We start from the raw sequence: 50,850 nt of genomic DNA on the forward strand, positions 1-50,850 counted from the left end.
ATTTAATCAATGAAAAATTGCATTACCTTCCCCTGGACTAAATCAAAAATACCAAACTCTCCCCATGACTGAAATTGAAAAAGTATGACCCTCCCCTATTTTCCCCCAGGTAACAACTGTGTACATTTTGACCGCTCACTAAAATGAAAAGGGGTTTCATGAATTTTGAATAACTTTGGACAAATTAAGCAATTTGTTGACATGAATTATCATTTGCACAAAGTGACAGTGGATGGTTGAGGACATAAATGGTTAAATATTCCAATGGAATGTTCCTTGTGCACTGGTTATATGAGCGCAGGTGATTTCCGCATGAGTGACTTTAGGAGGAGCGTGTTCAAAGTGCAAAGTTAATAAACCATCTTAGACTGAAAATGGCGGACCCTGTGAGCACCTGTGCTGTGAGTACTAACTCTACCTCTTTTCAAAGACTACTTTTAGTCAAGTGTACAAAGAAAATCATTATTTCGCCTTTATATGTTTGTACCATAGGTCGAAACGTTAATGGATTTTCTTCCTCGCTGTGTGTATTACTGTCACTAGAAATAGCCAGTTTGACAACACCATGACTTGTTGAATGTGTTATAGTACAACCTGTTGTACCAAGAGCTGAAGAAGTTCTCAAAAAATGGGGAGCATTTCTGTAAGGAGCTCATGACAGTATTTCAGCAAAGGTATGGTCAATGTCAACTCCTTGAGAATATCGTTTAGTGAGGTCATTTATTAGAAATTGTTATTATGCTATCTAGGATGGGAAAAGTAAAACCCTTTTCAACCTGGACTGCACATATTTCTATTTCATAAAATGTCCAATCATTTAAATGTATGGACTATACCAACTCGGTCATTCACAATTGCATGCTAAACTCCTAACTTCCGGATTGAATTTTAATTAGCTGTAGTTACTGTTTCACCTCAGTGTGACAAAAGTAACATCCCTTGATGACACTTATTTGTGACTAGGGCTGAGCTGGAGATCAGTTATGCCAAGGGACTTCAGAAGCTTGCTGGAAAACTCATGAAGGCATCCAAAGGAATGGATGACAAGTGAGTTGGCTCTACCTTCACATTTCTATCACGCAATCTGTAATGCTTCAGCGATCCAGATTGAATAGAGCCCATACCGTAGTGCTCTAAACTCTCTGCATGTTGTTGTTTTTATTCCCATGAAGTTCCACATACCGAGCATGGTGCCATGTATCTGATGACATGTACTCTACAGCAGACACACACAGGTATTACACGCATTACTTTATGGTGTTTTTATCATATTATGACCTTATTATGAGGCCTGTAGTTGAGATGTTGCTTGGATATTCTCTATGACTGAGTCTGAGGAATGATACTATTATGGTATGTTTTTCAGAGCACTAGGAAGTGCTTTTCAGGCAGAGGCAATTTTAGAAATTCGACAAGTAATTGAGGAGCACAACAAGAGGAAGAGACCCGTGAGTAATTTGGATCATTTATTCCTACCAACACATCATTCTACACAATTATACATTGAGACATGTTTTTCTTATCCCTTTCTTGAATAGCTTGATAATGTTGTTGAAAAAAACGCAAAACTTGTTGTGACGAACTGGAGTGAACAAATCAAGGTAAGTCTTCCTTAAATTCTTGTTTGGTAAATACATTGTTTGGTTGTTTACATCATTCGAAGAAAATGATTGATTAAGAATATTGTTCAAACATTTTCCCACACAGATGAAGAAGAAATTGGTTGGATTGACAAGAGAGCATGAGGCCCTGTTCAACTTTGTTAAAAAGAATACACACATTTGCACAGAAAAAGAAAAACAGAAGGTACTGCACTGCAATATTTACTGTAATACTGTCATTGAGAAAGAAAAACAGAAGGTACTGCACTGCAATATTTACTGTAATACTGTCATTGAGAAAGAAAAACAGAAGGTACTGCACTGCAATATTTACTGTAATACTGTCATTGAGAAAGAAAAACAGAAGGTACTGCACTGCAATATTTACTGTAATACTGTCATTGAGAAAGAATAACAGAAGGTACTGCACTGCAATATTTACTGTAATACTGTCATTGAGAAAGAAAAACAGAAGGTACTGCACTGCAATATTTACTGTAATACTGTCATTGAGAAAGAAAAACAGAAGGTACTGCACTGCAATATTTACTGTAATACTGTCATTGAGAAAGAATAACAGAAGGTATTGCACTTCAATATTTACTGTAATACTGTCATTGAGAAAGAATAACAGAAGGTATTGCACTTCAATATTTACTGTAATACTGTCATTGAGAAAGAATAACAGAAGGTATTGCACTTCAATATTTACTGTAATACTGTCATTGTCACCTTTTGATATGTATGATTAGGAAAAAAGATGCCATTTCCAACCCCTGAATAAGATTAGGATGATGACTTGTTCTGTCGTTAACTAGATGCTGACCAGACTGACAAAGTCTGCTGAGGCCCAGACCAGAACCGATGAGGAGTACTTCACCATCAACATGGACGGCCATGAAATCAGACTTAAGTGGGAAAACACACTGAAAAACTGCTACCAGGTTCTAACCAATCCCCACACTACATTTCCTCCAAAATAATGTTTATTTTAAAGATATGTACCTTCTCTGACTGTACTGTTGCTCTGAAGAGAAGAGGTCAAGACAGGTCACCCAAGAAGTTTTGATGTGCAGAGTTCAGTTGTATTGTACGTCTCCTCTCATGCTGATGTTTGGTTAGACCAATTTAGAGATAGTCAGGTTTGAGTGTTGCAGCATCCATAGTGTGCCTGATGGTGATACAGTAACTTTATCATTTCAGATAATCCAGGAGGTTGAGAAACAGCGGATAGAAGTTCTGTGCAACATATTGAATAAATACAACCTCCACATGGCAAGCTTCAGACACACCCTTGTACATGTGAGCGTTCTCCCAAAATGACTGTTAATTACAACCCTGTGACAAAAACTGTATCATTCATTTCTCTTGTATTACTTACAGAGACAGAAACAAATAGAACAAGCCATCCAGAAAGTTGATGTGGAAAAGGATATCCAAAATCTGGTAGAGGAGACCGGTGTAACAGCAGAGGAGAACAAGGCTAAGTTTCTGATGACTGATTATTTTGTAAGGGTCCATTTTGTTCACATAATTAATCGTACAGTACATTTGTATCTGTAAATATTTCTGGTATTAGTTTGATTTTGACCTCACATTAAGACATTATACAGTGCCTGACCCTCAATGACTTATGTTAAGGAGGAGGACAGTAAGTCATTGATGGAAAAAGACAGGAGAAGAGATGCCATCAAGTCCAAACTCCAGCGGCTGGGGGACAGTATCGCAAAAACAAAGAAAGACTGTGAAGGTAAGTGTTGAAAAATGAAGCATGGAATTGTACTGGAAATAATACATTTCTGAGTGACACCTTTTCGTTTCATGTCTTCCAACATCCAATTAATAATAGGTCTTGAGAGACTGGTGAAGACCTACTCTGAAAACCCATCGTTCTCAAACACAAATAACCTGGAAGAAACAGAACAGTTGATTGATGAGGTTTATTCATACAGCAATAGATCCATTTAGAAAATATTATTTGATATTTTTCTGTATAAATTTCCTAGCATTGTGTTAAATGCATTTTCTTACTGGATGTCTACAGACCACTCTGAAATTGAACCTTCTTGAAGCAACTCATTGCAAACTCTCCAGCACATTGGCTGAATTGGAGGGAAAACCTAAGACTTTGCATCGATTCAGTGCCAGTATAACAAAATGGAAAGAAAAGGTAGGTCCATAATCAAAGTGCATTTGTCCGGGCGTTGCACAAGTTCATTGTAGCCTAGATTAATTTACCAACATACAGTATACTGTTTAATCCATATTGTGCATGTTCAATTAGATTTAGACAGCACAAACACATCATGGCATATCCTTTTTGATGACACAAAATAGATAAACATAAGTATGTATGTTACTATATATCCTAACCAGAGTACGATCTGTTTTCCAAGGATTGCGAGCACAGTATTGTTCAGCTGGCCCGTCCAGTCAAAATCAAAAAGACACCGTTCAGATCGCATTTGAGGAGCTCCATCATTTACAATGGACCCCCTCAGAGTGTGACGTCAGCAGAGGCCTCATCAGAAGTAAACCAAGTCTACACTGCTGTCATCCAAGATACTGCAGCTCCAGGGGAATGTGGCTCTGTCAACGGAGCCATGTCCTTGACTGACGACAAGGAAGGAGGTGACACCCATCCACATATATAATTACAAAGATATACCATTCTGATCTTGCCTATGCGTCTGAACAAGAAACACTAACACATAGAAACTTCTCCTTAAGGTGCAGAGTGGTGTAGCATTGGGAAATGCAAAGCTGTTTACGATTTCACATCAGACAGAGATGATGAGTTGAATATGAAAGAAGGTAACGGATAATAAAAATAGGTATGGGGAAAAAAATATGAAATCCATGACTATACTTACAAAATAATTTGTTACAGGAGACCTTCTTGACATCTATCAAAAGGAAGACAGCGGTTGGTGGTATGGGATATTGAATGGACAGATAGGCCATTTTCCATCAACCTACATTGAGGAGCTGCCCATGTTTAATGTTGTTGAAACATCAGATGTATGACAGTTAGTGTTGGCGCAAATGAACAGGGTAAAGCATTTATCTTGTTACATGATTAAAGTAATACGTCAATCAACAATGGCGGGGTGTGTGTACAAAAAGTGTTTATTTAAACCAATTCCAAAATGCCTGATCAAATCTTTGGGCCGCTGAAGAACCCCACCAACTTGAAAATTGCACCTAGCCTTTAAAATGGACGTCATATAATTGAAACATTAATATTACAAACAATGTTGGAGACAAAACACACAGGATATTACTAAAATACGTTAAAATATAAACAGATCCACCTTTCTTTTTTTTTACTATTCAGGTTTTAGAGCGAGAAATTCTCTCCGGACATTTGCAAGGAAGGCAGAGAAGTTGTTGGTCTCCTGGAGTTTCTGCTCCAAGTGAGGCATGCAATCCAGTGGTGGGTCGCTAGACACAACTGTGGACAAAAATATGGTTATATCCCATTTCCAGCCATTCATGATAACACTCCTAGATTCCAGAACCATTTGTTACTGTACTGTTCTATACTATTTACTGTACTCACTCTGGTATAATCCTCCTTCGTTGATCCTCAGCGTGAAGGTGTATACACATTCCGAGTCTTTTTGGTTGATGTCTCGGAAGATAAACTGCAATTTCTCTCCTTGAATAAAAGAATAACAATTCCTTTTAATTCTGTGGTTTAACACTTGGTCAACACTAAAATGTTCAAACGGTAAAATATTACTGCCATTGCCAACAGACTTATTCCAAATTTACCATGAATTTTTCTAATTTCCAATCCCAGCCGACCCTGAAACACCTGCTTGGCTTTGTTGAGATTTTTCAGTCTGTCCTTGTTGGCTTTGTTTTGGGACACAATCACTTAAAAGAAAGGAAAAACAAGGGGACATGTTTGTTTTGGATACTAATCTATTTTAGAAGGACAAAATCTACTATTCCATTTACTGAAAATAGCCTACATTCTTTTTTCTTGGCTTGTTCCACTCGGATCATCTCAATCTTTTCAATGATCTTGCTTTTCTGTACGTTCTTCCCTTCCACTTCAGACAATCTCTTCGCAATGGCATTTCTCTTCTCCACCAATGAGGCATTTTTATTTTCCAGGTCTGGGGGTAGGGGGGAACATTGTCTTCAATAATAAAGTATGAGTAGGCTAGTGCCATGGTTAAGGTCAAACTGATTGATAGTGACACTTCACAGGATGTCATGTCATTCCCGGCACAATCTTACCTGTTTTGTATGAGTCTATCGTTTCAAATATTATTTCATCATCCTTGCATTTCTTTGAACACGTATCTGCAGAAAGAGAAGGGAGATTATTATAGCTGTGAATAGACACATTTTAAGCATAATTGACTCAGTAATCATGACGACAGCGTCCAACTCATACCGAGAACAGATCTGACGGTCGTTCGGTGGGTTTGAACCCAATCCATGCCTGTCTCCGTCATCTCAGCCGTTCCCTGAAAAAGCATTTTGTTGCGAATGTCTTCCATTGTGCTACTAAACCAATTCCCAATGTTTGCATCTGTAATGCAGTTCATGATGATCTAGGTGACGGAAATAAAAAACACTGATTAGGTTAGTCGACATTTTGGCAAGATACAGGATGGTTTGCTAAAGCGGTAATCTGCAATTCAAAAAACAACGTGACACCATTCCACTGTTTTGGTAAACTGCTGAGGGATGGGGCTGGATTTGTTTTACCACTTCCAAATTCATAGGCAGAGCTATGGATAAATACAAGGGCTAACAATTTTTTGAGGCTATACACAGTGTGTTCCCAAAGTAGTTTATATTTTGGGGTTTTAATGGAGTATTACAGTTGAATTAAACTCAAGGCATGTATAAGTTATATTCTTCAAGAATCAAATCAAATTTTATTTGTCACATGCACCGAATACAACAGGTAGACCTTACAGTGAAATGCTAACTTACAAGCCCTTAACCAACAATGTAGTTTTAAGTAAAAAAAATTGATAACAAATAATTAAAGAGAAGCAGTAAAATAATAATAGCGAGGCTATATACAGAGTCAATGCACCGGTTAGTCAAAGTAATATGTACATGTAGGTAGAGTTAAAGTGACTATGCATAGATAATAAAAAGAGTAGCAGCAGCGTAAAAGAGGTGGGGGGGAAGCAATGCAAATAGTCTGGGTAGCCATTTGATTAGCTGTTCAGGAATCTTATGGCTTGGGGCTAGAAGCTGTTAAGTCTTTTGGACCTAGACTTGGCGCTCCGGTACCGCTTGCCGGTCTATGACTAGGGTGGCTGGGGTCTTTGACAATTTTTAGAGCCTTCCTCTGACAACACCTGGTATAGAGGTCCTGGATGGCAGGAAGCTTGGCCCCAGTGATGTACTGGGTCGTACGCACTACCCTCTGCAGTGCCTTGCGGTCGGAGGCTGAGCAGTTGCCATACCAGGCAGTGATGCAACCAGTCAGGATGCTCTTGATGGTGCAGCTGCAGAATTTGAGGATCTGAGCACACATGCCCAATCTTTTCAGTCTCGTGAGGGGAAATAGCCTTTGTCGTGCCCTCTTCACAACTGTCTTGGTGTGCTTGGACCATGTTAGTTTGTTGGTGATGTGGACACCAAGGAACTTGAAGCCCTCAACCTGCTCCACTACAGCCCGTTGATGAGAATGGGGCCGTGCTCGGTCCTCCATCTCCTTTGTCTTGATCACGTTGAGGGAGAGGTTGTTGTCCCGGCACCACATGGCCAGGTCTCTGACCTTTTCCCTAAAGGCTGTCTCATCGGTGTCGGTGATCAGGTCTAACACTGTTGTGTCATCGGCAAACTTGATGGTATTGGAGTCGTGCTGGCCATGCAGTCATGAGTGAACAGGGAGTATAGGTGGGGGCTGAGCACGCACCCGAGGGACCCGTGTTGAGGATCAGCGTGGCGGATGTGTTGTTCCCTACCCATACCACCTGGGGGCGGCCCGTCAGGAAGTCCAGGATTCAGTTGCAGAGGGAGGTGTTCAGTCCCAGGGTCCTTAGCTTAGTGATGCGCTTTGAGGCCACTATGGTGTTGAACGCTGAGCTGTAGTCAATGAATAGCATTCTCACACAGGTGTTCCTTTTGTCCAGGTAGGAAAGGGCAGTAATGGAGTGCAATAGAGATTGCATCATCTGTAGATCTGTTGGGGCAGTATGCAAATTAGAGTGGGTCAAGGGTTTCTGGGATAATGGTGTTGATGTGAGCCATGACCGGCCTTTCAAAGCACTTCATGGCTACAGACGTGAGTGCTACGGGTCGCTAGTCATTTAGGTAGGTTACCTTAGTGTTCTTGGGCACAGGGACTATGGTGGTCTGCTTGAAACATATTGGTATTACAGACTCAGACTGGGACAGGTTGAAAATGCCAGTGAAGACACTTGCCAGTTGGTCAGCCGATGCTCAGAGTACACGTCCTGGTAATCCGCTTGGCCCTGTGGCCTTGTGAATATTGACCTGTTTAAAGGTCTTACTCACATCGGCTACAGAGAGTGTGATCACACAGCTGCCCGGAATAGCTGATGCTCTCCTGCATGTTTCAGTGTTAGTTGCCTCAAAGCGAGCATAGAAGTAATTTAGCTTGTCTGGTAGGCTCGTGTCACTGGGCAGCTCGCGGCTATGCTTCCCTTTGTAGTCTAGCTTTGCCACATCCGACGAGTGTCGGAGACGGTGTAGTACAATTCAATCTTAGTCCTGTATTGACACTTTGCCTGTTTGATGGTTCGTCAGAGGGCATAGCAGGATTTCTTATAAGCTTCCGGGTTAGAGTCCCGCTCCTTGAAAGCGGCAGCTCTACCCTTTAGCTCAGTGCGGATGTTGCCTGTAATCCATGGCTTCTGGTTGGGGTATGTACGTACAGTCACTGTGGGGACGACATCATGATGGACTTATTGATGAAGCCAGTGACTGATGTGGTGTACTCCTCAATGCCATCGGGAAAGAATCCCAGAACATATTCCAGTCTGTGCTAGCAAAACAGTCCTGTAGCTTAGCATCTGCTTCATCTGACCACTTTTCTATGGCCCGAGTCACTGGTGCTTTCTGCTTTAGGTTTAGCTTGTAAGTATATATACTAGAGGTCGACTGATTAATCGGCATGGCCGATTAATTAGGGCCGATTTCAAGATATCGTAACAATCGTTAAATCGGCCTTTTTTGGACGCCGATTACATTGCAATCCACGAGGAGACTGCGTGGCAGGCTGACCACCTGTTACGCAAGTGCAGTGTCAAAATGACCTTGTGGCTGCAAGGAGCCAAGGTAAGTTGCTAGCTAGCATTAAACGTATCTTATAAAAAAACTATCAATCTTCACAATCACTAGTTAACTACACATGGTTGATGATATTACTAGGTTAACTAGCTTGTTCTGTGTTGCATATAATCAATGCGGTGCCTGTTAATTTATCATCGAATCACAGCCTACTTCAACTTCGCCAAATGGGTGATGATTTAACAAAAAGCGCATTCGCGAAAAAAGCAGTATCGTTGCAATAATGTACCTAACCATAAACATCAATGCCTTTCTTAAAATCAATACACAAGTATATATTTTTTAACCTGCATTTGTAGTTAAAATAAATGTATGTTAGCAGGCAATATTAACTAGGGAAATTGTGTCACTTCTCTTGCGTTCAGTGCAAGCAGAGTCAGGGTATATGCAGCAGTTTGGGCCGCCTGGCTCGTTGAGAACTGTTGAAAGGCCATTTCTTCCTAACAAAGACCGTAATTAATTTGCCCAAATGTTACATAATTATGACATAACATTGAAGGTTGTGCAATGTAACAGCAATATTTAGACTTAGTGTTGACACCCGTTCGATAAATACACACGTATTTCACTGAGAGAATAAACATTTTATTTTCGAAATGATAGTTTACGGATTTGACCATATTAATGACCAAAGCCTAGTATTTCTGTGTGTTTATTATATTATAATTAAGTATATGATTTGATATTTGATAGAGCAGTCTGACTGAGCGGTGGTAGGCAGCAGCAGGCTCATAAGCATTCATTCAAACAGCTCTTAGCAATGCTTGAGGCACAGTGCTGTTTATGACTTCAAGCCTATCAACTCCCAAGATTAGGCTGGCAATACTATAGTGCCTATAAGAACATCCAATAGTCAAAGGTATATGAAATACAAATGGTATAGAGAGAAATAGTCCTATAATTCCAATAATAACTGCAACCTAAAACTTCTTAACTGGGAATATTGAAGACTCATGTTAAAAGAAAGCACCAACTTTCATATGTTCTCATGTTCTGAGCAAGGAACTTAAACGTTAGCTTTTTCACATGGCACATATTGCACTTTTACTTTCTTCTCCAACACTGTGTTTTTGCATTATTTAAACCAAATTGAACATGGTTCATTATTTATTTGTGACTAAATTGATTTTATTTATGTATTATATTAAGTTAAAACAAACGTATTCATTCAGAATTGTTGTAATTGTCATTATTACAAACACATACATATATATGATTGCACCAGCGCATATGTATGTGTGATTGTGCACGACACACACACACACACACACACACACACACACACACACCCATTTACTTTGTTGGGACTATTTATTATATTTAACCTGCAGCGCAGTCACTTTTAACCCTGATTACATGTATATAGCTACCTTAACTATTACCAGAATCCCTGCACTGCTATTGACTTATATATAGTATTTCCTTGTGTGTATTTCTTAATCTCCTGTGTATTTTTATCTGTCTTCGTATTAACAGTTACTGCATTGTTGTAGAGCTTGCAAGTAAGCATTTCACTATTATTACTCCATTGTTTACATACAATGTATGTGTTTATAACTATCATAATCATTTCACTGTAATGAACTCTAGTCAGTCCTTGCATCTAAAGCAGTGCATATGAATATTACAAGGTTTAGCCCACATTTACCTAGGTGTCTATGAATATTAGAGGTCAGCCCACATTTCCCCAGCCGCCGCATCACTCAGCTGTCAATCTCAAAAATGTCGTGTCTGCCATTTTGCTGAAAAGCGAATTCCAGAATGTAGTTTTAAACAGAAACTCACGGTTTGTGACACGGATTTCCCTAAAAACAGGCCACAAGGATACAGCTACGACCGGAAGTTACTTTTTCGTAGGATAATTTACGCAGCAGGTTGGGAAAAGGGTTTGCGAAAATGCTCTCTAAATTCTTAAGAAAAGTATCTTCGTTGCTGTATCGAAATGGCGTGTTTTTAGCAAATCCCATGTGACGTTAGTTATTGCCATAACACAACACAGCTCCTTACCAAACGGGGCCATTGCGATTTATGTACAAATCTTTTGGGCTATATTAAATACTATCACAACCGATTATCAAATATGGTGAATTTTGTTAACTACCGTGGCAATTTTCGGATGATCCTCGACCAAAGCTTTCGGCAGCTGTTCGCTGTTGTTTTCAAAATTCCGCGCTCACGGAAACAAGGATGGGCCTGTGACACCACACCGGAAATTGAGTTTTTATCAAAATTCAAAGTAGTCATTTAAGAAATAAACTCCTGCGATAAAAAATTACAATGTACCGCGTTTATAATGTACGATGTTTATCACTTATGTTCCGCCTAAAACCATATTAAAATAAAAAGGATATCAGACACGTTTTTCCTGGTTTCCCACAATGCAAAGTTTTGTTTAGTCTCTTGAATTTGCGGCAGGCTGTGACGAATCGATGTCTAACATCACTCTGTTTAAAAAAAATGTTAACATTTATTTAACTAGGCAAGTCAGTTAAGAACAAATTCTTATTTACAATGACCCCGGCCAAACCCGGACGACGCTGGGCCAATTGTGCGCCGCCCTATTCAACTCCCAATCACGGCTGGATGTGATACAGCCTGGATTCGTTTCAGGGACTGTAGTGGCGCCTCTTGCACTGAGATGCAGTGCCTTAGACCACTGGGCCACTCGGGAACCCATTCAAAAAATAGCAACCTCTGTAGGGCAAGCAAAGCCTGTATCAACATTAGAAAGAAAAAAAGGTTAACATTTTTGTCGAGTTTATATCAAGTCAAATGTTATTATTATTGGTCGTGTACACATATTTAGCAGATGTTACCTCGAGTGTAGCAAAATGCTTATGTTCCTAGCTATGCAGTAATAGCTACCTAGCAATACAAAAAAATACACGCAAATCCCAAAATTAAAAAGAAAGAAATTAAGAAATGTTAGAAAGAGCAATGCCAGAGTCCGGAATATATATATATACTGCTCAAAAAAATAAAGGGAACACTTAAACAACACATCCAAGATCTGAATGAAGGAAATAATCTTATTAAATACTTTTTTCTTTACATAGTTGAATGTGCTGACAACAAAATCACACAAAAATAATCAATGGAAATCCAATTTATCAACCCATGGAGGTCTGGATTTGGAGTCACACTCAAAATTAAAGTGGAAAACCACACTACAGGCTGATCCAGCTTTGATGTAATGTCCTTAAAACAAGTCAAAATGAGGCTCAGTAGTGTGTGTGGCCTCCACGTGCCTGTATGACCTCCCTACCATGCCTGGGCATGCTCCTGATGAGGTGGCGGATGGTCTCCTGAGGGATCTCCTCCCAGACCTGGACTAAAGCATCCGCCAACTCCTGGACAGTCTGTGGTGCAACGTGGCGTTGGTGGATGGAGCGAGACATGATGTCCCAGATGTGCTCAATTGGATTCAGGTCTGGGGAACGGGCGGGCCAGTCCATAGCATCAATGCCTTCCTCTTGCAGGAACTGCTGACACACTCCAGCCACATGAGATCTAGCATTGTCTTGCATTAGGAGGAACCCAGGGCCAACCGCACCAGCATATGGTCTCACAAGGGGTCTGAGGAGCTCATCTCGGTACCTAATAGCAGTCAGGCTACCTCTGGCGAGCACATGGAGGGCTGTCCGGCCCCCCAAAGAAATGCCACCCCACACCATGACTGACCCACCGCCAAACCGGTCATGCTGGAGGATGTTGCAGGCAGCAGAACGTTCTCCACGGCGTCTCCAGACTCTGTCACGTCTGTCACGTGCTCAGTGTGAACCTGCTTTCATCTGTGAAGAGCACAGGGCGCCAGTGGCGAATTTGCCAATCTTGGTGTTCTCTGGCAAATGCCAAACGTCCTGCACGGTGTTGGGCTGTAAGCACAACCCCCACCTGTGGACGTTGGGCCCTCATACCACCCTCATGGAGTCTGTTTCTGACCGTTTGAGCAGACACATGCACATTTGTGTCCTGCTGGAGGTCATTTTGCAGGGCTCTGGCAGTGCTTCTCCTGCTCCTCCTTGCACAAAGGCGGTGGTAGCGGTCCTGCTGCTGGGTTGTTGCCCTCCTACGGCCTCCTCCACGTCTCCTGATGTACTGGCCTGTCTCCTGGTAGCGCCTCCATGCTCTGGACACTACGCTGACAGACACAGCAAACCTTCTTGCCACAGCTCGAATTGATGTGCCATCCTGGATGAGCTGCACTACCTGAGCCACTTGTGTGGGTTGTAGACTCCGTCTCATGCTACCACTAGAGTGAAAGCACCGCCAGCATTCAACAGTGACCAAAACATCAGCCAGGAAGCATAGGAACTGAGAAGGGGTCTGTGGTCCCCACCTGCAGAACCACTCCTTTATTGGGGGTGTCTTGCTTATTGCCTATAATTTCCACCTGTTGTCTAATCCATTTGCACAACAGCATGTGAAATGTATTGTCAATCAGTGTTGCTTCCTAAGTGGACAGTTTGATTTCACAGAAGTGTGATTGACTTGGAGTTACATTGTGTTGTTTAAGTGTTCCCTTTATTTTTTTGAGCAGTGTATATATATGATGGTGTGTATAGACATTATGGACAGTATATGAATAGAAAAGCAGTTATATAGGATGAGCATTTACTAGAATACAGTATGTAGTGTGTAAAACAGTATGTAAACATTATTCAAGTGACAAGTGTTCAATGACTATGTACATAGGGCAGCAGTCTTTAAGGTGCAGGGTTTAGTAGCAGGATAGTAACAGTGACTAAAGTTCAGGGCAGGGTACTGGGCAGAAGCTGGCTAGTGGTTACTATTTAACAGTCTGATGACCTGGAGATAGAAGCTCTTTTCCGCCTTCTAGACGGTAGGTAGCAGGGCAAAAAGGCCGTGGCTTGGTTGGTTAAGGTCATATCTGCATCAACATACATGTTAAGAAATCATGGTTTATTTTTTTATTTAACCTTTATTTAACTAGGCAAGTTCGTTAAGAATAAATTCTTATTCATAATGACGGCCTACCAAAAGGCAAAAGGCCTCATTTGGGGACGGGGGCTGGGATTTAAAAAAAATATATAGGGCAAAACACACATCACGACAAGAGAGACAACACTACATAAAGAGAGACCTAAGACAACAACATAGCAGCAGCTCAATATGGTAGCAGCACAATACATGGTACAAACATTATTGGGCACAGACAACAGCACAAAGGCAAGAAGGTGGAGACAACAACACATCACACAAAGCAGCCACAACTGTCAGTAAGAGTGTCCATGATTGAGTCTATGAATGAAGAGATGGAGATAAAACTGTCCAGTTTGAGTGTTTTTTGCATCTTGTTCCAGTCGCTAGCTGCAGCGAACTGAAAAGAGGAGCGACCCAGGGATGTGTGTGCTTTGGGGACCTTAACAGAATGTGACTGGTTTATCATAGCACCAGCTAAGTCCCTGGAGGTTGTCTGGAAAAAGGGCCTGTTAACTATTTTTCATTTTCATTAGGTATCCCAGTGCTTTTACTGGAGCATCTGGTTGATATTTTTTCAGTTGGTAAAAATAAGAGCAACATTTTTACTTTTGGGCCCCCGAGCCAATAGTGTTTGAACTATTTCAGACAGCATACCTGATTCAACTGGTCAACTAATCATAAAGCCCTCCATTAGTTAATCAGGTGTGGCAGTTCAGAGCTACAACAGAATTTTGAAATGTCTGGTTGTTCCCAAAGAGAGGTTTGAGAACCACTTATCTTAGGGTTATGGTTAAAATCCAAAATGACTTTTAATAATAAACAATAATAATAATACATCTAGTAATGTTTTACTTTACTATTAGAAACCCATTGTTGTTGCAATGTTCAATTAACCCATCAGAGAATCACTGAATGGGAAAATTATGTAATGAATCAGTAAATGGATCCCGGTGGTTCGACTTGTGCATTTGCGGGAGAACACTATCCTCAGAGGTGGATAGAATGGCTGATATTTAACTAATACGAGTAATAGCCTGTGGAAAATGTACACACAATCGTCCTGTAAACAACTTTGTGTAACATGCCTTCAATGCTGCCTGAGGAAGACTACAGTATAAGTTGAAATGTGTTGCAGTTATGCGTCTTGATGTACAATGCTGCTCTGTTCCTATGTATTCTTTTGTAGATATTTTCTATGAATAATTCACAAAAATAATTCAATAAAGTTTATTGCAGCGTTTAATTCACTCGTTGCCGTAGCAGTTGAATGATTTATGATGCTATTTCAAAGACATCTCTCTCTCTCTGTCTGTCTGTCTGTCTGTCTGTCTGTCTGTCTGTCTGTCTGTCTGTCTGTCTGTCTGTCTGTCTGTCTGTCTGTCTGTCTGTCTGTCTGTCTGTCTGTCTCTCTCTCACACACACACACGGTGCTGTAGTTATTTGGGGCAGTTATTGGAGACTGTTTCCACCAAATTTTTTACACTTGCGCTGCTATAATTGGTAAAGGGAGGGAGAGAGTGCATGCAAGTTATGTAACAGTATCCTTATAGATGCTTATACAATCATCATTTTTTTCTGTTTAGGGGACACGTCTTGTTATATAAATGTTAATCTGACTGTTTTTAGGATTCTGTTTGGCCAGTGGCCATACTGGTGTGTGCAGGAAACTGTCTTTTACCGGAATAATTCACTCCCTCAGCTGTAGCAGTTCCACATTACCTGTGAAACAGGACCAGGTCAGTGTAATTTCCAGTCTGTCAAACATTATGATCATAAATTCTAGAGATTGAAGGAAACTCAATCATTACATTTTCAGTTCTTAGATAATTCTATGTAATGGCTTACAAAATGGCACAACTGTCGTATGTATTGTTGTGTGAACTTGAATTTTATCTTTGTGAATGTCCTGCTTGTATGATAGATAAACAGTGTTTATTTGTATTTATACAACGGGTGGGTCTAAACCTGAATGCTGATTGGTTAAAAGCGTATTCCAGCCAGTGTTACCACCGGCGAAATCTATGAATGCCTATTTACTCTGTTCCATCTGACTCCGCAATCCACTTTCTAATCAGCCCAGCCAAGCAATTTATAAACTTGAATCCACTATAAAAAGCATCTATACATTCTCACATTACTTTTAGACTAACATTTAGTTTTCAACAGCAGAGATTTGTATAAACATTGCTGTCTGTCACTCCGACATTTGCAAAACTGTTTTCAATATTCAAATTCGATCTCCAGCTGTCCCATAGTAATGAACGTGAAGGGGTCGGAATGAGACAGACAGGCGTTTCTCAGCCAGTTGAAATCCTGAATTGTTTCAATCATTTTTATGGATATATACAAAGAAATGTCAATTGAAAAAAGATACAACGAAACACAGTGCAGCTAGTTTGTAGTCTTTACAACTTAAACAAATGCAAATGCAGATACTGTTGTTATTCTGGCTGCACTGTTTGACGTGACTGTAAGTTAGCTGTAGTTGGCTAGCTAGCAAGCAAGCAATAAGAACGTTGCCAGCCAGTATGGAACATTTAGAACGAACGACTGGGTCGTTTCCATTTCCAAAATGTTGGTAACCCATTGTATAAAAGTGATAATGCCCTCAAAGCCGGTGTTTGGAAGATATTGACTTAGTCTCAGGCCTAACAACACCCGTGCCAATATATCCTCCAAACACCAGCTTCTCTGGCATTATCACTTAAATGCAGTCCTCCCGGTCATGCCATGAGCTCTTCGATTGTCTGGTATATAATGATCACATCAGCACTCAACTTTACCAGAGGCCTTTATGGCAGCTCAACTCTGGGATGCCAGGGGTAGGCACATTTATGAGCATGTTATTTTTATATTGTTTTGTGAAAGAATGTACACTGTGTGTATAAAACTCATGCTCTTTCTATGACATAGACTAACTAGGTGAATCCAGATGAAAGCCACAATCCCTTATTGAGGTCACTTGTTCAATCCACTTCAATCAGTGTAAATGAAGGGGAGGAGACAAGTTAAAGAAGGATTTTTAAGCCTTTAGACAATTGACACATGGATTATGTATGTGTGCCATTAAGAGAGTGGAAGGGCATAATGTTTTTACACTCATTGTATATGGCCATAGAGATCAATTAAGTATACTCAGCCTTGTCTAAGGGTAGTAAGTTGGTGGTCTGTTGATATCCCTCTAGTGGTGTGGGGGCTGTGGTTTGGGTGGGGTTATATCCTGCCTGGTTGGCCCTGTCTGGGGGTATCATCGGACAGGGCCACAGTGTCCCCTGACCCACCCCTGTCTCAGTCTCCAGTATCTATGCTGCAATAGTCTATGTGCCAGGGGGCTAGGGTCAGTCTGTTATATCTGGTGTAATTATCCTGTCTTATCTGGTGTCCTGTGTGAATTTAAGTATGCTCCCTCTAATTCTCTCTCTCTCCCTCCCCTCCCGGAGGACCTGAGCCCTAGGATCATACCTCAGGACTACCTGGCTTGATGACTCCTGGCTGTCCACAGTCCACCTGGTCATGCTGCTGCTCCAGTTTCAACTGTTCTGCCTGCGGCTTGGGAACCCTTACCTGTTCACCGGACGTGCTGTTTTCAACTCTCTCTCTCTCTCTCTCTCTCTCTCTACTGCTGTCTCTCTCTCTCTACTGCACCTGCTGTCTTGACCTCTGAATGCTCAGCTATGAAAAGCCAACTGACATTTACTCCTGAGGCACTGACCTGTTGCACCCTCTATCACCACTGTGATTAGTATTTGACCCTGCTGGTCATCTATGAACATTTGATCATCTTGAAAAACAATCTGGCCTTAAATGGCCATGTACTCTTATAATCACCACCCGGCACAGCCAGAAGAGGCTCTGAAGCCACCCCTCAGAGCCTGCTTCCTCTCTAGGTTTCTTCCCAGGTTCCTGCCTTTCTAGGGAGTTTTTCCTAGCCACTGTGCTTCTACATCTGCATTGCTTGCTGTTTGGGGTTTTAGGCTGGGTTTCTGTATAGCACTTTGTTACATCTGCTAATGTGAAAAGTGCTTTATAAATATATTTGATTGACTAATCACTTGGCAAATGGAGTTTGTGGAGTACATTGTTTGTGAAAGATCTTGGTTCTACTGTAGGCCTACTTATACCAAAAAGCATGTACAATGACCTGGTGGTTTGTGAAGGGTGTGTCAGCGCTTAGTACACAATTGTATTCGGCATTTCAAGACTGCAGATTAATGGTAAACTACAGCTTCATCCAGAGGTCACATAAGAAATGTTTCAGAGAGAATTTAGTCTCCAGAGAATTGTACCTTATACATACAATTCATCCTTCATATATTCCATTAGATATCCATCAAGTAGATGGTTCAATGTCTTTTTTTTCATCAAGGAAAAGGACAGAAATAAATGAGATGCAACAAAGGGCAACAGGAAAAAAAACATTGCCGGATGTTATCGGTCATTTAGGGTTGCAGTACACGCTATCAGCATTACACTATCACTTTCTCAAGGACAACACAAGTTACGTTTCCCAGCGTACGTAGCTCTCCTTTCAAAGGACTGCAATTTGAAACTAATAATGTATCTGTATGAACGAAATAAAATGATTCATCCGTTATGACATGGATTTTCCTATTTGACAAGAGATCAAGCACCAAACACTAAACATTCAGTCTGTCAAAGGTTAATAAAAGGAAATATCTTTTTCTGTAAACAAATGAATGAAAATAAATATTTAAATCTGTGACAGATGATATGATTCATATCAATAATTGTAACCTTCTTGAGAAAAAGCATACATTGGACTACAAATTACTTGAACAAATTACTTTAAAGGTTCCATCTGTTTTGCAAAAATAAAACCCAATTGATCTCTATGGCCATATACAATGAGTGTATAAAACATTATGCCCTGCTACCATAGCCCGTTCAAAGGCACTTACATTTTTTGTCTTGCACATTCACCCTCTAATGGCACACATACACAATCCATGTCTCAATTGTCTAAAGGCTTAACAATTATTCTTTAACCTGTCTCCTCCCCTTCATCTACACTGATTGAAGTGGATTTAACAGGTGACATCAATAAAGGATTATAGCTTTCACCTGGATTCACCTGGTCAGTCTACGACATGGAAAGAGCAGGTGTTCCTAATGTTTTGTACACTCAGTGTATAATATATTTAAAAACCTCAAGAGACATTAAGGTAATAAATAGTATATCAAGCAAATATAGCCTTTGCCCCCCATGGACTTTTATGTTTTTTTCCCCCATAGTTACTCTTTCAAAAATGTCACATTTATGTACTTTGGTTAGTGACAAACTCCATTTCCTCATCAAGCATCCCCTCTATAGAACATTTACATCTACTCTGGTTTAGCTGATCGGAGCCCCTGTTGTGACTAGTTTGTAGTAGGCAGCCCTCTTAGCCATGAGTTCCTCATGTGTCCCCCTCTCTATGACAGCACCTTGGGACATGACGGCTATGATATCTGCCGTCTGGATGGTAGACAGTCTGTGGGCAATGACAATACAGGTGCGTCCACGTCTGGCCTCATCCAAAGCCGCCTGCACTGTCTGTAGTTGGAAAACACAATGTTAAAAATAAGCTCAGTTGAGTGTGTTTGTTTTCATCATAAGGACATTCTATATTCTCTCTGATGTAATACAGTACATGGCATGCTAAGAAAATATCTAAGCAAATGCATCATTGTGCTGTGGATAGAGAGATTCATCTGATAGAAAGGATAATCAAGAGGTGATATATATATATATATATATATATATACTGAACAAAAATAAAAATGCAACATGTAAAGTGTTTCATGAGCTGAAATAAAAGATCCCAGAAATCTTCCATATGCACAGAAAGTGTATTTCTCTGAAATTTTGGCCACAAATTAGTTTTCATCCCTGTTAGTGAGCATTTCTCCTTTGCCAAGATAATCCATCCACCTAACAGATGTGGCATATCAAGAAGCTGATTAAACAGTAGGATCATTACACGGGTGCAGCTTATGCTGGGGACAATAAAAGGCCACTCTAAAATTTGAAATTTTGTCACACAACACAATGCCACAGACATCTCAAGTTGAGGGAGCGTGCAATTGCCATTCTGATTGCAGGAAGGTCCACCAGAGCTGTTGCCAGATAATTTAGTGTTCATTTCTCTACCATTGGCCTCCTCCAACGTCGTTTTAGAGAATTTGGCAGTACGTCCAACCGGCCTCACAACCCCAGACCACGTGTAACCACGCCAGCCCATGACCTCCATATCCGGCTTCTTCACCTGCGGGATCGCCTGAGACCAGCTGCCTGAGACCAGCCACCCGGGCAGCTGATGAAACTGTGGGTTTTCTCAACCGAAGAATTTCTGCACAAACTGTCAGAAACAGTCTCAGGGAAGCTCGTCTGCTCGCTCGTCATCCTCACCGGGGTCTTGACCTGACTGCATTTGGCATCGTAACCGACTTCAGTGGGCAAATGCTCACCTTCGATGGCCACTAGAACGCTGGAGAAGTGTGCTCTTCACAGATTAATCTCGGTTTCAACTGTACCGGGCAGATGGCAGAGAGCGTGTATGGCGTTGTGGGCGAGCGGTTTGCTGATGTCAACGTTGTGAACATTGTGCCCCAAGGTGGCAGTGGGGTTATGGTACGGGCAGGCATAAGCTATGGACAACGAACACAATTGCATTTTATCGATGGAAATTTCAATGCACAGAGATACCACGACGAGATCCTGAGACCCATTGTCGTGCCATTCATCTGCCGCCATTACCTTATGTTTCAGCATGATCATGCACTGCCCCATGTTGCAAGGATCTGTACACAATTCCTACTCACCTGACATGTCACCCATTGAGCATGTTTGGGATAGTCTGGATCGATATGTATGACAGCGTGCTCCAGTTCCTACCAATATCCAACAACTTCGCACAGCCATTGAAGACGAGTGGGAAAACATTCCACAGGCCACAATCAACAGCCTGATCAACTCTATGCGAAAGGAGATGTGTCACGCTGCATGAGGCAAATGGTGGTCACACCAGATACTGACTGGTTTTCTGATCCACGGCCCTACCTTTTTTTGAGGTATATGTGACCAACAGATGCATATCTGTATTCCTAGTAATGTGAAATCCATACATTAGGGCCTATTGAATTTATTTCAATTGGCTGATTTCTGTATATGAAATGTAACTCAATAAAACCTTTGCAATTGTTGCATGTTGCATTTATATTTTTGTTCAGTGTACATTGGTCTGGTCTATAGGTACCTTTTCACTCTCTGTGTCCAATGCAGAGGTGGCCTCATCCAGAAGCAGGATCTTAGGGTTCCTGATTATTGCCCGAGCGATGGCGATGCGTTGTTTTTGCCCTCTGGAGAGCTGGGAGCCCTGGGCGCCAACCTGAGTCTCATATTTCTGCCAGAGTCAAAGATAACACAGGAATGTCTAGTACACTACTTACAATATGAAGAGAACAGTATCAGAAGAACATATCATGTTCCACCACAATAACATGTTTAATTTTTTACATTCTTCACAGTATAAAGGGAAGTTGGATAGTATGACATAGAAGTATTACAAAGATAGTATAATTTCACTTCCTCTACTCACATCTGGCAGTGTCATCACAAAGTCATGGAGATAAGCCTTCTTTGCAGCATCAACAATCTCCTCCATGCTCATGTTCCTGGTGTTATCACCATACTGTATGTTTTCAGCAATACTGCAGTCAAACAGCACTGGCTCTTGGGAGACGATGCCAATCTGAGCCCTCAGGAAGGGCACGTTGACAGTGTGTGATGGACGGCCATCGATCAACTGAAATGGGAACAGGGAAGTGTTTATTGTAAATACAAATAATAGTAATAGACTATGGCAGGCACTGTGGGTACACTTGATAAATTGTACCTGTGATTCCATCTACACTGAGTGTACAAAACATTAAGAACACCTGCTCTTTCCATGACATAGGCTGACCAGGTAAATCCAGGTGAAAGCCATGATCCCTTTTTGATGTCACTTGTTAAATCCACTTCAATCAGTGTAGATGAAGGGGAGGTGACAGGTTAAAGAAGGATTGTTAAGCCTTGAGGCAATTGAGACATGGATAGTGTATGTGTGCCATTCAGAGGGTGAATGTGCAAGACAAAAAATGTAAGTGCCTTTGAACGGGCTATGGTAGCAGGTGCCAGGCGCACACGTTTGTGTCAAGAACTGCAACGCTGCTGGGTTTTTCACACTCAACAGTTTCCCTTGTGTATCAAGGTGTTGCTAATGTTTGGTATACTCAGCGTACATGGCAGATAAGGTAAAGCACAGGAGGTTGGTGGAACCTTAATTGGGGAGGACGGGCTTGTGGTAACGGCTGGAGCGGAATTAGCGGAATGGTATCAAATACATCAAACACATGGTTTCCATGGTTTCCATGTTGTTGTTTTTTTTACGCCACTTAATTTGCTCCGTTCAAGCTGTTGTAATGAGCCATCCTCCCCTCAGCAGCCTCCACTGAGGTAAGGTCATGTAAATGAAGTTGGCTCTGGTCTGGGGACTCACCACTCTGCCCTCATCTGGATCATAGAACCTCTCCAACAGCTGCACACTAGTGCTCTTCCCACAGCCACTACAGCCCACAAAGGCCAGGGTCTGGCCCGGTTTCACAGACACCAGTAGTCCTTTTAGCACCTGGATGTCAGGCCGGGTTGGGTATGTGAACTTGCAGTCGATGAATTCTAACTCCCCTTTGAAATCATCCTGGAAGAGGGCATGGCATTATTACACACCAACATTTTTGATGTCAAGGTGAATAATGATCATTTTCCACTTGCACTGAAAATGTCTGCTTGAATAAACAATGATGTTTTTCTCACCCATTTCTCCCCGTCTATCTGACTCATGCTGATTTTGGGGACTCGGTCCAACAGTTTAAAGAACTGGGCAGCTGCAATCTTGGCTTTGGCATAATCTGGGGTGAATGAGGAAGCTTTTCCCAGTGCCGTCCCACTGATCACAATGGCAGAGATCACTCTGGGGATATGCACAACACATTGGCATTTGTTTGATAATACAGTAAGCTTTTAGGACAGTTTACAGCTTAAATGGGTATGTTTTTGAAAATGTACAGTAAACATGATGATGACTTATATGCAGTATTGTTATTCACAGGTTTTCTGTATGTCACTGTAAATATTACATGCACAACATTCAGCAAAACAAAGAAATGTACCTGAAGACCACCAGGTAATGTAATCTTTCAGAGCTGACCAGATAGCCTCCATATCTAAAGGAGGCGGCGTACGCCATAAAGATAACACACTGAGCAAAGGCAAAACAGATGCCGTAGATGTTTGCCTTCTTCTTGGCAGACTTATACGGAGCCTCCAGCTGCTGTTCATATGTATCCACAAATGTGCTCTCCTTGCACAGCCCTGCGATGGTCCTGATGTTGGCTAGAGCCTCGCTGGACACCTGTGCGAGAGAAGGCAGATTGTCAAGTCTCTAAATCACTACAGTGAATAACACTCTCTGGACCAGTGCCTCGTACGAGGTCCTTTCATTTGACAGAAATGTTCTAACAACCCATTTAGGGACCATTATTGAATTATCTTCAAATCAAACCAAATGCGCTGAATACAACAGGTGTAGACCTTACAGTGAAATGCTTACTTTACAAGCCCTTAACCAACAATGCAGTTTTAACAACAACAAAAAAAGTGTTAAGTAAAAAATAGACAGGTAAAACATTGAAATAAAAGTAACGAATAATTAAAGAGCAGCAGTAAAATAACAATAGCGAGGCTATATACAAGGGGTACCGGTACAGATTCAATGTCCGGGGGCACCGGTTAGTCGACGTAATTCAGGGAATATATACAGTACATGTAGGTAGAGTTAAAGTGACTATTCATAGATAATAAACAGAGAGTAGCAGCAGCGTAAAGGGGGGGGGGGGGCAATGCATATATTCTGGGTAGCCATTTGATTAGCTGCTCAGGAACCTTATGGCTTGGGGCTAGAAGCTGTTAAGAATCCTTTTGGACCTAGACTTAGCGTAGAGAAAACAGTCTATGGCTAGGGCGGCTGAAGTCTGACAATTTGTAGTGCCTTCCTGTGACACCACTTGGTATAGAGGTCCTGGATGGCAGGAAGCTTGGCCCCAGTGATGTACTGGGCCGTACTCGCACTACCCTTGCGGTCGGAGGCCGAGCAGTTGCCATACCAGGCAGTGATGCAACCAGTCAGGATGCTCTCGATGGTGCAGCTGTAGAACCTTTTGAGGATCTGAGGACCCATGCCAAATTCTTTCAGTTTCCTGAGGGGGAATAAGCTTTGTCGTGCCCTCTTCACGACTGTCTTGGTGTGTTTGGACCATGATCATTTGTTGGTGATGTGGACACCAAGGAACTTGAAGCGCTCAACCTGCTCCACTATCGATGAGAATGGGGGCATGCTCGGTCCTCCTTTTCCTGTAGTCCACAATCATCTCCTTTCTCTTGATCACGTTGAGGGAGAGGTTGTTGTCCTGGCACCACACGGCCAGCTCTCTGACCTCCTCCCTATAGGCTGTCTCATCATTGTCGGTGATCAGGCCTACCGCTGTTGTGTCATCTGCAAACTTAATGATGGTATTGGAGTCGTGCCTAGCCGTGCAGTCATGAGTGAACAGGGAGTAGAGGAGGGGACTGAGCACGCACCCCTGAAGGGCCCCCGTGTTGAGGATCAGCGCGGCGGATGTGTTGTTACCTACCCTTACCACCTGGGAGCGGCCCGTCAGAAATCCAGTTGCAGAGGGAGGTGTTTAGTCCCAGGGTCCTTAGCGTCGTGATGAGCTCTGAGGGCACTATGGTGTTGAACGATGAGCTGTAGTCACATAGGTGTCACATAGGTGTTCATTTTGTCCAGGTGGAAAAGGGCAGTGTGGAGTGCAATAGAGATTGCATCATCTGTAGATCTGTTTGGGCGGTATGCAAATTGGAGTGGGTCTAGGGTTTCTGGGATAATGGTGTTGAAAAGCACTTCATGGCTACAGACGTGAGTGCTACGGGTCGCTAGTCATTTAGGCAGGTTACCTTTGTGTTCTTGGGCACAGGGACTATGGTGGTCTGCTTGAAACATGTTGGTATTACAGACTCAGTCAGGGACAGATTGAAAATGTCATTGAAGACACTTGCCAGTACACATGCTGGTAATCCATCTGGCCCTGTGGCCTTGTGAATATTGACCTGTTTAAAGGTCTTACTCACATCGGCTACGGAGAGCGTGATCACACAGTTGTCCGGAACACAGTTTTAGTGTTACTTGCCTTGAAGCGAGCATAGAATTAATTTAGCTTGTCAGGTAGGCTTGTGTCACTGGGCAGCTTGCGGTTGTGCTTCTCTTTGTAGTCTGTAATAGTTTGCAAGCCCTGCCACATCCGACGAGCGTCGAGCGTAGAGCCAGTGTGGTATAATTCAATCTTAGTCCTGTATTGACGCTTTGCCTGTTTGATGGTTGTTCGCAGGGCATAGCTGGATTTCTTATAAGCTTCCCGAGTGGCGCAGCGGTCTAAGGCACTTTATCTCAGTGCTTGAGGCGTCACTACAGACACCCTGGTTCGAATCCAGGCTGTATCACAACCGGCCATGATTGGGAGTCCCATAGGGCAGCACACAATTGGCCCAGTGTTGTCTGGGTTTGGCCGGTGTAGACCTTCATTGTAAATAAGAATTTATTCTTAACTGAGTTGCCTGGTTAAATATATTGTATATATAATTTTATTCAGTTCCACTCTTTGGAAGCAGCAGCTCTACCCTTTAGCTCAGTGCGTATGTTGCCTGTAATCCATGGCTTCTGGTTTGGGTATGTACATACTGTCACGCCCTGATCTGTTTCACCTGTCCTTGTGATTGTCTCCACCCCCTCCAGGTGTCGCTTATTTTCCCCAATCTATTTATCCCTGTGATTCCTGTCTCTCTGTGCCAGTTCGTCTTGTATTTTTGTCAAGTCAACCAGCGTGTTTTTCCCGTTCTCCTTTTGCTATTCTCTTTTTGATAGTCTTCCTGGTTTTGACCCCTGCCTGACTCTGGACTACTTTCCGGTCTGCCTGATCATCCTGCCTGCCCTGACCTTGATTCTGCCAGCCCTTCGGTACCTTTGAACTCTGAACTGGTTTTGACCTTTTTTCCTGTCCACGACATTCTCTTCCCTTACCCTATTGGATTATTAAATATTGTAAGACTCCAACCATCTGCCTCCTGTGTCTGCATCTGGGTCTCGCCTTGTGCCATGATACATACAGTCACTGTGGGGATGGCGTCATGTGATGCACTTATTGATGAAGCCAGTGACTGATGTGGTGTACCCCTCAATGCCATCGGAAAAATCCCGGAACATATTCCAGTCCTGTAGCTTAGCATCTGCTTCAGCTGACCACTTTTTTATTGACCGAGTCACTGGTGCTTCCTGCTTTAGTTTTTGCTTGTAAACAGGAATTAGGAGGATAAAATTATGGTCAGATTTGCCAAATGGAGGGAGAGGGAGAGCTTTGCACACGTCTCTGTGTGTGGAGTAAAGGTGGTCTAGAGTTTTTTTCCCCTCTGGTTGCACATTTAACATACTGGTGGAAGTGAGGTAAAACGGATTTTAGTTTCCCTGCATTAAAGTCCCCGGCCACTAGGAGTGTCTTGATGAGCATTTTCCTGTTTGCTTATGGCGGTTTTAGTGCCAGCATCGGTTTGTGGTGTTACCGATAATAGGGTGTTTAACTCACCTGTCCTGCTGCTTCCATTGCCTTCTTATCCTCGTTTGCGAAACCTGTCAGCATTTTGGCTTGGAAGACCCCAGACAAGCCAATAAGTGGTAAAAAGCAAATCACTACCAAGCTTAACTTCCAGCTAAAGGAGAACGCAATGATGAAAGACGCTCCGATGTTGGTCAAGGAGTTCACAATCATCCCAATCTGCGATCCAGTTGCCTGCAGTGAAAATACTATTAATTCTCCAAGCTCATTTCATAAACAGAAATATATACAGTGAGGCACAAGGAAATATTTAAAAACTACCCCTTTGGATCATCTCATAATTTGTTAGAAATGGTTCTAATGGGTTCCACGGTATGTGTCCCTGACACTCACCCCCTGGACCATGGAGGCGTCGGTGGCCAGCCTGGTGGTGAGAGCTCCAGGGCTGTTCCTGGGGTCATCAAACCAGCCTACCTCCTGTTTCAACATGGCCTGGAAGCCCACCTTCCTTAGCCTGCGGGTCAGGAGCTCCCCAGACTTCCCAAATGCATAGCCCTTAAACAGAACAACAGTGTTCACACACATTACTAGGGCCTATCGTCTGAATCACAGGAGGCTGCTGAGGGGAGAATGGCTCATAAGAATGGCCGGAACGGAGCAAATGGAATGGCATCAAACATCTGGAAACCATGTATTTGACACCGTTCCACTCATACCGTTCCAGTCATTACCACAAGCCCGTTCTCCCCAATTAAGGTGCCACCAACCTCCTGTGGTCTGAATGTTAGCATCTTACTATGGAATGTAACAGCTTGATGTGCAGTACAATATAGCTACCTGTAAGAACTGAGAGAAGAAACTTGTCACCGCCACAGCGCAGAACAGGATACATATTCCATTGATCTGTGCTCTCTGTTCATCCAAGTCACGTATAGAGAACGTCTGCAAATCAAAACAACAATATGGACGGAATGAAATACATTTAATGGAACAGCAACACCTATAAGTATCACTACCAGCCCAGTTAATATGAAACTACATTCTGAACATAGGCTTGATATGTACATAATCTATAGCCTCTCACCCCAAGGATCTGGCTGAATAAGATAGCATAGATTGGATTGACGGAGCCGTTGATGGCAGCTCCTATAGATCCCAATAGCATGTAGGGCCACTCTGACTTGTTGTACTTCAGGATTCGAGCCACAGGTGCTGGCTCCACACGTTCCTCTGCTTCCTCCTTGGAATGCTGTGGGAATATGCTGTATGAGGGACACTCATTTCTCTCAGAAATTAGGAGGGAAAATTGAATAAAGTACGCTAATACAAAACTGATAATACAAGGCTGCTTATAGAATGACCTCAATACCTTTGACCTTTGAGGTTCCATCTTGTTTTCCATTATGGCAAGGAATTTGTCTGATTTAATTCTGATACTGCCAGTTATGGCATCGGGGATGAGTTCGTTTGATAGCTGGGTGTGAGATCGCAGGCGAAGAGATTGCCTTTAGGAGAAAGAGTGAATTACAAAGGCTTTACAAATTAGCTTCGCTGAATCATTGTTAATCATAAGCAGTGTCACAAGCCTGTTCTGACATGACCATTAGGTTTACCTCAACCCAGATTCATAGCTTCCTCGACTGAAACTCTGGATTTCTTCCTCAATGGTTTCATTGTCCGGACCTAAAATTGAAAATGAACACGTTATTTTTATCCATACAGATAGACTCTATCAAAAGTGAACAATGAATCATTATGAATTGCTCTTTATGTCAGACCTACCTTTGTTTGTTTTGTCACTGGGCATGTCATTTCCTTGGTTCTGAAGGGTAACGAGAGTAAAGTAGACCCCCTCCTTTTCTACAAGATCATTGTGTGTACCGCTTTCCACTGCCCTTCCATGCTCAAAGCCAATAATGACGTCAGCGTTGCGGATAGTGGAGAGGCGGTGGGCGATGGTAATGGTTGTCCTGCTCATCCGAGCCTTCAATCACAGACATGATCCGTTTTGTAGTTGAAGTAAACATTACAAACATGGGTAGACCATGACTTAAAATTGGAACAAATATTCAAAGCACTGACTTTGTGGTGATATAATGATTGATTGATTTTGTCTTGGAGTCACCCACCTTGTCAAGTGCCTCTTGTACAATGGCCTCACTCTCGTTGTCCAGAGCCGAGGTAGCCATGTCCAGCAGCAGGATCCTGGGGTTGCGGATCAGAGCTCGGGCAATAGCGATCCTCTGCTTCTGTCCTCCACTCATCTGACCGCCACCCTCACCCACCAGCGTATCAAACCTCTGTATAACCACAAACAAACATTTTGTCATTTTGATATTTCAATGTGTTTCTTGTAACAGAGTAATACACCATATTTATTTGCTAAAGGTGTGCCTGTGGTACCTGTGGGAGGTCCATGATAAAGTTATAGGCGTTAGCCTCCTTGGTGGCCTGGATGATGTCGTCCATGGTGACCCCAGGTCGCCCGTAGCGGATGTTGTCAGCGATAGTTGTGGCGAACAGCACCGGCTCTTGCTCTACTATACCAATCAGAGAGCGAAGCCACTGGATGTTCAGGCTGCGGATGTCATGGCCATCCAAAGTCAACTATAAATGAGAAGCATTATGTGCATCAAACACAATAACATCTTGTACTGGGCTTTAGTCATACAGTTTCGTGTCCCAACCATATTGCTGTAATAATGTGATAGTAAACATAGGTGTATCTTCTGAGCCTTATTACCATTCCTTCCTTGGGGTTGTAGAATCTCTGAAAGAGTTGAACTGTGGTGCTCTTCCCTGATCCGCTTGGCCCAACAAAAGCTGTGGTTTCTCCTGCTCTGATCAGCATGCTCAAAGAATCTAAAATCTAAGTAAACAGATGGTGGTTGTACATTGAGATATCTTTTGGGGATGATTTGAAGTTAAAGAAAGTGAGCGAAGAGGGTTTACCTTCACATCTGGCCTAGAGGGGTAGTTGAATGTGACGTTGTGGAATTCAATGTCACCCTTGACCTTGTCTAGTTTGTGGCCCTCCTCTGAGAAACAATCGATTTCTGGCTCCTGAAAGTGAACAGATTTAGAAAATACTTCATAACTGAAATGTAATTGTTCTTAGTTCATATATTTTCTAAAATTCTGGCCTTACCCGGTCAATGGTATCGAAGATGGTCTTGGCTGCAGCTCGACCTGAGGCAAAGGCTTCCAGGCATGGTGAGGCCTGACCCAGGTTCATAGCTGCCATGAGAACTCCAAAGAATACCTGGAGACAAAAATACAAAAGTCATCCTTACATTTTCAACACTCCTATTATTACATATTGGATACATATTATTTGATCATGTGAGTTGCCATACCTGGATAAGAGTACCAGGGGATAGCTCTTTGGTTTCGATGACCAGTTTTGAGCCATACCAGAATGCCAAAGCATAGCAGAGGAAGATGATACACCACAGGTATCCTTGAAACACTCCAATGATCGTCCCCTTTTTCACACCCCAGTTCTGAGCCTCAATAAGGTTTTTGTCATACCTGTTCAAATGTGAAATGCATATTTATAACACATTTTCAAGTGCCAAGTCAGCAGGGAAGGGAAGGTTAATTTGACCAGTGTCTCACAGCAAGAAAATGATCCTGCAGCAACAGGAATGTGAATTATTGTGTGGATTATAATTAATTTACATTTTTGTAGAGGTTGTTTTAAAGTGGAAACGACTTTTTGAAACCTCCAATACACTACAAGTTTGCATTTCCTGCTGCGCAGCATATTTTCTGCAACAGGGTGATCAAATTAAGATCCTACATCTGTACAGTATTTCAAGTTACCTTTCAACCTCCTTGTCCTCCCCTCCAAAGGCTGCCACTGTTCTGATGGATGACAGTACCTCATCAGCTACTGACCCTGCCTTGGCATAAGCCTGGAGCTCCCGACCTGTCAGTCTGGCAACAGCCTGAGGAGTGAACGAGTGGAGATGACCGACTGGTTTGTCTGGTTTATCTATAGTACATTTTACACATCACAACGTCACAGAGAATACAGAGGTGGTGTGAGACTACTAAGGTGGTGTGAGACCTCACTAACAGACTCAGAGGCTGTTACAACAGAATGAGTGACCATCATCAAATAAAGTGATTTAATACATTGACTTCAACCCATCTCACCATGGCCATTAGTCCAGCAGCAAGTCCTATTAGTGGGCTTACTGCGATGACCACCAGGGTCAACTTCCATCCTCCGATGAACCCTACCATGAAGCCGAAGATGAAAGTGGAGATCCTCTCGATGAAGATAGACACCTGGTCAGCTATCGCATTGTTGATCTTGTTGATGTCGCTGAGGTGAGAGAACAAGTTCAATCACACAATTGTTGTGGTCCGATTAGAATGTGTCAAACCCAAAATGTAAGGGTTATTTATAGAAACATCTTCCAAACATGCCCTCAATCATTCACACATCTCTGTAGAAAATAATCCATGGGTTTCGGTCTTACTCTGATATCCTGGTGTTTAATTCTCCAACTGAATTGCAGTCAAACCAGCCAATCTCCATTCGCATCACTTTCCTAAAGTAAGTCTTCCTGATTCTCTGGATCTGTCTGGCAGCAGCAGACACCCAGAGGGCAATCTACACAGAGCAGGTGTGAATGCATGTTTAGAAATACCGGTCATAGATTAAGAAGGTTAAGGTTGCAAGACTCAATGGAGAGAAAGCACTTTGAGCAGGAAGTTTAACCCACTTACTTGGAAATAACTAACAATCAAGACTCCTAATCCAATACCAACATAGTAATATGCAAACATGGTCATCTGTGCTTCGATATCCACCCTGTAAAAAAAATGGATGCTTAGCTATACTGTATATATTTTTGTAAACATTTCGGGATCCATAACCCATTCCATTCTAATCAGGACCTTCAGCATCAGCATGGACAGTAATATGAATAGATCGACATGGATAACCTTGACGCAGGAGTAAAATAAAGTCCACAATAGAAAAGTGTCAACTCACCCACAGAAGACCGTTGTGTTCTCTGCTATTTCAAATATGGAGCCATTGATCCAGGTGATGGTGTTGTTAATGCAGGTTTTGTTGGGGTCTGCCAGTTCTTGGACCTCTAGCTCGTATGCCACAAAGGTGTTTGTCATCATGCCATACACCAAGAGCATGAGAGGGGAGGCTGCCCCGTGGACTAGTGCACATAAGCCCCCCACTACCATCATCAGTGTGTCCTTCCATGTTGCAAATCGAAACTGGATCAAATAGATAGGTTACATCATTTTTCCAATAAAAGGAAATATAATATTGTGCAATCATAGCAAAAACAGCCATTATTAATCACAATTAATAATAATTCATAATATCTTGAGGATAAAAATATAAATACCAGTTGAAAGAATCCAACATCCAAGAACTTTTCTTTTTTCTTTCCATCTCTGCAATCAAAACAATCAAATGATGATCAAAGTTGATCTGATACTTTCATGATGATAGAAGTGTATAGCGGTATGATAGATATTATGCTAAGAAGAACCAAGTTACAATTGGAAGAGTTTTGTGAAAAGTACCCGTATAGGAAAAAAAGTGTTGAAGAAAATAAATAAGATACGGTCAAATTTCATTTGTGAGGTTCGTTCAACTGTGAATGAGGGCAATAATGCAATGAACGGAATGTAGTTTACTTGAGTATGAATCAAATGTTGTTATTTGAAAAGTAAAAAAAGAAGAAAAAAGAAGCTACTGTTATTTCAATTCCAATCAAAAACAGACACTTACCCTTTTTCATTCTCTGTTCAAAAAGAAAGGTCAAAGTTCAATTGAAACTTGAAGAAGAGCTCTACAATATGATTTCAATTCTTACTGGGGCATAATCATGTTAACATTATGATATTTGTGGTATAGCAGGAAGAAATGGGACACTTACCTTCTTCTTCTCTGTCTGGTGTTGTATGGCAATATTCTTTGTCAGTGTCCTCCTGTAGAGAAGTGACCTTTTTCAAGTAAATAGGATCCTTCATTTTTGTGGCTTTAAATCTGACAGGCACGTCCTCGCTGGGTCTAATGGGAGAGAAGGGTCATTTTAGCTCACAGTCTTCTTTACAAACATCCGCAAACATACATTCACAGTCCGGAGTGAACTGTCTGTACTGCCACCCAAATGTAACTTCTATGGTAACACATTTTGTGGGATTTATAATATTTTTTTATAAGAAAACAATCTTAACATCTCTGGAATTCAATGTTGTGTTATCTATTTGTCATGACTATAGACAGTACAATACTGGGAATCAGGACTTTTGGACTATGAAGGACTTGATGACAAGTAGTGACAACACCATTAGAGCCATATAATAAGTCCTCTATTACATAATATGGACAAAACATTTGATCATTGAAAGTCATATTATTGATTAGAAAAACCATAGAATGAATAGGATCTCTGTAAGAAAAAACATTGTTTAAAAGGACCTACCCTGACAAATTCTGAAATGTTTTTTTTTAAAGATATACACATGTAAATTACAGTACATGGATGGAAAAACAAACTCACACAGAAAAGATCAGTTTAGAGAGTTACTAACAAGTTCAACACATGTATGACTCATTTCTTATCAGAATAAAGAGCATTATTACCATAATACAGAAGAAAATGCAAGCAAAATAATATGTAGATATGGAAATATCCAAAATATCTACCATGAAGATCCACTTCAGCTACGCAGAATAATCATTTCTCATATATGCTTTCCTCCCTATCTTACTATAGAATGAAAAGCAAACTATAGTGTACCTGTTTTGTCTTCCTGTCAAGGACTCCTCTGATATCCTAGCCATTTGGTCACTACCAACAATAAAGAATCCCTCCTACCAGAGGAAACTCCTATCTTATTCTCAGTCTACGCCTTTCCCACTATCTCCCCTTCCATTAGACTGATAAGAGTTCTATCAGCATTATGTCTCTAACTAAGGAGCTTTTGTGAGGCAAAGGTACAATCATCCAATCAATGAGTTAATATAAGTTAATGCGTTTAACCATGCATTGATTAATATGAGCATTACTCCACACCTGTCTGACAATTTGTTCTCTTAGAAAGATTCAGGTGTGCAGTATGTGCTGTATTTTGAAGTTGAAGTTTATTTAACTTGAATACTGAAGTACATGGCCTGCTTCAAATTCACCATAATATCTGAATGACATGTTTAAATATGCCTCTTGAATAATATGGAAGGAATGTTCAATGAGATGGAAAATATGAATTCAGTAAACGTAAATTATATCAAGATTATTTCTATATAAGTCAACAGTTGGATTGTTGAAAGATCTTGTCCTGTTCCAGTGATAGGTGTGGATCACCTGGATGTCAACAGCAGAACGTTGTAAAATGATTGTACTGACTGACCTAAGGTCGTTAGTCTGTACAGCTAATTCCCCAGAGCCACCATGATAACATTCATTAATAACAGAATCACACCATAGAATCACACCATGGATAGTAAAATGAGTGTAATGACCTATGGGCGGTTAGTCTCTAGAGCTGATTCACACAGAGAATATTTTGTGCAACATCCATCAATCAGAGATACATAGATACAATCAGAGATACATAACTCCCCAACCTTGGACCAAATTCGGCTAATGAGTAGCAGGTCATAGTTTGAACGCATGGTGTTCACTTCTTAGTAAAAGGGCTCATGAGCACCAACATGTGAAGTTCATATGAGCATGTCAAATTGGGTGTCAAATGAAAGCCAAGAGTCTATATTTTTGAGAAATTAAGCCATATATACATTTTTCAACCATTTTCCATCCTAATAATTAGGAATAAGCAAAGGCTTTGATTTCTGGTCAAACAGATGGAAAAGGGGTTTTAGAAAACATCTAGCAGAAAAAGTCTTAAAAGGTATTAGAAAAACATCAAAACACAATAATGTTGAAGTAAATACCCCTGCCAACTAATATCAACACTTATATTCAGTTTTGGGGGAATTTTCTGCTTTGTGTTAGTTTAAGAAACATTGCCTTGTGAGTTGAAATTCTGTTACCAAAAACTCACCAATCTTTTAGATATTTTCTCATTTCTCTCCCTCATGAGGATGGAGGAAAATGAAAGTTCACAGAAGTAACAAGTAAACGGAGACCTATCAATTAGTTATAGTGTTTTACTGATGTCAATTCTGAATGATTAAGTGATGAAAACTCAAAATTCCAGTAACGGAATTAGCAAAAAATCGGTAACGGAATTTCTTCAATTGAATCGGCTACAATGGGAAATCATAGTAGTCACAAACTACAGTTGGGTTCACAAGTTCGGACAGTACAGTAGAGTACAGTACTGTAAAGACAAATAGAATTCAGTACAGGACACAGTAGACCACACTAGAGTTGAGAACACTACAATGTACTGTATTATGCTGAACTATACTGTTCTGAACTACAGTACCAGTCAAAAGTTTGGACACACCTACTCATTCAAGAGTTTTTCTTTATTTTTACTGGTCTCTACATTGTAGAATAATAAGGAAGACATCAAAACTATGAAATGACACATATGGAACCATGTAGTAACCAATTTTCTTTTAAACAAAGATTCTTCAAAGTAGCCACCCTTTGCCTCGATGACAGCTTTGCACACTCTTTGAGATTTTTTCAAAGTCACTGTGTCGTCATAGCTGACACCCCATTCTTTCTGCAGACATCTTTGAATCTTAATTCGGAGTAGATTTTTAAGTGTTTTTGGAAAACATGGACATAAAAAAACTGAAGAAGATTTTACCGGAATTATGTTACCACATTTTTATCTAGGGTACAGTAAATGTGTTTTTGTCACATGTTCAGTGAAAAATTGTTAAAACTAGTCCTTGTGCATAGAGTTATATGGTTTGTTAAACTTTGAAATCAATGGTTTTTGTTTGGCATTCATTTTAAGTGTCAGCGCAATTCCGTTACCATGGAATTGCCCATGTGTCAATGGTTGAATGACGCAGGATATGCCATAGGGGTTGGTGATAAGGCCAGGACTAGGCTAAGGGGTGATTTTTTGATTCTAATATTAAAATTGAGAAGATCGCTTTGAATCGAAACATTGTCAATAAAGGTAGTAATTTGGAGCATATTCAGTTAATGGGCCTTTTTGTTCTTTTCAAGTATATACTTCATTAGCCCAACAACTACGTTTTTAAGGATGTGCCTATGACCACAAACCTTTCAACAGGCAAGAGTACACTCATAATTTCTTTGTTATAAATGATCCTAATATCTGACCAGACTCAGGTCTTTACAACAGTCTGAATGGTTTGAGGTCAATGCCCGCGATGGCAGCTGTCAGGATAGACAGGAATTTGTATTGCTTTAGGGCCGGTTATTAATGACCATCATCATATCAAGTGGGAGCTTGAGAGGGTTTGTTTGAGATGGCCTGTAATAAAAACAGGACTGGTCATTGTGAGTCATTCCACTGGCTGTCTCACAATGTAGCTAGAGTGACGACCCTGAATGAATAAGGGTAGTGATGCAAGATAGATCTATGATAATCATAGGCTATCATTATAGACAGATACCATCATGAAAACATCCTATACCAGCATACCCACCACACCTGAATGGTAGGCCAGTAGGCTTGGTGCAGTAGGTGATCATTTCAACACTATCATGTTTACACTTCATTAGTGTTTACATATATATTTCACTCATCCACATAAATAGGTTGCAAATCGAACATTTGAAATTTACGACTGGTTTTCAGCTGTGGTTGAAGTGTAGTTATAGCTTTTATAACGTCCAGCAGATGGAGTACGTTGACCGTCCATAAAAATGTGTTAAATAAAGTTTCTTCACACACCGGAAGGTAAGGAACACAGAGAAAATAAAAAGTATTTTAGGACAAGGAATACAGCCACTCAAGAAGCGTACTTAGGGGAGTGCAATTCTGTCGCCTGGGGTAAGTTTCCAGTGTTTCTTTGCCATGTCTGAGAAAGGATATTTATCAAGCAGTTCAGTTTTTGATGAACATTAAATGTTAAAGGACAAACATTAGTCGAGCTGATAAAGTTGCAGTTCGTTGAACAAGTGATTCATGTTTATCCTCTTTCAAAGAACGGGTTAACTTCCTTGACGTGGTTATTGAAAGATGTGATGAAATATAACGAGGTGATTTTTAGTTCTTGGCGTCTGAATCTGATTGATGTTCAGATTTTATGCGTAGGTGTCTGAGGTCATTGCTGTCATGTGAGGCGCAAAGTTGTATGTATGTATGTATGTATGTATGTATGTAGTAGGAGCTAGTAATGTAGATCCGAATAATTTTTGCTCAATAGAAACTAGGCATAATCTATCAGATAACCTATAGTGGTCAGAGATCATTCATGGTTAAAATGGTAAACAGGAGATCTTATCATTCTTTTAGATATTATGTAGACAGTTTATGGTTTTGTTGATCCGGGGAATAGGGCAGGCTAATCAGTTTGGAGGTATAATACTTTATAATAATGCATCATCTTTTGTAGCCAAGTTGATTTAGCCATCAAGTTTCCTCTAATTCCATGCCTCACTTTATGTTCAAATGGCCATGTCATCAGACTGTCTACTATATATTTCACTTGGAAATATTCTGTAGTTACTGTAAGCAAATTGACCTTTGTCCTCCTGGGCTAATTCTTGTTTTTTTCCAAGCACTACACAGCTGATTCAAATTATCAAACCATCATCAAGCTTTAATGATTTGAATCAGGTGTGTAGTGCAAAGACAAAAAACAAAATTGTCACCCGTTTGGGTCCCAGGGAACAGGATTAAGAAGCACAGCTCTAGCTGTAGGACAGTCACTAAGCAGAACTTTCAGTTGCACACCAGAGAAATGTAAATAGCCCTTGAATACTTTAACAAACGTCGTAGTGCAAACAGCACAGCAGATATGATATGAATTTCCTTCTAAAATCCAATTAAAATGGATGGAAATATACTTTTTTTCACCATAGCTCTTGGCCTACTATCTGTAAACTACTAATTTGTCAATGGTTTGCAAAATAGTATCCTACAAGATTCTGCTGTTTTCCCCATAGGACTGATTGCATTGATTTTTCTACTAGTTTGTGCTCCTCAGTGAAATGGAACGTAATATGATATGCCCCCAATGAACCTTCAATTACATATCTTTGAAAATAGAAAATGTATATTTTTAATATGATCAAATATTATGTTTATCTGAATGAACCTCTTTCCTCTCAGAAATGTTCCTGTACATTATTGGACTGGTGGCTTTTTGGTTTGTGTTCCGCTGGTACAGGGAACTCGCAAGAGTACCCAATAAAGGAGAGAAATATGTCTACATCACTGGCTGTGACTCTGGGTTCGGGAACCTTCTGGCCAGACATCTGGACAAGCTGGGCTTCTGTGTGATCGCAGCCTGCTACACTGAGAAGGGGGAGGATGAGCTGAAGAAGGTCTCTTCTGAACGATTGAACACAGTCCACCTGGATGTCATCAGCACTGACAGTGTCAACAAAGCAACAGCGTTCATCAAAACCTTGGTTGGGGAGAAGGGTGTGTGTCTTTGAAGTACAATTTAGCCAAATGCAACATTTTTTGGTCTACTCAATGATTATATTACTATGAGTCAGATTCAACTGTTGCTATGGAATTTCCAACCACAAACTTCTTAAAGGTCCAATGCAGCTGTTATTATCTCGATATCAAATACTTTCTGGGTAAGAATTAAGTACCTTACTCTGATTTCTTTTTAAATTCAAATAGTCAAAAAGAAACAACTTGCTTCTTAGCAAAGAACAATTTCTCAAGCAAGATTTTTGCTAGGACTGTCTGGGAGTGGTCTGAGTGGGGAGAACTGAAAACTAGCTGTTATTGGTAGACTGGTTTGGATGTCACCAGACAGGCCGACAACGCCATCCCACTAAAACAGTATGAAATTACATGCAATCTTTTCAAACAGCTCTTACACTAAAAGGGCATTATCATAATGTTCACAATTTCACATTCAAACCTCATAGTGTGGAAATATATACAGTTGAAGTCAGAAGTTTACATACACCTTAGCCAAATACATTCAAACTCAGTTTTTCACAATTCCTGACATTTAGTCCTAGTAAAAATTCCCTGTCTTAGGTCAGTTAGGATCACCACTTTTATTTTATGAATGTGAAATGTCAGAATAATAGTAGAGAATGATTTATTTATTTATTTCAGCTTTTATTTCTTTCATCACATTCCCAGTGGGTTAGAAGTTTACATACACTCAATTAGTATTCGGTAGCATTGCCTTTAAATTGTTTAACTTGGGTCAAATGTTTCGGGTAGCCTTCCACAAGCTTCCCACAATAAGTTGGGTGAATTTTGGCCCATTCCTCCTGACAGAGCTCGTGTAACAGAGTCAGGTTTGTAGGCCTCCTTGCTCGCACACGCTTTTTCAGTTCTGCACACACATTTTCTATAGGATTGAGGTCAGGGCTTTGTGATGACCACTCCAATCCCTTGACTTTGTTTTCCTTAGGCTATTTTTCCACATCTTTGGAAGTATGCTTGGGGTCATTGTGCATTTAGAAGACCCATTTGCGACCGAGCTTTAAAATCCTGACTGATGTCTTGAGATGTTGCTTCAATATATCCACATCATTTTAATTCCTCATGATGCCATCTATTTTGTGAAGTGCACCAGTCCCTCCTGCAGCAAAGCACCCCCACAACATGATGCTGCCACCCCTGTGCTTCATGGTTGGGATGGTGTTCTTCGGCTTGCAAGCTTCCCCCTTTTTCCTCCAAACATAACGATGGTCATTATGGCCAAACAGTTCTATTTTGTTTCATCAGACCAGAGAACATTTCTCCAAAAAGTATGATCTTTGTCCCCATGTGCAGTTGCAAACCATAGTCTGGCTTTTTTATGGTGGTTTGGAGCAGTGGCTTATTCCTTGCTGAGCGGCCTTTCAGGTTATGTCGATATAGGACTCATTTTACTGTGGATATAGATACTTTTGTACCTGTTTCCTCCAGCATCTTCACAAAGTCCTTTGCTGTTGTTCTGGGATTGATTTGCACTTTTCACACCAAAGTACATTCATCTCTAGGAGACAGAACGCGTCTCCTTCCTGAGCGGTATGTTGACTGCGTGGTCCCATGGTGTTTATACTTGCGTTCTATTGTTTGTACAGATGAATGTGGTACCTTCAGGCGTTTGGAAATTGCTCCTAAGGATGAACCAGACTTGTGGAGGTCTACAATTTTTTTTCTGAAGTCTTGGCTGATTTCTTTTCATTTTCCAAGAAATGTGTGAAGTGGTTGAAAAACTCGTTTTAATGACTCCAACCTAAGTGTATGTAAACCTCTGACTTCAACTGTACATATAAAACACAGGAAAATCTGTTTTTTGACTGCACTGGGCCTTTTAAGTTAACCTTTCTCACTGTAAGATACCTCACTCCCACATGTGACAACTGGCATGTCAGCACTTGTTGACATTTGTAGGCATGGAATGTTTTCCTCCGTCCTTCATTGTGACTACAGCCTGTGTCCTGCTGTGGGTGTGATTTGTTTGTACTATATGGTCTGCCTTAATGTTTTTTTCAGGTCTGTGGGCTGTGGTGAACAATGCTGGAGTTTCTGTACCATCAGGCCCCTGTGACTGGATGACCGTCGACGACTACAAGTCCATGTTGGATGTTAACCTTATTGGAGTTATTGGTGTGACTCTAAGTGTCCTGCCCCTCATCAAGAAGGCCAGGGGCAGGGTGGTGAATGTGGCCAGCGTGTTTGGGAGGATAAGCGCCTTTGGGGGTCCCTACTGTGTGTCAAAATATGGAGTGGAGGCTTTCAATGACAGTCTACGGTGCGAGGCCTGGCTTTTTGTCTAAGAATATACTGTATCACGTTTATTTGAATGAGTTAGAGAATTGTAGCAAAACTGAATAGTGATGCTCAAAGCATTATTCTCTATGGCTCTGACTTTATATGGATACTGTATTGCAGACATGTTTTAATGTTTGTTGTGGCACCTTTTTTGTTTTTGAATTCCAGGATGAACATGTCAGCATTTGGAGTTAAAGTCCTGTGTCTTGAACCAGGATTTTTCAAAACAAGTGTGACTGATCTAAATCTCCTGAGAAAAAATGTGAAGACATTGTGGGACAATCTGTCTGAAGAAGTCAAGGATCAATATGGGCATGATTACCCAGAGAGAGGTACTTTCTTTAAACCAACAAATATACACATGAACCTGTGCATGCTGCTGTAGTAGGATTGACGCAAATAGGTTTATCAAAACCTGTGTGACAGAATGACAAGCACTCCAAGAACAGGCTGACAGGGATTGCCCAGGGCAAATGAACTGGGCAAGTTAAGCCTGCCTTTGACTTCAGCTTGTTAATGGAGGTAATACCTTTTCTTCCAGCAAATGTGACATTGGAGAAGAATGTTGCAACGTTGCTGGATGGGGACCTGATGAAGGTTGTGAGCTGCATGGAGCACGCCATCTCTGCTCTCCACCCTCGGACACGCTACTCACCTGGCTGGGATGCCAAGTTCTTATGGTTGCCAATGTCCTACCTGCCAACTTGGATCGCTGACAAAATGCTCTTAAAAGATATGGCCAAACCAACAGGATCTATTCGTTAATGTTAATGGTTGTCTGACCAAAAGTAAGAACAAGTCTTTATTTACACCCACGAGACAGCAAAATAAATGGCATACATTTTTTCCGATGAGAAAAAAGTATAGCATTTGATTCAACCAATGAATGTTGATTTTTCAAACTTAAACAGAGTTGGGATTTGTATTTTGTCTAATTGCATTTTGTATTTGTACGGTGTTTCACTGGTCTGATAATAAAACTGAATGGAAAGAGTTTGTGGGTTTAAATGAAGATGTTTTCATTGTGTCCACTTGATACATACAGTAAATGATATTCTGTCCTCTAGACCATAAATCCAAACTCTAGTCTAGATCTACTTGGGCTGGGTTTTTGTATAAGCACTTTGTGACATCTGCTGATGTAAAAAGTACTTTATAAATACATTTTGATGAGCTTATAGCTACCTAATCTCAATGAAGGATACAACCAATAGTTGTTGTTTCCCAGGTTACTAAGGGGAGATGGCTGCTGCTGGCTCCCTTCTCATTCATTGGTCTTGAACAATGTCACACTTACACTGCTCTGCTCAATGATACTGTATGACTTTGCAGAATGCAGTGCACCTTCAAAAGAAAAACATGAGTGGCCTAGCCCTAGTGGCAATCAGGTGAAAGAGGATGCATTTACCAGGACTTTTATGGTCATGTAAACCATTGAAGGTCAATGGGACATATTACACAATCAAGCAGCACAGACCTTTGACACGGCTCCTATTCTGTAGCCCCTCATAAGTCATTTTATAGTAGCCACTGGGAAGCACGTTGGTTGGACTGAGGAACAAACTCCATTCTGCTTTTTTATATACTGGATGAGAAAATACCAAACTTGCAAGTAGCCATGGTAGGTCCAATTGTATGAATTCACATTACAGAAGATGTTGTATAGGATGCAAAATGTCCCTAAATTCCTGGATTTTTCAGAAATCCTAGAATTTGGGGAAGCTAACAAGAACATTGTAACCCTAATCCCATGCAAGTGTAAGCAGTAATAATGTTCCACCCTTTTAATGCTCAATTGTGAACAAATTGAATTCAACACAACATACTTATTGCATTTGTGAATATAGGTATATATATAATTGTGTGGCTATATATTATACATTTTTACATAAACATAACACTGCCAGAAATAAGTTACCTTTAACCTTGTTGACAACAGTGTGTGGACTTGTACATTATTTACTTTACAACAGTGTTTATGTACACATTTAGGAGAGACCAAGATGCCATCTGGTGGTTAGATAAACACTGTTACAGTTGTTTGCCATTAAACTACTATGACAGAATAGTGTCATGATGAGAAAACAAAATAGGCCAAGCCTGCTGTATGGCTTACAGCAGATTCTTCCTATCAAAAACAAAAGCTTCCTGTGCAACAAATTCCTAATCAAATGTTTACTCTCATTGGATATACCTGTGACTTGCTACCATTAATTCCAACTGCGGAATAAGAAATAACTATTGAAAAAAGGTTGTAGAATTTAGAAGATTTGTAGAATTTTCTATTCAGCCAAGTTCTCTCAAACCAGAAATACGCTTTCAGGTATTATCTTTCAACCTGCCAGACATGTATACTGTGTCAAATGAAAAGCTGTGAGCTGCTTGCAGCCAAGTTTGCTTATGACCAGGTGATTGCTGCGATTATGACAAACCAGTAATATAATCCTTCAGGTGTGTACCAGTTCTGTAAGCAAGATAGACAAGGAGTATGGCGATGGAGGACACAGACAAACAACTGCATATGAAAAGAAACGGAACAATTATATTGTAGGCCTACTCCAAATACTAAGCTATTGTCTTATTCATTTGAAAACTCATGATTTAATATGGTTCTTTAGAGCCTATTCCACTTCATCAATATAGTTATGCTGTTTTTATTATACTGGCAAACATGTCAACTTTTCAAATGAATGAGTAATTAGAATACTAATGGATGAAGACTCAGCTTTCTCTGATGTAAGTGTTTTGAAGAAAAGACAAGCTAATAATATGTTATTGAAAAGGTACCATCATATAACTGAAATGTGACTCCCTACAGGTATTTCCTCTGGTGTCTGAAGAGAATATTCTATTAGATTTTTTTCAGGTGAGATTGATACAGTTCCTTATCTTTTAGAACTTCATAACATGACTTTCTTTATTACATCGCTTGTTGATTATGCAAGAAATAATGTTGTTATTTCATGTGCGTCTGTTTTAGGCAATCCTATCACACTTGGCTCTATCCTGCGTACTAATTTCAGTTACGGCCATAGCCATCGCCTGGTTTATTAGAGATTCTATCAAAGTTGAAGATTTTGACAAGAAACATGTCTTTATCACGGGCTGTGATAGCGGATTTGGAAATTTGGTGGCAAGGCAGCTTGACCAAAAGGGGTTTCATGTAATAGGCGCATGTCTCACGGAGAAAGGTGAATCGGAATTGAAGGCTGCGGCCTCTCCCAGACTGAAGACAGTTCTGTTCAATGTTACCGACAGTCGGAGCATCGAGAGTGCGGTGGAGTTTGTGCGCGCTGAGGTTGGAGAGCGAGGTAAGTGAGGAAGGCAGCAGGGGGTAGATAGGGTGCTAGTCAGAGTCAAGCACCGGGCGAGATAAAAATGAGATGGGGGTGCTTGACTAACCGAAACTGACCCATACATCTGCATATTTTCAAACCGCTATCACCTTGAGAGCTGCTGAGGAAACATCTAGAAAACCTACCGTAACATTACCTAGACGCAGTGATGACAACATTGACAAACTTTTGTTAGTCACCAGCCAAGTTTACTCTGAATCACATAAATGGTCTATGTGATTTGAATTAGATGCCACATTGGAATATTCTTGCTTTAAACACTAAAACATATTGATGTATGGCTATCCATAAGCTTTGAAATATTACTACTGCACTTACTGTAGCCCAACCCCTTTAGAATTAAATATTTGGTGGAAGATCAACAATCATGCCATGCATCCTTTACCTCTTTCCACAAGCAGATTAGTGAATGGAATATTTAAGACAGCTTTGCTTCACATATCCAGTCCTGGTTAAAGATGAATTAATTACCTTTTGACATTCCCAGAATTCAACTAGCTATTGATAGGACACATATTGCACTAGGGGGCATCACTCTAGGATTACATGTAGTAGAAAATAGTGTGTGTTACTAGTTACTCTACAGGACAGTTGCAGTGTATCTCTTTCTACCCACATTTCTCATCATACAAGAGTACTCTAATACTTGATAATGCTGTATCACATGTCGTTATTGTAGGAAATCTCCTTCCCTCTCTGTATCACAGGTCTCTGGGGGCTGATCAACAATGCTGGGAGGTCCACACCTATAGGCCCCACTGAATGGATGCAATTGGAGGACTTCAAGAAAGTTCTAGATGTGAATTTAATAGGTCTGATTGACGTGACCCTGAAGTTCCTCCCGCTCTTAAAGAAGGCTCAAGGAAGGGTGGTCAATGTTGCCAGTATCCTGGGGAGGCTTGCCCTCAACGGAGGAGGCTACTGCCTATCTAAGTATGGTGTGGAGGCCTTCTCTGACAGCCTTAGGTACTGTGGCATTGTTTTACAATATAATAAACTCAGTAAACTAGGGATTGATTTCCAAGCATTTTATTATGGAACTGGAGCTGTGCAACGCTGTGCAGGGTAGATTCGCACCACAGAGTTATTCATAGATTTAAGCATCTTAGTGTATTAGCTAGATAACAGCTAAGCTGCTTGCTCTTATGTTCAGGCGGGATATGCAGCATTTCGGTGTAAAAGTGAGTATCATTGAGCCTGGTTTCTTCAAGACGGGTGTGACCAGGCTGGACCTCATTGAAGCAGACCTGCAGAGACTGTGGAACCGTCTCCCTGAGGAGGTCAAGCACTCATATGGACCCAAATTCTTTGACGAATGTGAGTAAATACTGTGTACTGTATGTTTTTAAAATTGTTGAGTCATGTCATTACAATGCTGAAACATTCATGTCTGATTCTCATCCATTTCCTGTGGTCTATTACAGATGTAAAAGCTCAGGATTTCTCCATGGGTCTCCTGTGCAGTTCAGACATCTCCAAAGTGACCAGTTGCATGCAGCATGCCCTTACAGCCCGCCACCCACGGACCCGCTACTCACCTGGTTGGGATGCTAAGCTCATCTGGATCCCCCTGTCCTACCTCCCTGCATTCATAGCAGACTTCACAGTCGCTGTTCTACTTCCTGTCCCCAAAGATGACAGAAAGAGCCATGCAAACCAAGTGGGTGTGGCAAACACGTGAGCCACTGGACTCTTTCCTTTATCGATCACATCTATGATACGTTTTAGATTGATTTATATTCATTATTTGCGTTTCAAAGATGTTGATACTACACTGAATAAAAATATAAATGCAACATGTAAGGTGTTGGTCCCATGTTTCATGAGCTGAAAAAAATCCACAACATTTTCCATACGCACAAAAGCTTATTTCTCAATTTTTTGTGCGCAAATTTGTTTACATCCCTGTTAGTGAGCACTTCTCCATTGCCAAGATAATCCATCTACCTGACAGGTGTGGTATATCAAGAAGCTTATTAAACAGCATGATCATTACACAGTGGCACCTTGTGCTGGGGACAATAAAAGGCTGAGGAGTATTTCTGCCAATAATAAAGCCATTTTGTGGGGAAAAATACATTTTAATTGGCTGGTCCTGGCTCCCCAGTGTGTGAGCCTGGCTGCTAAATGGGTGGGCCTATGCCCTCCAAGGCCCACCCATCGCTGCACCCCTGCCCAGTCATATGAAATCCAAAGATTAGAGCCAAGTGAATTTATTTAAATTGACTGATTTCATTATACACTATAGATATACACAAGTATGTGGACACCCCTTCAAATTAGTCGATTTGGCTATTTCAGCCATACCCGTTGCTGACAGGTGTATAAAATCAAGCACACAGCAATGCAATCTCCATAGACAAACATTGGCAGTAGAATGGCCTTACTGAAGAGCTCAGTGACCTTCAACATGGCACCATCATAGGATGACACCTTTCCAACAAGTCAATTCATAAAATTTCTGCCCTGCTAGAGCTGCCCCAGTCAACTGTAAGTGCTGTTATTGTGAAGTGGAAATGTCTAGGAGCAACATCGGCTCAGCCGCAAAGTTGTAGGCCACACAAGCTCACAGAACAGAACATTGCCTCTAGAAGCAACATCAGCACAAGAACTGTTCATCGGGAGCTCTTTGAAATGTGTTTCCTTGGCCGAGCAGCCGCACACAAGCCTAAGATCACCATGCGCAATGACAAGCACCGGCTGGAGTGGTGTAAAGCTTGCCGCCATTGGGCTCTGGAGCAGTGGAAACGAGTTCTCTGGAGTGATGAATCACGCTTCACCATCTGGCATTCAGACGGACGAATCTGGGTTTGGCGGATGCCAGGAGAACGCTACCTGCCCCAATGCATAGTGCCAACTGTAAAGTTTGGTGGAGCAGGAATAATGTTCTGGGGCTGTTTTTCATGGTTCTGGCTAGGCCTCTTAGTTCCAGTGAAGGGAAATCTTAACGCTACACCATACTTTCACAAGTGTAGAGAGGAGTAGGCAGTCGCAGGTTTAGAACTACTGAGTTTATTAAAGCACTACACACACACACACACACACACACACACACACACACACACACACACACACACACACACACACACACACACACACACACACACACACACACACACACACACACAACCGTTCAAAGGTTTGGGGTCACTTAAAAATGTCCTTGTTTTTGAAAGAAAAGCACATTTTTTGTACATTAAAATAACATCAAATTGATCAGACATACAGTGTAGACATTGTTAATGTTGTAAATTACTATTGTAGCTGGAAACGCCTGATTTTTTTATGGATTATCTACATAGGCGTATAGAGGACCATTATTAGCAACCATCACTCCTGTGTTCCAGTGGCACTTTGTGTTAGCTTATCCAAGTTTATAATTTTAAAAGGCTAATTGATCATTAGAAAACCCTTTTGAAATTATGTTAGCACAGCTGAAATCTGTTGTTCTGATTAAATAAGTTATAAAACTGGCCTTCTTTAGATTAGTTGAATATCTGGAGCATCAGCATTTGTGGGTTTGATTACAGGCTCAAAATGGCCAGAAACAAAAACCTTCTGAAACTCTTCAGTCTGTTCGTGTTCTGAGAAATTAAGGCGAGAAATTGCCAATAAACTGAAGATTTCGTACAACGTAGTGTACTACTCCCTTCACAGAACAGCGCAAACTAGCTCTAACCAGAATAGAAAGAGGAGTGGGAGGCCCCGGTGCACAACTGAGCAAGAGGACAAGTTCATTAGAGTGTCTTGTTTGAGAAACAGACGCCTCAAAAGTCCTCAACTGGCAGCTTCATTAAATAGTACACGCAAAACACCAGTCTCAACGTCAACAGTGAAGAGGTGACTCCGGGATGCTGGCCTTCTAGGCAGTGTTGCTCTGTCCAGGGTCTGTGTTCTTTTGCCCATCTTAATCTTTTCTTTTTATTGGCCAGTCTAAGATATGGCTTTTTCTTTGCAACTCTGCCTAGAAGGCCAGCATCCCAAAGTTGCCTCTTCACTGTTGACATTGAGACTGGTGTTTTGTGGGCACTGCGGTGACAATCGGCCTGTGCTTTCCACCAGAGGACGACGCATTAGGGACGGGTGTGTGCTGTGTTCCATACCTCCTCAGCATGCCGGAACCAATCGTCCACCACAGGAGCCTTGATCCGACTCCGGTGCCAGGGTGCCAGGGCCGGCTCATAGCCTAGAACACACTAAAAGAGTGTGAGGTTAGTGGAGGAGTGATGGAGGGAGTTTTGTGCGTATTCTTCCCAAGGCAGAAACGCAGCCCACTCCCCCGTCCGGTCCTGACAGTACCTACGAAAGTACCTACCCAGTTCCTGATTTACCCTTTCCACCTGCCCATTTGATTGGGGACGGTACCCGGAGGTAATGCTGACCGTGACCCCCAGTCGTTCCATGAAGGCCTTCCAAACAGGGGAGGTGAACTGAGGGCCACGGTCAGACATCATGTCCTCTGGGATCCCGTAGTGCCAGAAGGCGTGAGAGAAGAGAGCCTCCGCGGTCTGCATGGCCGTAGTGAGACCAGGCAGAGGAATCAAATGACAGGCTTTGGAAAACTGGTCCACAACGACCAGGGTGGTGGTGTGCCCCTCCATGGGGGGAAGGTTTGTGACAAAGTCCACGGAGAGATGGGACCAGGGTCATTGTGGAACCGGCAGTGGGTGGAGTTTGCCATAGGGGAGGTGTCTCGGTGTCTTGCTCTGTGTGCAAGTGGAGCAGGAAGAGACCTCCTGGGCCATGGTGGGCCATCAGTACAGAGACAGTCGATAGTACTGGCTATACCCGGGTGCCCCGACACAGGTCCTGTGTGTGCCCAGGCGAGGAGACGGTCCCACACATCAGAGGGCACGTAGGTACGCCCCTACGGGCAGTGGGCAGGTGAGGGCTCCTGTCGCAGGTCTCGACCGATGTCGTGTCCACATTCCACACGACAGAAGTCACAATGCGGAACAGGGAAATAATGGGTGTCACTTTCTCCCTCCGATCCCTTGTGACAACACATCGCCCTTGACGGTCTTAGATCCCGGCCGGTAGGAGAGGGTAAAGTCAAACCTGGCGAAGAATAGGGCCCACATGGCCTGACGCGGGTTCAGCCTCTTCGCTGCTTGAATATACTCTAGGTTCCGGTGGTCCATCCAAACAAGGAATGGTGTTGAGCACGCTCCAGCCAGTGCCGCCATGTTTTCAGCGCCTTCTTGACGGCCAGCAACTCATAATCCCCCACATTGTAATTCTGCTCCGCGGGAGACAGCTTCCGTGAGTAGAAGGCGCATGGATGGAGTTTAGGCAGCAATCCAGTCCGTTGGGAGAGAACAGCCCCTACTCCAACCTCAGAGGTGTCCACCTCCACGATGAAGGGCAGTGACGAGTCAGGATGAGCCAGAACAGGTACGTTCGTAAAACGTTCCTTGAGCGCACGGAAGTCTTCGTTGGCCTCCTCAGTCCATCGCAGCTGCCTAGGACCTCCCTTCAGGAGGTAGGCGAGAGTGGCCACCACTGTGCTGAAACCCCCAATGAAGCGCCTGAAATAGTTGGCAAAACCTAGAAAGCGCTGCACTGCCTTTATGTTGGATGGAACAGGCCACGACCGTACTGTACTGACCCTTTGCTCTTCCATCTCCACTCCCGCAGTGGATATGTGATAGCCCAGTAAGGAGACCACCTGCTGGAAGAAAAGTACAGGTGATGCCCTCTCAGCCTCTCCAAAATGGACCTGACATGAGAGACATGTTGCTCGCGTGTAGTGGAGTACACCAAGATGTTGTCTATGTACACCACTACACAGCAACCCAACATGTCTCTAAACACCTCGTTAATGAAGGATTGAAACACCGAGGGTGCATTTGTCAGGTCGTAGGGCATTACCCTGTATTCATAGTGCCGGTGCTGAAGGCGGTCTTCCATTCATCCCCCTCTCTGATACGCTCCAGGTTGTAGGCACTGCAGAAATCCAATTTGGTAAATTACTGAACACCGTGCATCTGTTCGATCACAGTGGGTATGAGAGGCAGGGGATAACTGAATTTAACAGTTGCCTTATTCAGTGTCTGGTAATCAATACAGGGGCGGAGACCTCTGTCCTTCTTCTTCATGAAAAAGAAGCTGGAGGAGGCCGGAGAGGTGGACGGACAGAGGAATCCTTGGGCCAGAGCCCCCTGGACATAGACCTCCATGGCTTCGGTCTGTGCATGCGAGAGAGGGTAAATTGGCCCCCGCAGGAGGGTAAAACCAGGTAGTAGGTCGATAGTGCAGACCCATGGGCGATGAGGGGGCAGGCACGTGGCATGAGTCTTCGAAGAAGCCACCTGTAGGTCCCAGGATTCCTCCAGGAAAAGGGACGTGGGTGGCCTGGTCCAGACTTTCCATGGAGGTGGCACAGATAGACATTTCCCCTGACACTCATGCGACCAACCCAACAACCTCCTCTTTGTCCACGATATCCTGATGTTATGCAACTGTAATCAGGGGAAACCTAAAACTATGGGGTGTGCAGGAGATTCTAAGATGAGGAAAGTGATGCGTTCATGGTGGTTTTGAGCAACTGTGGGAATCGTGGGAATGGGAATCGTGGTCTGGCACACCAGTCCTGTTCCTAATGGGGATGGTTGTCTAGGGCATGGACTGGGATAAGGAGTTGTAAAGGGACTAGAGGAATGCGTATTGATAAGGCCACTGACCGGTCTAGGAAATTGCCTGCAGAACCTGAGGCCAGTAGCGCAGGACTCAGTGGGGGGCCAGGATAGTCTAGGAAGGTGACAGGAAGGAGGACGGGCTGGGTGGACAGAGAGGAGCAAGGCACGTCCATGCCTTCCTGGGAAGGTACAGGAGCGCTCCTCGGCCTGACGCTTCCTCGCCTGGTTCTCCTTCTGGGACAGGTGTTCCAGGGGTGGTCTGACTCCCCGCAGTAGGAGTAGAGACCCTGTTGACGGCTGCGTTGACATGCCCACCTCCATGGGCTCAGCCTCGCTGGAGGTTCCTGGGAGAGACCCGAGCCCCGGGGATGTGCGACGATGGGCACGCAGGAAATTATCCAGGCAGATGGCCATGGCAATGAGCTGGTCCAGTGTGAGGTCCTCATCGAGACAGGCCAGCTC

At 42.1% G+C, this 50,850-nt stretch overlaps 5 protein-coding genes across 10 annotated transcripts; 3 read left to right on the forward strand and 2 right to left on the reverse strand.

Annotated features, from left to right (window-relative positions):
• The first annotated feature begins 282 nt into the window (after positions 1 to 282).
• On the forward strand, positions 283 to 5,292 carry nostrin (nitric oxide synthase trafficking). 2 transcript variants are annotated; one of them, XM_014164090.3, is made up of 17 exons: positions 283 to 401; positions 589 to 674; positions 964 to 1,047; positions 1,173 to 1,235; positions 1,367 to 1,448; positions 1,539 to 1,601; positions 1,708 to 1,806; positions 2,420 to 2,545; positions 2,805 to 2,903; positions 2,985 to 3,110; positions 3,243 to 3,351; positions 3,451 to 3,539; positions 3,646 to 3,771; positions 3,998 to 4,232; positions 4,332 to 4,415; positions 4,492 to 4,655; positions 4,939 to 5,292. In XM_014164090.3, the coding sequence occupies exons 1-16, from the start codon at positions 375 to 377 to the stop codon at positions 4,626 to 4,628; spliced, it is 1,635 nt and encodes a 544-aa protein (XP_014019565.3). In that variant the 5' UTR covers positions 283 to 374; the 3' UTR covers positions 4,629 to 4,655; positions 4,939 to 5,292. The 2 variants fall into 2 exon arrangements, with proteins under 2 accessions (XP_014019565.3, XP_045560460.2); XM_045704504.2 differs by having other exon boundaries at positions 4,338 to 4,415.
• Positions 4,713 to 11,102, reverse strand: spc25 (SPC25 component of NDC80 kinetochore complex). 2 transcript variants are annotated; one of them, XM_045704505.2, is made up of 8 exons: positions 10,999 to 11,097; positions 10,546 to 10,639; positions 6,013 to 6,172; positions 5,853 to 5,918; positions 5,582 to 5,728; positions 5,379 to 5,483; positions 5,164 to 5,262; positions 4,713 to 5,055 (listed from the first exon to the last, which is right to left on the reverse strand). In XM_045704505.2, exons 3-8 carry the CDS (start codon positions 6,164 to 6,166, stop codon positions 4,931 to 4,933), a joined length of 696 nt encoding a protein of 231 aa, XP_045560461.1. In that variant the 5' UTR covers positions 6,167 to 6,172; positions 10,546 to 10,639; positions 10,999 to 11,097; the 3' UTR covers positions 4,713 to 4,930. The 2 variants fall into 2 exon arrangements, with proteins under 2 accessions (XP_045560461.1, XP_014019566.1); XM_014164091.3 differs by lacking the exon at positions 10,546 to 10,639 and having other exon boundaries at positions 10,999 to 11,102.
• A 6,887-nt stretch (positions 11,103 to 17,989) lies between these two features.
• Positions 17,990 to 33,460, reverse strand: abcb11a (ATP binding cassette subfamily B member 11a). 4 transcript variants are annotated; one of them, XM_082967000.1, is made up of 28 exons: positions 33,332 to 33,460; positions 32,465 to 32,598; positions 32,317 to 32,329; positions 31,928 to 31,976; positions 31,552 to 31,793; positions 31,284 to 31,368; positions 31,034 to 31,167; positions 30,792 to 30,876; positions 30,369 to 30,493; positions 29,900 to 30,074; positions 29,692 to 29,805; positions 29,496 to 29,606; positions 29,287 to 29,412; positions 28,947 to 29,150; positions 28,673 to 28,843; positions 28,326 to 28,527; positions 28,157 to 28,226; positions 27,913 to 28,048; positions 27,628 to 27,792; positions 27,381 to 27,485; positions 26,937 to 27,098; positions 26,574 to 26,777; positions 23,052 to 23,293; positions 22,696 to 22,852; positions 22,382 to 22,579; positions 21,440 to 21,646; positions 21,098 to 21,244; positions 17,990 to 19,395 (listed from the first exon to the last, which is right to left on the reverse strand). In XM_082967000.1, the coding sequence occupies exons 1-28, from the start codon at positions 33,373 to 33,375 to the stop codon at positions 19,195 to 19,197; spliced, it is 4,008 nt and encodes a 1,335-aa protein (XP_082823126.1). In that variant the 5' UTR covers positions 33,376 to 33,460; the 3' UTR covers positions 17,990 to 19,194. The 4 variants fall into 4 exon arrangements, with proteins under 4 accessions (XP_082823126.1, XP_014019561.3, XP_082823125.1 ...); XM_014164086.3 differs by having other exon boundaries at positions 30,705 to 30,876; XM_082966999.1 differs by having other exon boundaries at positions 30,705 to 30,876; positions 33,175 to 33,372.
• Positions 33,461 to 36,220: 2,760 nt separating this feature from the next.
• On the forward strand, positions 36,221 to 41,388 carry dhrs9 (dehydrogenase/reductase (SDR family) member 9). Its single transcript, XM_014164085.3, has 5 exons — positions 36,221 to 36,479; positions 37,764 to 38,078; positions 40,116 to 40,374; positions 40,563 to 40,726; positions 40,936 to 41,388. Exons 2-5 carry the CDS (start codon positions 37,766 to 37,768, stop codon positions 41,157 to 41,159), a joined length of 960 nt encoding a protein of 319 aa, XP_014019560.2. The 5' UTR covers positions 36,221 to 36,479; positions 37,764 to 37,765; the 3' UTR covers positions 41,160 to 41,388.
• Positions 41,389 to 41,637: 249 nt separating this feature from the next.
• rdh1 (retinol dehydrogenase 1) lies at positions 41,638 to 45,546 on the forward strand. Its single transcript, XM_014164084.3, has 6 exons — positions 41,638 to 42,015; positions 43,213 to 43,260; positions 43,375 to 43,705; positions 44,458 to 44,716; positions 44,904 to 45,067; positions 45,175 to 45,546. Exons 1-6 carry the CDS (start codon positions 42,013 to 42,015, stop codon positions 45,429 to 45,431), a joined length of 1,062 nt encoding a protein of 353 aa, XP_014019559.2. The 5' UTR covers positions 41,638 to 42,012; the 3' UTR covers positions 45,432 to 45,546.
• Positions 45,547 to 50,850: the final 5,304 nt, after the last annotated feature.

Source organism: Salmo salar, chromosome 21 (assembly GCF_965601325.2).
Source record: "Salmo salar chromosome 21, fSalSal1, whole genome shotgun sequence".
Classification (NCBI taxonomy): Eukaryota; Metazoa; Chordata; class Actinopteri; order Salmoniformes; family Salmonidae; genus Salmo; species Salmo salar.

Excerpts from the sequence above, each read along its gene's own strand:
- nostrin (XM_014164090.3), top strand. The coding sequence starts at position 375 with ATGGCGGACCCTGTGAGCACCTGTGCT. Across the intron at positions 675-963 it reads ATGACAGTATTTCAGCAAAG|GGCTGAGCTGGAGATCAGTT; the intron begins GTATGGTCAATG and ends ATTTGTGACTAG. Across the intron at positions 3,540-3,645 it reads CAGAACAGTTGATTGATGAG|ACCACTCTGAAATTGAACCT; the intron begins GTTTATTCATAC and ends GGATGTCTACAG.
- spc25 (XM_014164091.3), bottom strand. The coding sequence starts at position 6,166 with ATGAACTGCATTACAGATGCAAACATTGGGAATTGGTTTAGTAGCACA. Across the intron at positions 5,729-5,852 it reads GATAGACTCATACAAAACAG|ACCTGGAAAATAAAAATGCC; the intron begins GTAAGATTGTGC and ends CCCTACCCCCAG. Across the intron at positions 5,484-5,581 it reads ACAAGCCAAGAAAAAAGAAT|TGATTGTGTCCCAAAACAAA; the intron begins GTAGGCTATTTT and ends CTTTCTTTTAAG.
- abcb11a (XM_014164086.3), bottom strand. The coding sequence starts at position 33,375 with ATGGCTAGGATATCAGAGGAGTCCTTGACAGGAAGACAAAACAG. Across the intron at positions 29,607-29,691 it reads TCTTCGATACCATTGACCGG|GAGCCAGAAATCGATTGTTT; the intron begins GTAAGGCCAGAA and ends GTTCACTTTCAG. Across the intron at positions 28,227-28,325 it reads CAGTGACAAAACAAACAAAG|GTCCGGACAATGAAACCATT; the intron begins GTAGGTCTGACA and ends TTTCAATTTTAG.
- dhrs9 (XM_014164085.3), top strand. The coding sequence starts at position 37,766 with ATGTTCCTGTACATTATTGGACTGGTGGCTTTTTGGTTTGTGTTCCGC. Across the intron at positions 38,079-40,115 it reads AACCTTGGTTGGGGAGAAGG|GTCTGTGGGCTGTGGTGAAC; the intron begins GTGTGTGTCTTT and ends TGTTTTTTTCAG. Across the intron at positions 40,727-40,935 it reads GCATGATTACCCAGAGAGAG|CAAATGTGACATTGGAGAAG; the intron begins GTACTTTCTTTA and ends CTTTTCTTCCAG.
- rdh1 (XM_014164084.3), top strand. Across the intron at positions 43,261-43,374 it reads TTCTATTAGATTTTTTTCAG|GCAATCCTATCACACTTGGC; the intron begins GTGAGATTGATA and ends CGTCTGTTTTAG. Across the intron at positions 45,068-45,174 it reads ACCCAAATTCTTTGACGAAT|ATGTAAAAGCTCAGGATTTC; the intron begins GTGAGTAAATAC and ends GGTCTATTACAG.